We start from the raw sequence: 72089 nt of genomic DNA on the forward strand, positions 1-72089 counted from the left end.
GTGGCAAATGCTGGGCACTTCATTGGAGTTTTTTGGATGAATAAGTGAATAAACTGATATAACTTGAGTACTTACTACACAGTGGTATTTAAGTACCTAAAATGCTTGCTACTCATCATAGCAAATTTGGAAGGTAAATATTAAAGTATATTACAAAAGAAAAATAATCATAACTTAATTCCACTGTTCAGAAGAAACCATTTGTTACATAGTATGATGGCTCATTTCCTTCCAGTCATTTTTTTTCTAAGTATATGAAAAGTAATAATAATGATAAATGTGATTATGCTCATAGTACAATTTTGTATACTATTTATTCTAGTTAACTAGTTTTCAGTTGTTATCTCTGGATTGTAAGGACCAGAAATTAATTCAATTCACTTAAAGGAAACCAACCAATCAACAAAACAAGCAATGAAGAAGGCTGTACATTCTTGCCTGTGGCTCTGGCCTGGCCTTGAAACTGAGAGCTGATAGAGGTTGAGGCAGCCCTGGTCAGTTTTTCTGCCTCTTAACTTTGTTCTATGGTCTTTTTTCTTCTGTGAATCTTCTTCTCCCCTTCATCACCTGGCACATCCTTGCCATAGTTTCTATAAACAGCTTCAGAAGAAACCAGTCTGGTTGGCATAATTATTACCATTCCCCTTATTGAGCAAGAGAGAGAGACCACTCATGTGTCATCCCCTAGCTGGGTCATGGGCTATAACCTTACCTATGACCCTCCTCTGATTGTATCCTGTTTTCTGGCCATGGGATCCAACTTTTAAACTGTGGGATCCAACATTAAAGTCCAAGATCAAAATTCTTACCACTGTTGACATGAAAGTGAGCCATCTACAACCCTCAGGAGTTTAGAAGGAAACAATAAGACACTTCTACATTTGCATGTTGGATATAGATCTAAGGAGAGAGCAACTTCTCAGAGGCAATTTTCTGTGGAATATTAGCATTTATTCAATTCTGACCTTTGAGCTGTGGGCTGATGTTTCCAGGCATGAAGGTGCCAGCAGGGCTGCTAAATAACACAGCCAAACTCCCTCCCGTCCCTTTATGCCCCACACCTCGTGAAGCACGTTTCATCAATTCTTTCTCCCTAGGAAGAAGCCTCCAGAGCTTGCTTCAGCAAGACTTCCCGGAGGCTCCAAATGAATATCTAGTGGCTCCCTACAAACTCACTAGTCTGGAGAAATGTAACATGAGTCAAAAGTTTTGAGATGCGAGGGTGGGGTGGGGTGGGGGCAAGAGAAAGGGAAGAATCTTATCCAGAATTTGGGGCAGCTTTCCATTGGGCTCACATTTTTAAATTGCATTCTGGAGGGACATATTTACCAAACTTTCAGAACATGTCTCAGAAGGCATTATTTGCACTCATTCATTTGTTGTTTTTTAAAAATGAATTGACTCAGCTTTTGTTTTTAGGTTCTTCTCCATTCATTAAATATGTTTATTTTTTTAGCAACTATTGTGTACAGGAAACTGTGCCAGATACTTGGAGTATAAGTGTGAACAGGAAAATCATAGTTCCCTCTCTGATGAGATTTACATTACACGCACACAGGTGCACACACAGGCACTCACACTCAGAAAGAGCGAGAGAGGTTGACCGGGTGTCAGTTGCGCTTAGTACTTTGAAGGAAACACAAAGGTGCAGATATAAGACTATCGAGAGGGGCTTTAGATAGGATGGTCAGGGAATGCCACACTGAGGCTCAAGAGTACAGAGAAGGCACTTGACAAAGATCAGAATATTTGCTGACTGGGGCTGCTGTGACAAAGTACCACAAATTGGGTGGCTTAGATCAACAGACATTTATTGTCTCATAGTTCTGAAGGCCAGAAGTCTTAAATCAAAGTGAGGGCTGAGCCATACTCTCTCTGAAGGCACCAGGGAGGGATCTGTTCCAGGCTTCCCAGCTTCCGGTGGCCTTGGGCTTTCCTTGGCTTTCTTGTAGATGGCCACCCTCTCTGTCTCTCCACATTGCCTGCTCTCTGTGTGTCTGTCTCTGTGTCCAAATTTCCTTTTTTTAAAAAATTTAAATTTAATTAAAAATATCTTTACTTACTTTTCAGAGAGAGAGAGAGTAAGGGAGAGAGAGATAGAAACATTAATCAGCTGCCTCCTGCATGCCCCCCACTGGGGATTGAGCCTGAAACCCGGGCATGTGCCCTGACTGGGAATTGAACTGGGACCTCTCAGTCTGTGGGACGATGCTCAATCCACTGAGCCACACCCCCTGGGCTCTTTTTTTTTTGTTAAATAGAGATACAAGTCATATTGGATAAGTACTGGGGTTAGGACTTCAACATATCTTTTTTGGGAGATGGGGCACAATTCAACTCACAACAATTAGGATGGATAGCGTTCTAGGCAGAAGAAACACATGTTCAAATTGCTGAGCTAGAATGGAGCTATGGAGCGGGAGAAACAGAGGCTGGTGGTCTGAACTATGGTCAGGGGGGAAGAGGGCCAGGAGGAGACCAGGACCGGGAACTCTGGTGACTACAACATCATCAACATGGGCAATTCACCCATCTTTGCTGCTTACGTCCTGCTGCAGTAGCTTTTGGGGGAGATGCAGAGATTGTTAATTTTTGCATTTTCATTTCTGTCGTTCATGGAGTGCAGCTAGGGACAGGAGGTCCCCAACTGGTCATGGTAGTTGCCAACTTAGAATAATTATTTTTTTTAATACGCCAACTTGCCACTTTTGTGTCCCCTGGCTGGACCAGGGACCACAGGAGCCATCCTGTGAATCACCTCCAAGTAAAACTGAAAGACAGCAGGACATGGACTTTGCACCGTGTCAGAGTCAGATGTCACTTGGCTCCCTCCAGGGATCCCGCCGCTCTGACTGCACGGTTTGCGTCAGGAAGGTTGGGTATTCAGTGCAGTGGGAGAGGACACAGAAGAGGTGAAAATGAACGTTGTGGAATTACCATCTCACTTCAGGCACATTGTTTTGGGCTTAGTATGTTTAAGAAATTAGACTTCAGGTCATTTGTGCCTTCAGTTTGTCCACCCTCAGTCCCCAGGGCTTTTCATATGAAAAATGCATTTGCATGACTCTGTAGCTTCCTGATGATGTTATTCCTATTTCCTTTACCCTGTCTTAACCCAATCTCAAGTGGGAAGTTTATATTTCTTATTTTATTATACACACTTAAGCCCCTCTCCAGGTTCCTTCTCATTGTAGTGATTAAATGGAACTTATTTTTTATTTTTTTGAATTTCATGCATACATTGGCCGTTTAATCCTTAAACAACCTTGCAAGGCAGGCAGCTTGGCTCCCTGGTAGCAACAAGGAAGCCGAAGTGTCGGGAATGTAAGTGGCGTGGGACGGTGGCCGTGCCCTGGGAGTGCCTCCTTGCGTTTGGTTCCCAGGCAGCGTGCCCGTGAGCTAGTTATTACGCCTCTTGGAGTCTCAGTTTTCTTATCTCTAAAATGAGGGTGGTGACAATACTTACCTCACAGAGCTGATGCAAGCATTAAATGAGTAAATATGTGTCAAGGCTTTAGCCCAGCGAGTGACACATAATATGTACTACGTGCTAGTTGTCAAAAACTGGATATGAATCTCAGTTGCAGAACTTACCAGCTATGTGCACTTGGGCAAGTGTTTAAACTTTATTAAATCTTCCTCTTTATCGACCGCTTTACTGAAACGTCATTGTGATGAACACAGGAGACAATCTTTGTTGGGCAACAGCAGTCTGTTCGGCCTAATGAGTGTGGTGTGAGTTGAAGTCTGAAAGAGAAATGTTGAGCATGGTTTTGGAAAGCAGGGTACAGAGTTTGGATTTTATTTAAAATGTGCTAGGAAAGCATTGGAGGGTTTTACCTAGAGAAGTGATGTGACAGGTTGTACGTTTTCAAAAGATCACTTAGGCAGTGGTGGTTTAATGGAAAGGTTGGGATTAAGAAGTGAAGTGGAGCAGCCAGGGGCTATTTCAGACATCCAGTCAAAGGCTGGTGACCAGGACACTGGGGGAATGGAGGCTGAGCGAAGTGACCTGATTTAGGATCTATTTTCGAAGTCATAGTGGACACGTTTGCTGATGGGTTAGATGTGGGGAGTGAAGAAAGGGGAGGCGTTGTTGCTAAGCCTGGAGGATGATGGCCCCATTTATTGGAAAAGACAAAGAAGGAGGGGGTGGGAAGTGGGGGTGACATCATGAGTTCTATTGCATCATTTTAAGTTATGTTTAATAGGAGATGCTCTCGATTAATAGGTGAATAGTGTTTAATGTGCTCTGTGGGGTTTATTTATACCACAGTTCCACCCCACCCTACAAAAAGTTGAGGAGGCCTCTATTGATATTAACATGGACAATACATCTAATGAACTAGACATAAAAGATCAATGTCCATAAAAGAAGGAAGGACACTAAAAATAGAGATCAATAAAGTTGTGTTGGAACATGTGTTTTACATTTCAGCTACTCATAAAGAAATTTGTGACCATTCACAACATTTGAGCACCTAAAAGCCAGAAGCCTGATTTGCATCAGGAAGAATGTGATTTTTCCTCTTAAGAAATTGAAATGAGTGGCACCATTAGCAATGTCTGTACGAAGAACTGTAAAGCAAATCAGAAGCAAATGTTACATGGCTCTCAATTTTAACCGTCATCTTAAGTCAGGGATGGTAAATTAAAGCACAGCCTCTCCGTGAATGAGAGAGATCACAGTGGTGTCTCCCATCTTTGAGTCACTGGTCATTAGCACAACTTCTGGCAAAGAGTTTGTGTTTAAAAAGTTGGGTACAGAATGGAAGGGGGAGAGGGGAGAAGAAAGTAAGGGGCAGATGCTAAGCCATAAACAACACTCCTCTTCCCATGACACCGCCTTCAGGATACACTACAATCTAGCAAAATGCACCAAAAACTTGGCATTTCTGGAGTTCCCATGGGAACCTGAGAAAGGGATAAGTGTGATGTCCTGACTGATGCAAGGCCGAGTGTGACAGGAAGCCCAATCTTACTTAAAGTTAGGCAATGCCCTGTGTTATGGGTTAAATTGTGTCCCCTTACCCCCCAAACATGTTGAAATCTTGTAGCCTCTCATACTTCACAATGTGACCTCATTTAGAGATAGGGACTTTAAAGAGGTAATCAAGTAAAAATGAGGTCATTAGGGTGGGTGGGCCCTACTCCAATAAAACTGGTGTCCTTACAGAAAGGGGAAATATGAATAGTGCTTCACACAGAGGGAAGATGATTTGAAGAGACAAAGGGACAAGTCATGGAGAGGACTGAAACAGCCTTCTTTCACTGTCCTTAAAGGAGTCAACCCAGCTGGCACCTGGATCTTGGACTTCCAGCCTTCAGAACTGTGAGACAATGAATGTCTCTTGTTTAAGCCGCCCATCTGTGGTACTTTGTTATGGCAGCCCCAGCTCCAACATGTACACCCAGGCCATGGAATCGGGTTTCAGCATTATATTCAGACCTCAGGATTGAGATAGTCTCCCCATTGACATTTGAGCTATGTACAGTTCACCACAGTGCGTCTCAAATTTTATGTGAATCACCTGGGAAGCCTATTAAAACAGTCCTGTGCCCTGGGGATGGGGCCCACAAATTTGCAGCTCAAGCAGGTCTCAGGTGTGGTTGATACTGCCGGCCTGCAGACAACACGTTGAGGAGCACTGGTCTAGCACAATGCCTGGGACACGGGAAATCTTCAATAAAAATCAAATGAATTAACTTTAGGAATTCTGCTTTAGATTAAGAATCAAATAGACAAGTGGCCTTTCTTCTCATTCAGTGACTTTTAACTGGGGATATGCATGGGGTTTACATAATTCACATTTCTTGGGAGTGTGTTCAGAATATGTATATGTTGATATAGACTTTGTGTCAAAGAGAGCTGCTCCAGGCAAGGCACCATTTGAAGCTTTAACAAACTTAATCAGATGTTGTTGAGAAAGACAAGGGTTTGAAGGATAGAAGTAATTGCTGCAGCCAGACATGTACTGTTGCAAGTGATGGAAACTTGTGGCTGGGTCAAAGAATGCTAATCATCCATGAAGTGGGCTCACCATGACTCTGACACCGTGTCTCCTGGTGCACTCTGTGGTAGGTACATCTTTGCTGAATAAATACAAAGTGAACTTGACGGGAAAGGAGACCTCAGCAGTCCTACACAGGTAATTTTGCAAGCTGTCTGGCTGTGGAATTAGTAGAATGTTTGCTCGGGAAAAAACAGCTGACGTCAACTTTGCTCTCTTTGCTTCTCAAGGGCAGAGTTAGCCTCGCCTCTGGCCTGCACTGACACCCACAGAGGGAAGGATGGCTTCCAGGGGGACAGGTTAAAGAACAGGTCAGCTGGGCACTCACGCTCCCATGCCTCCCTCTCCGTTTGTCATCTTTCTGGCAAGGTGAATTCAATGCCCAGTAATTCCTTCTGACTTTCTAAGAGCTATGGGACACACATGTGTGAGAAAAGTCATCCCGACACTAACAGGATTAGCTCAGCTTCATAACCTAATCACTCTGACCAGAGAGAATAAAGAGGAAGGCCATAGGCAGGAGGAAAGAGACAGGAGGATAAATAAGAAGTTTTCTTTAAATACCGAGGAGAGAGAGAGAGAGAGAGAGAGAGAGAGAGAGAGAGAGAGAGAGAGAGAGAGAGAGAGACACACAGGTCTAACTCATAAAGGCTGACCCCTTTTCCATTTAAAGGGTTTATTAAATATGAAATGGGAACATGTCTTATCTTTCCCTCCCTGAGAAGCAATCCCAAGGACTGGCACAGAAGGTTCTAAAAAAGCTTTGCTGAAGTGTTATTGAGGCCATTCTGATATTAACTTAATAATAATAGAAGCTGCAATTAATTAAGAGAGGCAGAGCAGTGTGCAGAATGAGCACTAGGCTTGTGGACAGACCCTGGGTTCTACATTTTATTTATCCATCACTTGCTGAAGCGACTTGAAATAACTCCATCTCTCAGGAACCTGATTTCCATCTGAGTAAAACAAAGAGATTGGACTAATTTTTCTCTAGTGTTTTGTTGGATACCTACCAATGAGTAGGATGTAATGAGTTAACTTTTAACTGTATGTGTCTTATATATTGATCAATAAGGTGTGCTCCTAAGTCTAGGGACATCTGTATTTGGATATGCAATTCTAGGTGACATAAATGTCTTGCCTGAGTGATTCAGATAACAAACAGAAAAAATACATAATGGTTAGAGCATAGATTATGGATTTTAGATAGAACTGGTGTTTGAATCTCTTTTTTTTTTTTTCATTTACTAGCTGTGTGATACTAGGCAAGTTGCTAAAATTCTCTAGTCTTCAGCTTTCTTGTCTAAAAAAATTGGGAAATTGATAATATATGATTATAACTGTTTTTGGTAAAAATACGGTTTAAATTTTTTTAAATTAAATGTATTGAGGTGACAGTGGTTAATAAAATTGTATAGGTTTCAAGTGTACAGGTATATGACACATCATCTGTATATTGCATTGTATTTTTACCACTCAAGGTTAAATAAATCTCCTTTTGTCACCATATTTTTCTTGATGGAGATAATAGCTGGGACAGTTTAGGGATGTCCTATGCTAGGCACATTTTTCTCATTTATTAATGATCATGAATGGATTAATTGTTGTGATGTGATACAAAATGAGTAAGACATAGCCCCTGCGTTCAAGGAGCACATGGTCTGATAGAGGCAGATACATTTTCATACTTTTTTTTTCTATGAACTAAAAGACAGATCTTTGAGACTTTCATGTTTAGAAAAATTATCTGCTCTCTCCCTATTTTAATGCAAGGGTAGGGGTGATATCATTTACCTCATACACTGGACACACAGTGCCAGCCACAAGGAATTTCATACCACACATATGTTTTTCTTTTCTCTTTAGTGACTCCTTCTTCTAGTTCACAGACCTCGTCTCCTCATCTCAAGACAAGCTTGAGGAACAGTGTGAAGAAGCGCAGAGCTAACTGAGCAAAGTGAAGACAGGTGGACTTCATGTCTGGTAAGAAAATGACATCAAAAGCTGTTTTTGATCAGATAGCAAGCACAAGATGTGAGGAAATGGATGCTACCTAACTAAAACGAGTGGAGCCTAGCTTTTCTAGAGGAGTACATTGTACATATGTGTGTGTGTGACAAGGAGGTGTGGGAAATGCTGCTTATTAACATTACTGAATTTTCTAGGTCACACATTGTTAAAGAAATAAAGACAGAAAACACAGGTTGTAAGAATGAGGAGACATTGGGGTTTGTATATGAAATAAAAGAGATTGACCAGCAATTAATTGATAGAAATGACTCAAGTTTACTTCCAGACAATTTTCTGTTGGAGAAATCATGATAGCATTTATTCACTTTGTCATCAGAGTTTAATTTGGTGTTTTTCTGTGATAGGTAGTTTGGGTCATGAATAAGAAATAGAAAGAAATATGTCACAGTTTATTAAGGGGCACATGATAATAAGTTATGACAATAAGCAATATGGTTCAACATTAGTTACTATAATGGAGGCATAAATGGATTTTGTGGGATGTAATGGATGAATTAAAGTAGTAAGAGTAGATTTCTCAAATAAGAAATTTAAACATTTGGATGTAGACCTCTCTCTCTAAATGGATTATTAATTATTCTGATATCCTTATCATGAAAAGTAAGATAATTTTGGTGTGGTTTCCTCTAACCAAGCACAACTTTTTAAAGAGTCCACATGTTCAAAAACCTGAGTGTATAAAGGGGTTTATGGGTATAAAGTAAGAATCAAGCTTCGGCCATAGGAGTCTAGATTGTGAATGTGTGTGTGTCCCTCCCTCCCTCTCTTCCTCTCTTTCTGTCTGTGTCTCTTTATCTTAGATCTGAGAGTCTGATTCCAGGAATGTTTTTTGCAGAAGTCAGATCACATACATTTTATCAATAGTAACTTTAGGATAGTCTCCTCCAAAGCTATTTTTTGCAGGAGATGAGAGGAGGATAATGTGCAGCTTCTAGAACGACTATGGATGAATCATGAATTCTGACTTTTGCCTAGTTTGTTTTGTTATGAACATTTTGTGACTATTAAAAACAATAGCAATAAAAGAAACATTGTGCCATTGAAAGGCATAAAGGATGAATATGTAATTTAAGCAAAGCCCAAATTAAAACATTGCAGGCTTATTTCGAGTTTTTCATTACTAAGAAATATAAAGTATTTTAATTTTTCTTTCTAAATGGAAGATACCAGATGTTCATGTGTTGCTGTGAAAGTCTGTGTGAATTGGCAGTTGTGGTCTCAGAGTACTTTTAAATTGCTACCAGGCTGTCCCTTTTGCTTTTGCTGACTTGCATGGAGTTTACTGCCTCCTCCACTGGGCTAGACTTGATCTTTCCAGTTGGAACTGTTGCAGCATCTCAATTTGTGACAAATTTAGAAGAGATTTAAATAGTCCACAGAAATGCAATGAAATGCCTCAGAGAAGTGTGATGTTTTAAAGTGCTCTGAGAGATATACATGGGGAAAAAGGAAACAGATGGAGACATCAGAGTAAGGAATAATAAAGGCTTTTGGTCAGATTGGATTATTGTAACATACTCAACAAATGATCAATCACTTCCACATATAATCAATCGAATTTGATCATTAGTGTGGTGATAGAATTAGAACATTGCTTTCTGTCAGTCCTCTGGCTTTGTCCATCTCGAGGAATGCATGGAGAAACTTCTGTGACAAATTGATATGACTAGGCGTTCGATCAAGGCACAGATGTTGGAAGGGACTGGGACTGGAAGATTGTAAGGGCAAAAACAAACGTGCGGAGCTGGGAACAGGAAGATTTGGATTTTAACCTAGATCTTCTGCTGGTTGGCCATGTGATCGATGATTTGTTTGTTGAAGTGGGAGTATTAGGTAATATGATTCTAGAGGTTTTGTCCAGTAAAAATACTTTAGAATTTCTTTTTCTCACTTCATACTCTGAGCATTTTCCTGGCTTTACCTTTTTCTATTCTGGTGCTTTTTACTTTATCCAGATTTGTAGTTCCAAATGTCTTATGCCTGCTCTGAGAAATAATCTTGTACATAGAATAAGGATGTTACAGCAAGACAGACCTGGGCATGAATTCTAGATCTTGGGAAAACTGTTTACCATCTCCAAAAACCCTTTATCCTCACCTGTAAAATAGATACATGCCTCAGAGGGGTAGACTGAGAGTTGACAAGAAAAGTATTAGTAGAGTGTAATTGCTGAGTGATTGGTATATGCATGTATGTTTAGCATTAGTAAATAATGCCCAACAGTTTTCTGAAGTGGTTGTACTCATTTATACTCCCACCACCAGTATTTTATGAAGAGTTTCAGTTCCTCCACATGCTTGCCAACAAACACTCTGTATTGCCCATCATTTTTAAATTGTGCAATTTTGATATAGTACAGTCTTATCACATCTTTATTTTAATTTTTCTGGTGACAAACCAAGTTGAGCCTCTGTTCATATATTTACTGGCCACTTGTATACCCTGTTATGTGAATTTCTTGTTCAAGTATTTTGTCCGTTTTTGTATTGGTTGTCTCTTATTGATATAGCGAAAGAACATATATTTTGAACACAAGTCCTCTGCAAGTTGTCTGTTGTATTATTCTTCGACAGCTATGGTTACAAATTTCACAAAGCTTGTGGCTTTAAAACAGTACAAATTTATTCTCTCGTGGTTGACATCAGAGTGTCAGCAGGGCCATGTTCCCTCTGGAGGCTCTAGAAGGAGGTTCTTTTCCTGCCTCTTCCAGTTTTTGGTGGCTAGAGGCATTCTTTGGCTATGGGCTGCATCATGGCTCCCATCTCTGCCTCCATCCTCACATGGCCTTCTTCCCTGTGTCTCTTTGTCTTGAATCTCCCTCTCTTTTTTCTTTTATGGACATGGCTTACTGAATCCAACATGGGACATTGAATGTTTGACCCAGGATGATCTCATTTCAAAATCCTTAACTTAATTATATCTTCAAAGATTCTATTTGCAAATAAGATCATAGTCATAGGTACCATGGGTTAGGACTTCAATATATATTCTTTGTTAAACCTATTATGTATGTATTATAATTATTTTCTTCTGTCCATGGCTTGCCTTTACACATTCTATGGTGTATCTTTTGATGAACTGAACTTCTTAATTTTAATGGGGTACAATTTATCTTTTTTTCCTTTGTGGTTAGACATTTGTGGGTCTTGTTTAAGAAATATATGCATATTCCCAATATAAAAAAGTCTTCTTCAGTTTTTTACTAAAAGTTATTCATTTTTTTCTAGTATATTTAGGCCTACAATCTATTTGGAATCAACTTTTGTGAATGGTGTGAGGTAGGCAGTAATCTTAATTCCCCCCTTGTGGATATATGAGTGACCCAATACTAATTATTGAAAAGTCTATTCTATCCCCATTAAACCACTTAAATGTGTTCAGAAAAGAAATGACTATGTGTGGGATTTTTTTCTGATATCCTGTTCCATTGGTAAGTTTGTAAATTTTGCAAAAACCCTGTACTATACTAATTACTATATCACATTTTGATATTTGGAAATGCAAACCTTTCAGTTTTGTCTTTCTTTAAGATTGTCTTAAATATATTTGGTCTTTTCAAATTTGTATACAAATATTAATATTAGCTTGTCAATTTCTTTATTTTAAAATATATTTTTATTGATTTTTTAGAGAGAGAGGAAGGGAGAGAGAGATAGAACACCTGCATGCTCCCTACTGGGGATCGAGCCCACAAACCAGGCATGTGTGGAATCTAACCCAGACCTCTCAGTCCATGGGTTGATGCTCAATCCATTGAGCCACAATGGCTGGGTGGCTTGTCAATTTCTACATATGCACAAACTCTCTCTTTCAAACATACACACACACACACACACACACACACACATGCACCCCTGGAGAGATTTTGATTGAGGTTGGATTCAATTTATAGATTTATTTGGGGGGAATTAACATTTTAATAAATACTGAATTTGAATTTTTGAGTCCATGAACATTGCCCATCTTCAGTTTCTTTGTTTTCGTAATTTCTCTCAATAACGTTTATTATTTTCAAAGTAGCAGTCTTATACATCTTTTATTAAATTTATATTTAGGTATTTAATATTTTGAAGTAATGTGAATGACTTTATTATACAAATTCACTCTTCTCTTTTTGTTGTATAATTTTCTTATTAATTTATTTTTGTTACAGATTTTTCTCCTTTTTTTCTTATTGACAACCTCCTCCTGATACCACCATTGTTCCACAGCATTGTTTTCTGTGTCCACTGGTTACATATACATGAATATATGTTCTTTGGTTTAACTCTTCCCTCCCCCTTGTCCCCCTCTTCTGAGATTTGTCAATCTGTACCCTACTACTATGTCTCTGGGTCTATTTTGTTCATCAGCTTATTATGCTCATTATATTCCTCAAAAAAGTGAGATCATGTGATATTTGTCTTTCTCTGATTGGCTTATTTCACTTAGCATAATACTCTTCAGGTCCCTCCATTTCATCTCAAAGGATAAGAGATCTTTCTTTCTAACAGCTGCCTAGTGTCCAATTGTGTATATGTACCACAGCTTTTATATCCATTCATCTATTGATGGACACTTGGGCTGTTTCCAGATCTTAGCGATTGTAAGTAGTGCTGCTATGAACATAGGGGCACATATATTCTTTCTGATTGGTGTTTCAGGCTTCTTAGGATATATTTCTAGAAGTGTGATCACTAGGTCAAATGGCACTTCAATTTTTAATTTTTTGAGGAAACACCACATTGTTTTCTATAGTGGCTGCACCAGTCTGCATTTCCTTTTTTTTTTTTAATTTTATTTTTGTTACAGATGTTTCTCCTTTTTTATTCCATTGACACTCTCTACCCCATCCCCCTGCCCCATCCCAAGCTTTGTTGTCCATGTCCATTGGTCATGCATACATGCATATAAGTTCTGGGGTTTATCTCTTCCCTCCCCCCACCACCCCCTCTTCTGGGCATTGTCAATCTATACCCTACTTCCATGTTGCTGGGTCTACCCTATTCCTCACACTGTTATGTTCATTATATTCCACAAATAAGTGAGATCATGTGGTATTTGACTTTTTCTACTTGGCTTGTATATATATATTTGTGGTTTGTGCCTCTAGTGGGAACTGAGCATGGTACTCTCTGGTCCTCAGGCCAACGCTCAACTGCTGAGCATACTGCCCATGGTAGATCCTTTCAATATTATGTAGTGGAATTCTTTGTTTCTAGTTATGGCCTTAATTGTGAAATCTATTTAATCAGATGTCAAATTGCTACCCCAACTTTTTTATCCTGTTTGCTTGGAAAAATTTTTTCCATCCCTTCACTTTCAACCTATGTGAATCTTTTGCTGTGAAGTGGGTCCCTTGTAAACAACATATAGACGAGTCATGCTTTCTTATCCAATCAGCCACTCTCTGTCTTTCTATTGGAGCATTCGGTCCATTTACATTTAAGATGATTTTTGAGCCCTGGCCGGTTTGGCTCAGCGGTTAGAGTGTCGGCCTGCGGTCCTGAGAGACCCGGGTTCGGTTCCCGCTAAGGGCGCATCCCTCGGTTGCAGTTTGTCCCTGGCCCTGGTTGGTTGTGCGGGTGGCAGCCACTCGATGTGTTCCTTTTGCATCGATGTTTCTCTCTCTCTCTGTTCCTCTCTCTCCCTCCCACTCTACCTGAACAAAAAATGGAAAAATGTCCTCGGGTGAGGATAAAAAAATAAAAAAATAAGATGATTTTTGATATGCACTTATTTATTGCCATTTTTGTTTAGTTAGGTTATATTTTTCTTCCTATTTTTTCTACTATTTACAGCAGTCCTTTTAACATTTCTTGCAGTGCTGGTTTGGTGCTAATGTATTCCCTTAGCCTTTTTTTTTTTTTTTGTCTGGGAAGCTCTTCATTTGACCTTCTATTTTGAGTGACAGCCTTGCTGAATAGAGTTGTTTTAGATTCAGATCCTTGTTTTTCATGACCTTGATTACTTCATGCCATTCTCTTCTGGCCTTTAGTGTTTCTTTAGAGAAGTCAGCTGAGAGCCTAATGGCGTTTCCTTTGTAGGTAACCTGTTGCTTATCTCTTGCTGCCTTTAGGATTTCTCTTTGTCTTTAATTTTTGGCATTTTAATTACTACATATGTGTCTTGGTGTGGCCTGTTTGGGTTCTTACTTAGGGCTCTCTGTTCTACTTGAACTTGAATGCCATCTGCCATCACCAAATTAGGAAAGTTTTCTGTCACGATTTCTTCGAATATATTCTCTAACCCTTGCTCATTTTCTTCTTCTTCAGGGACTCCTATGATGCGAATTTTATTATGTTTCCACTTGTCCCACAGTTCTCTTAAGTTGTCTTCCTGTTTTTTAACTGTTTAGTTGTTTTTTCTTGTTGGTTTTCTGATTGGTTGATTTTTTTTTTTACCCTGTCTTCTAATTCACTGATCTGGTCCTCAGCTTCCTCTGTTCTTTTGTTTAGACCTCCCAATGTGTTCTTTATTTCTGATATGTCATTCTTGATTTCTTCTTGGTGGTTTTTAATTTTCAATTAGTTGATTTTTCACATCTCTATGTCCTTACTCATGCTGTTGAGCGTCCTCAAGATCATGGCTCTGAATTCTAGCTCTGTTAACTTACTTAACTACTCCACATTTATCTCTTCTTCAGTAGAGGTCTCTTGTTGTTTCATTTGGCTTTTGTTTCTATGTTTCACCATTTTGGGTATCACAGTGGGTTTTGGAGCCTGCCAAACTTTCTCCGTGGGTGTTGGTGTTCTGCTGTTTGTGGCTCCCTCCCTTGAGTTTGGGAAGACCCACATTAAACACCACTGTCAAGTCTTACTTTCCTTGTTAGAGTTGCTGGCTCAGGAATGGTACAGTTATCCTCTAGCTTTTTGCCTGTAGGATATCAGTAGCACTTACTTGATGAGCCTTGGGTTGTCATTTTAATGAAAAACTCCCTCAAGTGCTCAGAGTAAGGGGATTTCCTGAGGGTGGGGCACATGCTGGTTGTTAGTGAGTCTCAATTTGCATTTCAATGGCCCACCTGGGTGGGATTGAATCTCTGAGGGAGGGGCTGCCACCTCTCCCCAGAGTCCTGGGAAGGAGTAAGATGGCAACTGTCCTGCGTGGCTGCAACTCAGCCAAAGCTGTGAGCCTCCTCCAAGTCCCGAGAAATCCCACAGAGTTCCAGTCCAGTCCACCCTCCCTGTGCCAACGGCCAAGGTGAGTGGCTGTGACTATTTTCATGTCTGTCCTGGCTCTTTTCTGTGGAGCTGCTTGGGCATTTATCCTGAGGGCGCTGCTCACAGCTAGGGCCACTGCTGTCTGTGGGCTCCCAGCCCTCCTCTCGTGCCTCTGCAATCCTACCAAGATTGAATCAGTGTCCCTGGTTATATGATCCTCGCAAGCTGCTTTTCTCTTGCTTTTTCTTGTCGATTTGTCTTTATTTTCATTGTAATTCCAGTTTGGTCCTGGGAGATAGTCTGTGTACCTTCCATTTACTCTGCCTCCATTTTGGAATTCCTGATCATATAGTTTTTATCTTTTATTTTATTTATGTGGTGCATCACATTTATTGATTTGCGCATATTGTACCAGCCATACATTCCTGGGATGAATCCCAAATGGTCATGGTGAATAATTTTAAAAATATATTGCTGGGTCAAATTAGCTAATATTTTGTTAAGGATTTTGGCATCTATTTTCAACAGGATTATTGGCCTGTAGTTTATTTTCTTTGTAGTGTCTTTATCTTGTTTTGAAATTAGAATTATGCTGGCTTCATAAAAGGAGTTTGGTAGTTTTCTTTTTTGAAATTTTTTTGAGGAGAATGGGGGTTAGTTCTGCTTTGAATGTCCTGTAAAACCCCCCCATGAAACCATCTGGGCCTGTGGTTTTGTTTGCTGAAAGATTCTGCTTTTTAAAAAATAATTTTTATTAATTTATTTTAATTACAGATGTTTCTCCTTTTTTTCCCCATTGACACCCTCCTCCTCATCCCCCCCACCCTGTACTCGTCTTTGTCGTCCGTGTCCATCAGTTATGCATACATGCATATAAGTTCTGGGGTTTATCTCTTCCCTCCCCCCCACCCCCTCTTCTGAGGGTTGTCAATCTATACCCTACTTCCATGTCTCTGGGTCTACCCCATTCCTCAGACTGTTATGTTCATTATGTTCCACAAATAAGTGAGATCATGTGATATTTGTCCTTCCCTGCTTGGCTTGTTTCGCTTAAAATAATACTTTCCAGGTCCCTTCATGTCATCTCAAAAGATAAGAGATCTTTCTTACAGCTGCATAGTACTCCATTGTGTACATATACCACAGCTTTTTTATCCATTCATCTACTGATGGACATTTGGGCTGTTTCCAGACCTTAGCTATTGTAAATAGTGCTGCAACAAACATGGGGGTACATATATTCGTTCTGATTGGTGTTTCAGGCTTCTTAGGGTATATTCCTAAAAGTGGGATCACTGGGTCAAATGGAAGTCCAATTTTTAGTTTTTTGAGGTAACACCGTATTGTTTTCCATAGTGGCTGCACCAGTCTGCATTCCCACCAGCAGTGTACTAGAGTCCGCTTTTCTCCACACCCTCGCCAACACTTGTTGTTTGATGATTTGTTGATGGCAGCCGTTCTGACAGGTGTGAGGTGATACCTCATTGTTGTTTTAATTTGCATCTCTCTGATGATTAGTGATGTTGAGCATTTCTTCATATGTCTCTTGGCCATGTGTATGTCCTGTTTGGAGAGGTGTCTATTTAGGTTCTCTGCCCAGTTTTTAATTGGGTTCTTTGTCTTCCTTTTGTTGAGTTGTATGAGCACTCTCTATATATATTAGAAATTAACCCCTTATCTGATGTGTCATTGGCAATTATGCTCTTCCATACAGTGAGTTGCCATTCTATTTTGATGATTGTATTTTTGCTGTGTAGAAGTTTTTTAGTTTGATATAGTCCCATATGTTCATTTCCTCTTTGTTTCTGTTGCCTTAGGTGATGTATCAGTGAAAATTCTGCTGTGTATGATGTGTGAAATTTTGTTGCCTACATTTTTTGTAAGAGTTTTATGGATTCATGAGCCACATTTAAGTCTTTTTTTTTTTTTTTTTAGTTTATTTTTGTGTATGGTGTTAGTTGATGGTCTAGTTTTATTTACTTTTTGCATGTAGCTGTCCAATTTTCTGCTTGGAGATTCTTGATTACATCTTCAATTTCCTTTGTTGTTATTGGTCTGTTCAAGTTTTCTATCTCTTCCTGTTCAATTTTGGGAGACTATGTGTTTCTAGATATTTGTCCATTTTGCCTTGATTGGCCAATTTTTTGGTAAGTAATTGTTCAAGGTATTTGTTAGCGATCCTTTGTATTTCTGTGATGTTAGTTGATACTTATCCTCTTTTGTTTCTGATTTTGTTCATTTGAATCCTCTCTTTTTGTTTCTTTGTGAGTCTGCCTACGCATCCATCAATCTTGGTTATCTTTTCAAAAAACCAGCTCTTTGTTTCATTGATCTTTTGAGTTGTTTTATTTTTTTAAATTTCTGCTCTGACCTTTACTATTTCTTTTTTTTACTTGCTCTGGGTTTTTATTTTTGTTTACTTTTTAGTTTTTTAAGTGTTAGGTTTAGAAAGTCAATTAGACTCTTTTTTGTTTCTTGAGATAGGCCTGTAGTGCTATGAACTTCCCTCTCAAGATTGCTTTTGCTGCTTCCCACAGATTTTGTGTTATTGTATGTTCATTTTCATTGGTTTCCAGAAAGTTTTTAATTTCTTCGTTGATCTCCTCAGTAACCCATTAATTGTTTAATAACATCCTATTTAGCCTCCATGTGTTTGAATGTTTTTGCTGTAATTGATTTCTAGTTTCATGCCATTATGATCTGAGAAGATGCTTGATATGATTTCAATCTTCTTGAACTTGTGGAGACTTAGTTTGTGTTTTAACATGTAGTCTATCTTTGAGAATGTCATATGAATTTGAGAAGAATGTAAATTCTGCAGTTTTGGGGTGTAATTCTTTGTAGATACCTATTAAATCCATTTTATCTACTGCATCATTTAGAGTCTCTGTTTCCTTGTTAATATTTTTGTGTAGAGGATCCATCCAGTGATGTCAGTGTGATGTTCAAGTCCCCTGCTATGATTGTGTTCCTTGTTGATTTCTCCTTTGAAGTCCTCCAGAATTTTTTCAATGTATTTTGGTGCTCCTGTGTTGGATGCATATATGTTTATTAAGGTTATTTCCTCTTGTTGTATAGATCCTTTCAATATCATGTAGTGGCCTTCTTTGTCTCCAGTTATGGCCTTCATTTTGAAGTCTATTTTATCAGATATGAGTATTGCTACCTCACGTTTTATTTTCTTTTCATTTGCTTGGAAAAATTTTTTCATCCCTTCAATTTCAACCTATGTGAGTCTTTTGTCATGAGGTGGGTTATGTGAACAAAATGTATATTAGTCATGCTTTCTTTTATTTATTCCACTACTCTGTGTTTTTTGATCTGAGCATTCAATCTATTTACACTTAAGGTTGTTATTGTTATTTCCTTATTTATTATCATTTTTTCCATCATGGCTATGCTTATCTTTCTATTTCTTCTGCTTATTATAGCAGTTCTTTGAACATTTCTTGAAGTGCTGCTTTGTGCTAATATATTTCCTTAGCTTTTTTTTTTTTTGTCTGGCAAGTTTTTTATTTTACCTTCTATTCAGATTGATATAGCCTTGCTGGATAGAGTAGTTTTGGATTCAGATTCTTGTTTTCATTACCTTGATTAATTCATGCCATTCTCTTCTGGCCTGTAGTGTTTCTGTTGAGAGGTCTGCTGATAGCCTGTAGGTAATTTGTTGCTTATCTCTTGCTGCCTTTAGGATTCTCTCTTTGTCTTTAATTTCTGGTGTTTTATTTGTTATGTGTCTTGGTGTGTGCCTGTTTGTGTTCTTCTTCCTTGGGGTGCTTGTGCTTCTTGAACTTGTATGCCCTTTTTTTTTAACCAAGCTAGGGAAGTTTTCTGTCACCATTTCTTCAAATATATTCTCTAACCCTTAATCATTTTCTTCTTCTTCTGGAACTCTTATGATGTGAATGTTATTACGTTTGCAGTTGTCTCACAGTTCTCTTAACCTGTCATCCTATTTTTTAAATTGATTTTTCCTTTTGCTTTTCTGATTGGGAGATTTTCTCTAACCTGTCTTCTAATTCACTGATCCAATCCTCGGCTTCCTCTACTCTGCTGGTTATCCCTTGCAATGTGTTCTTTATTTCTCCTGGGTCATTCTTCATTTTCAGTTGGTTGGTTTTCAGTGCCTCCATATCTTTACTCATGCTGTTGAACTTTTTATTTTTATTTTTATATTTTGTTCAGATAGAGTGGGACGCAGAGAGAGAGAGAGAGAGAAACATTGACGTGAAAGGGACACATCGAGTGGCTGCCACCCACATGACCCAACCAGGACTGGGGACAAATTGCAACCAAGGTACATGCCCTTAGCGTGAACTGAACCTGGGTCTCTCCAGACCACAGGCCAACACTCCAACTGCTGAGCCAAACCAGCCAGGGCAAGCTTCTTAATGATTATTACTCTCAACTTTCCCTCTGATATCTTGTTTAATTCTATGTCTTTATTTTTCTCCTGCAGAATTATCTTGTTCTTTCATGTGGAATTTGTTTCTTTGTTTCACATTTTGGCTGTCTCAGTGGGTTTGGGAGTGTCCCAAATTTTCCCTGTGTGTGTTGGTGTTCTGTTGGTTGTGGTTTCCTCTACTGGGTTTGGATGAGTGTGAGTGGACCCACACTAAACACTCCCATCAAGTCTCACTTTCCTGGGTAGATCTGCAAGCCCTGGAAATGTTGAGTTATCCTCTCACTTTTTGCCTGGAGGCTATTAGTCTCAGTTACTTAATGAGCCTCAATTTGTAGCCCTCAGCGGAATGAAACATTTTTCAGGCATAAGTGCATTTCCAGCGGGTGGGGCACTTGCTTGCTATGATGTTAATGAGCTTCAATTTGCATTTCTGTGGCCTGGTCTGCTGGTGTTGAATTCCTGTGCGAGGGTCCATTGCTTCTCCCCAGAGTTCTGGGATAGGGCTCTTTGAGTAAATTTGCTACTGTCCTGTGAAGGAGTGATTCAGCATAAAACTCCCAGTGTCCTCCCGTCCAGCTCTCTCTCCACACAGTTCCAGTCCAGTCCACCTTTTCTCTGCTGGAGCCCAAGGTGAGTGGCTGTAGCTGATTTGGTGCTATTTATTTATTTATTTATTTATTTTTTTATCTTCACCAGAGGACATTTTTCCCTTTTTTGTTCAGGTAGAGTAGGAGGGAGAGAGAGGAACAGAGAGAGAGAGAGAGAAACATCGATGTGAAAGGAACACATCGAGTGGCTGCCACCCGCACAACCGACCAGGGCCAGGGACAAACTGCAACCGAGGTATGCGCCCTTAGCGGGAACCGAACCCAGGTCTCTCAGGACCGCAGGCCGACGCTCTAACCACTGAGCCAAACCGGCCAGGGCTGATTTGGTGCTTTTTAAAACCCCTGTTTTCTCAACAGGAAGCATACTCAGCTAATAGAGCTCCCTGCTGCTGTCTGTGGGCTCCTAGCCCATCCTCACGAGGTTCTGCAGTTCCTACCAGGCTTGATTTAGTGTCCTCTTTCTGCCCCAGGTTATATGGCTTCTTTCCAGTTGCTTTTCAGTTTTTTTCCAATGATTTGTCTTTATTTTAGTTGTAATTCTGGCTTGGTCCTGGGGGACGGTCTGTGTAGCTTCCATTCACTTCACTGCCATTTTTCACCTTTGAAAAAAAAATGTGTTGCTGTATAATTTCTATATATGAATCTTATAATCTAACTACTTTGCTGCATTCATTTATTTTTTTACATTCACTTATTCTCTGCCCCCGCCGCCTATTTTTTTTTTTTTTTACTCTGGTAAGAACAGATAAGATGAGAATGGTACAGTGTTGTTAATGATAAGCCTGATGTCTTAATAGCTGACCTCTGGAACTTACTCATTTTTATACCTATTGAACCGCAATTCCCCATACATTCACTTATGTTAATAGTTTGCCTATAAATTAGTCATGTCATCTGTGAAAAATGACACTTTTATTTTGTCATTTGCTATCCTTACAGTTTTTGCTCTTCTTGTCTTATTTTACAAGCCACAATCCTCAGTATATTGAACAGAAATGTTGTTATTCAAATAACTTTTTAAAGAAATCCTCACTGAAGATATGTTTTTACTGATTTTTTTTTAGAGAGAGAGAGAGGAAGAGAAATATGGATGTGATGGAGAAACATTGTTCGGTTGCCTCCAATATGTTCCCTGATCTAGTATTGAACCCACAACATAGGTATGTGCACTGACTGGGAATTGAACCCACACATTTTTTGGTGTCTGGGACGATGGTCAAATCAACTGAGCTGCCCAGACATGGCTTAAATCATTAAAAAGATTGGTAATTACTTTTTAATCAATATTTTCATTTCACGACATGATACCCATCTAGGACTTATGCCCAACTAAATTTATTCTCTTTAATCCTGTTTACTTCTCTGATTAATTTTTTGTGTGTTGGGGGAGAAGAGTCCACAATATTGCCCACTGTCCTTTGCTCCCTCTCAAAGCTTCAGAGATCTCTGAGATTCTTTTCTGTTTCTCACACCTCTGATCAGAGGTGCTGTTATGCTTCTCTCCTTCTTTCTGCTTCCATCTCATCACTGCCTGCAACCAGCACCTTCTCTTACCCTTAATAACCTCCTAAAAGATCCCGTTTTTTGTAATCTTTCTGTTCTTCAGTCCTTTTTTATTTGGCATATATTTTTCAATTCTTTAAAAAATATCCGAAAACATAAATAGATCTCATTGAAGAAAGAATGAAGTTGATATATATATTTTTTAATCCTCACCTGAGGACATTTTTTCATTTTTTTGTTCAGGTAGAATGGGAGGGAGAGAGAGGAACAGAGAGAGAGAGAGAAACATCGATGTGAAAGGACACATCAAGTGGCTGCCACCCGCACAACCCATCCAGGGCCGAGGACAAACTGAAACCGAGGTATGCGCCCCTAGCAGGAACCGAACCCAGGTCTCTCCAGACTGCAGGCCAATGCTCTAACCGCTGAGCTAAACCTGCCAGGGCAAAGTTAATAATTTTTAATTTGGCGTTCCTGGGCATCCAAGATCTGGAGAAGCAGTAGGGCCTAGTGACTTGGTTTCTGGAGATGTTGCCTTGGTTGCAATAGTGACTGCCTACTTACCAATTGGATAATCTTGGTTGTGCTATTTCACCTCTGCCTACCTTGGTTTCCTCATTTGACATAGTAATAGTATCTACCTTATAGGTTGTATATGGATTAGATAGGCTAATGTATATAAAGGACTTTGCATGGTCACTTAATAAATTTTATCAAACATTAAATTTGTTAAGAGTGTTGTCAAAGCTCTTCATTCCAATAATAATATTGACAAAAAATTACAATGAGCATTTACTAAGCACTTAGTATGAACCAAGAACATGAAGAGACACTTTATTTGCAATATCTAATTTAATCACCTGTTTTCCTGTGTTATAAAGCTCGTTATGCTCTAGGACTAAACCTTGGGGAGTGACATATTTTCTGACGCTTCCCAAACATGCGTTTGACTCTCCTGTATCCACAACTTTGCTCACCATTTCCCCATTCCTCTAAGGCCACTTTCTATATTTACACTGGAATAATCCTACCAATACTTTGCTGTTCTGTGCACACTTTATTTTTAATGTAGAATAAAATGGAATGGATGGAAAATTAGATTCAGTTACTGAGTACATTTATTATAAAATAAAACTGTTAATTCTTCTCCCTGCAAGATCAAAAGATAGCCCTATGCAAATGAGCTAGCCTTGCCTCGCCCCTGCATTAGCCAGGTTGACTCTTTACAAACCTACTACACTGACCCTCTGTCTCCTTCTGTAGTTTCTAGACAGCTTCAACTTGGTTCTTCCAGGTGGCTTATCAGATTGAGCTGAATTAGTGCAGAACTTCCAGCCAAGCAAGGCCTTTCAGCACGAGGTGTCAAACATAAGACAGCTAATGCTGGGAATCAGAGGAAGAAGATGCTTTTTGACCCTGCTCTGAGAATAGTGCATTCACAGAGAAGTGGCTGGCAGGCTAGGCTCCCTTTGATGCCGTGAACAATGAATGGCAGGAATTAGGTCTCACCATATCCACCTCATGCCTCTGTGTGTGTGTGCGCACACATATGTACATGTGTGTGTCCCATGCATGCACTCATCCTTAGCAAAAACAGTGTGAACACTCTGTGACCTATTATTTGAAAACAACCCACTGAGCATCACAACCAGCAGAGAGATCCCACAAGCTCGGCAATGGTAATGGTAACGTTAGGAATCCTTAGAGTGTGTTTCACATACGAGAAAATTGATGGCAAATGAAGGGTGATAAGTTTCCTGTGTGTTTGTGTGTGATCTGTTTTCTCATCTTCCCTCAATGTGGACATTTGGGCACAAAGTTCACAAACCATAGTTGCATTGAAAGTCTTCTTTGGGTTCTTCTTAAACGAAATGATAATGATACCTACTCAAATCTTAGTGGTCAATGTGGGCATAATCCTCCCCTTTATAGGTTCTATTAGAGTTTTTGTTGGATAGAGTTGCTCATTCTAGTGATTTCTGGGAGTCACATGTTTAGAGACAGACTTGTTTGTCAGCATGGTGTTTACGACGAAAAAAAAAGAATTTAAAGTTTAAAATTTAAAAAATAAATAAACAAATAAAGTTTAAAAATTTTAAAGTAGGGCATATACTCTTAGGTTGCCATAGATTAGCATTACTTATATTGTCTCAGATCATGTTAAACTTTATTTTTACAAGTTTATTGGTCACACTTGGCCCCTGAAGGAATATGAATTTGTGATAGCTGTTCCGAACACGTCTTACTACTTATATAGTAAATTAAATCTGACGAGGCCTTAGACTCTAAAACTTAGAGTCAAGTAGCTATCAAACTTGATTTTTAAAATTTGTTGGTAGAAATTAGAATATTTTCTCCAAAGATATTCTTGGGTAGAACTCCAGTGGTGGTGAGGGTGGATGAGACAGGGAAGACTCTGAGCAGGAAGTCACTGGTCTCCTTCTGAGCCCCTGAGGCATGTCTATAGAAAGTAGGGCTCTTAGGTGCTCGGTTTCAACACCACTGATAGAGTCTGCTTCTGTGTTTTACAGATCCGAAGATGGGGGCCTGGTGGTTGCTTGGACATAATTTCCAGGCAGTGTTCTCTTTCTCTTTCAGTGCATCTATAATCTTGCCCAGTCAAACCTTTAAAATTAGCTTTATAAACCCCTAAAGTCGTAAGTTTAATGATAAGAATCATTAAACAAATTATTTTATATTAGTAATTTATGCATGTACGATTTACTTACAGATGAAAACCAATCTATTATTAAATTTATTTTATGACTTATTTGTGTGTACATTTATTTTAATTTATTTTATGAATTTGCCTTGTAAAAATTTTTTGCATTTTTACTGTGGTATAGAATGCAATGATATTCACACTGGAGGCTCTAGACCTGTAGTGCCTGTATACATCTTTTTGGAGTTCTCAAGTTTGAATAAACTGTTAGAGTAGAAAAAGCATGAGGATTATAGGCCAGAAGACCAATTTGAAATCATACTATTGGTCTTCTATTCATGTGACCTTTGGAAAGCTGTTTGACCAGATCTCACTTATCTCTTTCTCAGCATAAGAATCTTAATGCCTACTTGATGGGGGTGTTTTGAATATTAAGTTATATAATATCAGGCATTCACTCTGTTTGGAATGTAGAAGGCAGGCAGTAAAAGTCATTTCCACTGTACATATAGCATCATAAGGAACCCCTTTGCGATGCATCTTTGCAGCCCCTACACACATGTTAGGCATTCAAGAAATGTTTCTGGTGATGAATCAATATTACTGAACATGAAGAGAGAGTCTTGTCTTCAGACTCAAGCAGTATGTATAGCTAACAATTTTCCTATGTTCAGAAAAAAGGGTGGTGGTGGGGAATGAACCTGTGAATTTCTGTCTGCCATACAATAGGCATATTACAGACCAAAGGAGGCTATCTCAGAGGAAGGAAACTTTCCTAAATAGAAAAAGAAAAAGGAAAAAAAAAGATGAAAGATCTTTCTTTTAACAAAGAACTGCTAGTACTTAACTTGTCAGGACAGGATTTTGAAAAACAGCGTTCCGAAGTATACCTTTGTCAAAAGCCTTGAAAAGAAGCAATGCGAACCTGATTCCCACTAGCCTTTTATTATTTCTCACTAAAAATGGCTTGCAAGAGCCTCATTTTAGAAAACTCAACACACTACTGTGAACATGAAAAGCAAACCTGCTTTTACAAAGCTGATGTTCCATTGGGTGAAGGCTCAGCAATAGCATGGCCAATTATAGATTCTCGCTGTGTTTGCACCATGCCCAAACAAGGGAAGAAAACGCAAAAAATTCACCCCAAACATTCCTTTTTCTTTTTTTTTACCAAAAAAAAAGGAATAAGCTGTGGCTTATATTGAACGCAATACAAAGCACACATAACTGCAATGCTTCTTCCAATATAAATGCCACTTTTATGAGAAAGAGAAACACTTGATCAGAATTCTATTCTTTGAATTGTGCCGTAATCACCAACATTCTCAGAGATGAACTGATAAGATTCTTAAGTATCTTGTACATCATCAAAAGATATTTACATAGTTCATCAAATACTCAGATGCCAGGCATTGCTCAATATGCTGGTAATATAGGAGTGAACAGAACAAAACCCCTCCTCTCATGAAACCTATGTTGCAGTATGAGAAATTGAAAAACCTCCCGCCCTGCGTCCAGCTTTGTTGTCCATGTCCATTGTTCATGCATACATGCATATAAGTTCTGTAGTTTATCTCCCCCTCCATCTTCTGGGGATTGTCAGTCTGTACCCTACCTCCACGTACCTGGGACTACCCCATTCCTCAGACTGTTATGTTCTTTTATTCCACAAATAAGTGAGATCATGTGATATTTGTCTTTCTCTGCCTGGCTTGTTTCGCTTAGGATAATACTCTCCAGGTCCCTCCATGTCGTCTCAAAGAATAAGAGATCTTTCTTTCTTACAGCTGCATAGTACTCCATTGTGTATATGTACCACTGCTTTTTTATCTATTTGTCTACTGATGGACATTTGGGCTGTTTCCAGATCTTAGCTATTGTAAATAGTGCTGCAACAAACATGGGGGTACATATATTCTTTCTGATTGGTGTTTCAGGCTTCTTAGGGTATATTGCTAGAAGTGGAATCACTGGGTCAAATGGCAGTTCAATTTTTAAGTTTTTGAGGTAACACCATAGTGTTTTCCATAGTGGCTGCACCAGTCTGCATTCCCACCAGCAGTGAACTAGAGTCCCCTTTTCTCCACACCATCGCCAACACTTGTTGTTTGATGATTTGTTGATGGCGGCCATTCTGACAGGTGTGAGGTGATACCTCATTGTTGTTTTAATTTGCATCTCTCTGATGATTAGTCATTTTGAGCATTTCTTCATATGTCTCTTAGCCATTTGTATGTCCTGTTTGGAGAAGTGTCTATTTAGTTCCTCTGCCCATTTTTTAATTGGATTTTTGTCTTCCTTTTGTTGAGCTATACGAGCACTCTCTATATATTGGAAATTAACCCCTTATCTGATATATCATTGGCAATTATGCTCTCCCATAGAATGGGTTGCCTTTCCATTTTCATGATTGTTTCTTTTGCTGTGCACAAGCTTTTAAGTTTGATGTAGTCCCATGTGTTCATTTTCTACTTTGTTAGGTGATGTATCAGTGAAAATTCTGCTGCGTATGACGTCTGAAATTTTTTTGCCTGCATTTTCTTCTAGAGTTTTTATGTACTCACGGGTCACATTTAACTCTTTTATCCATTTTGAGTTTGTTCTTGTGTATGGTGTAAGTTGATGGTCTAGTTTCATTTTTTTGCATGTAGGTGTCCAGTTTTCCCAACACCATTTATTAAAGAGGCTGTCTTTACTCCATTGTATGCTCTTTCCCCCTTAGTCAAATATTAATTGAGCATATGTCTTGGGTCCATTTCTGGGTTCTCTGTTCTGTTCCATTGTTCTATCTGCCTGTTCTTGTGCCAGTAACAGGCTGTTACTTTGTAGTATAACCTAAAATCTGGTAATGTGATCCGTCCAACTTTATTCTTCTTTTCAAGGTTGCTGTGGCTATTTGGGGTCTTTTCTGCTTTTATATGAACTTTTGAAGTATTTGTTCTAGTTCTGTGAAATATGTCATTGGTATTTTGATGGGGATTGCATTGAATCTATAGATTGCTTTGGGTAATATGGACATTTTAATGATGTTAATTCTTCCAGTCTGTGAACAAGTCATGTGCTTCCACTTTTTTATGTCTTCCTCTATTTCTGTTTTCAATGACCTGTAGTTTTCTGCCAATAGGTTCTTTATTTCTTTGGTTAAATTTATTCCTAGGTATCTTAATTTTTTTGCTGTGATGGTAAATGGGATTGTTTCTTTAGTTGTTCTTTCTGTGACTTCATTTTTGGTGTATAAGAATGCCGTCGATTTCTTGACGTTAATTTTGTATCCTGCTACTTTGCCAAATTCATTTATTAAGTCTAGTACATTTTTGATGGAATCTTTGGGGTTTTCTACATATTGTATCATGTCATCTGCAAATAATGACTGTTTCACTTCCTCCTTTCCAATTTGGATCCCTTTACTTTTTAATTCCTGTCTGATTTCTGTGGCTAAGAATTCCAGTACTGTGTCAGATAAGATGGTGAAAGTGGGCATCCCTGTCTTGTTCCTGTTCTTAAGGGAAATGCTTTTAGTTTTTGCCCATTGAGTAAGATGTTGACCGTAGGTTTTTCATAAATAGCCTTTATTATGCCTAGATATGATCTCTCTATTCCCACATTGCTGAGCATTTTTATCAGAAATGGGTGCTGGATTTTTTTGAATGCATTTTTAGCATCTATTGATATGATTATATGATTTTTTTTTTTCCATGCTGAACACCCTCCTTTTTATTTATTTATTTATTTTTTACAGATATTTTACCTTTTTACCCCATTGGCACCCCCCCCCCTCCACCCTGTCCCCGGCTTAGTTGTCCATGTCCATTGGTCATGCATACATGCATATAAGTTCTGTGGTTTATCTCTTCCCACCCCCCCACCCCCCATCCCCTCTTCTGAGGGATGTCAGTCTGTGCCCTACTTCCATGTGTCTCGGTCTACTGTATTCCTCAGACTGTTATGTTCATTATATTCCGTATATAAGTGAGATCATGTGGTATTTGTCTTTTTCTGCTTGGCTTCTTGCACTTGGGATAATACTTTCCAGGTCCCTCCATGTCGTCTCAAAGGATAAGAGATCTTTCTTTCTTACCGCTGCATAGTACTCCATTGTGTATATGTACCACAGCTTTTTGATCCATTCGTCTACTGGTGGACACTTGGGCTGTTTCCAGATCTTAGCGATTGTAAATAGTGCTGCTATGAACATGGGGGTACATATATTCTTCCTGATTGGTGTTTCAGGCTTCTTAGGCTATATTCCCAGCAGTCGGATCACTGGGTCAAATGGAAGTTCAATTTTTAATTTTTTGAGGTAGCACCATATTGTTTTCCATAGCGGCTGCACCAGTCTGCATTCCCACCAGCAGTGTATTAGAGTTCCCTTTTCTCCACACCATCGCCAACACTTGTTGTTTGATGATTTGTTGATGGCAGCCATTCTGACAGGTGTGAGGTGATACCTCATTGTTGTTTTAATTTGCATCTCTCTGATGATTAGTGATGTTGAGCATTTCTTCATATGTCTCTTGGCCATTTGTATGTCCTGTTTGGAGAGGTGTCTATTCAGCTCCTCTGCCCATTTTTTAATTGGGTTCTTTGTCTTCCTTTTGTGGAGTTGTATGAGCACTCTATATATATTGGAAATTAACCCCTTATCTGATACATCATTGGCAATGATGTTCTCCCATACAGTGGGTTGCCTTTCCATTTTGATGATTGTTTCTTTTGCTGTGCAGAAGCTTTTTAGTTTGATGTAGTCCCATGTGTTCATTTTCTCTTTATTTCTGTTGCCTTAGGTGATGTATCAGTGAAAATTCTGCTCCGTATGATGTCCGAAATTTTGTTGCCTACATTTTCTTCTAGAATTTTTATGGAGTCACGGGTCACATTTAAGTCTTTTATCCATTTTGAGTTTATTTTGGTGTATGGTGTAAGTTGATGGTCTAGTTTCATTTTTTTGCATGCAGCTGTCCAATTTTCCCAACACCATTTATTAAAGAGGCTGTCTTTACTCCACTGTATGCTCTTGCCACCTTTGTCAAATATTAATTGAGCGTATTGCCTTGGGTCCATTTCTGGGTTTTCAGTTCTGTTCCACTGGTCTATATGCCTGTTCTTATGCCAGTACCAGGCTGTTTTGATTACAGTCGCTTTGTAGTATGACCTGATATCTGGTATTGTGATCCCACCTACTTTGTTCTTCTTTTTCAAGATTGCTGTGGCTATTCGGGGTCTTTTTTGGTTCCATATGAACTTTTGAAGTATTTGTTCTAGTTCTATGAAATATGTCGTTGGTATTTTGATGGGGTTTGCATTGAATCTATAGATTGCTTTGGGTAGTATGGACATTTTAATGATGTTAATTCTTCCAATCCATGAACAGGGTATGTGCTTCCACTTTTTTATATCTTCCTCTATTTCTTTTTTCAATGACCTGTAGTTTTCTGCAAATAGGTCCTTTACTTCTTTGGTTAAGTTTATTCCTAGGTATCATAATTTTTTTGGAGTGATGGTAAATGGGATTGTTTTTTCAGTTTCTCTTTCTGTGAGATCATCATTGATGTACAAGAATGCCGTCGATTTCTTGATGTTAATTTTGTATCCTGCTACTTTGCCAAATTCATTTATTAAGTCTAATAGATTTTTGATGGAGTCTTTAGGGTTTTCTATGTACAATATTATGTCATCTGCAAATAATGACAGTTTCACTTCCTCCTTTCCAATTTGGATCCCTTTTATTTTTTCTTCATGTCTGATTGCTGTGGCTAAGACTTCCAGTACAATGTTAAATAAGAGTGGCAAAAGTGGATATCCCTGTCTTGTTCCTGTTCTTAAGGGAAATGTTTTTAGTTTCTGTCCATTGAGTATGATGTTGGCTGTAGGTCTTTCATATATGGCCTTTATTATGTCGAGATATGATCCCTCTATTCCTACATTGCTGAGCGTTTTTATCAGAAATGGATGCTGGATTTTGTCGAATGCTTTTTCAGCATCTATTGATATGATCATGTGGTTTTTATTCTTCATTTTGTTTATGTGGTGTATCACGTTTATTGATTTGCGAATATTGTACCAGCCTTGCATCCCTGGAATGAATCCCACTTGGTCATGGTGAATAATTTTTTTGATGTATTTCTGGATCTGATTTGCTAATATTTTGTTCAGGATTTTGGTGTCTATGTTCATCAGGGATATTGGCCTGTAGTTTTCTTTCTTGGTAGTGTCTTTTTCTGGTTTTGGAATTAGAATTATGCTGGCCTCATAGAACGTGTTTGGAAGTCTTCCTTCTTCTTGAATTTTTTGAAATAGTTTGAGGAGAATGGGTGTTAGTTCTTTTTTGAATGTTCGGTAAAACTGCCCCGTGAAACCATCTGGGCCTGGGCTTTTGTTTCCTGGGAGAGTCTTGATTACCTCTTCAGTTTCCTTAGTTGTTATTGGTCTGTTCAAGTTTTCTATCTCTTCCGGGAATAGTTTTGGGAGACTGTGTGTTTCTAGAAATTTGTCCATTTCGCTTAGATTGTCGAATTTGTTGCCATATAGTTGTTCATAGTAGTTGTTAATGATCTTTTGTATTTCCGTGGTGTTGGTTGTTACTTCTCCGCTTTCATTTCTGATTTTGTGTATTCGGGTTCTCTCTCCTTGTTTCTTGGTGAGTCTAGCTAAGGGTCCATCAATCTTGTTTATCTTTTTGAAAAACCAGCTCTTTATTTTATTGATCCTTTGAATTGTTTGTTTGTCTCTATGTCATTTATTTCTGCTCTGATCTTTATTATTTCCTTCCTTCTACTTGCTCTGGGGTTTTCTTTTTGTTTGCTTTCTAATTCTTTAAGTTGTGAGGTTAGACAGTCAATTAGAAATTTTTCTTGTTTTTTTTGAGGTAGGCCTGTAGTGCTATGAACTTCCCTCTCAGAACTGCTTTTGCTGCATCCCATAGATTTCGTGTTGTTGTGTGTTCATTTTCATTGGTTTCCGGGAAGTCTTTAATTTCTTCCTTGATCTCCTCGGTGACCCATTCATTGTTTAATAACATGCTATTTAGCCTCCATGTGTTGAAATGTCTTTGCATGTTCTTGTTGCAATTGATTTCTAGTATCATGCCATTGTGATCTGAGAAGATGCTTGATATGATTTCAATCTTCTTGAACTTGTAGAGATTTAGTTTGTGTCCTATCATGTGGTCTATCTTTGAGAATGTCCCATGTGCACTTGAGAAGAATGTGTATTCTGTAGTTTTTGGGTGTAATTCTCTGTAGATATCTACAGAGAAATCCATTTGGTCTAGTGCTTCATTTAGAGTCTCTGTTTCCTTGCTAATTTTTTGCCTAGAGGATCTATCCAGTGCTGTCAACGGGATGTTGAAGTCCCCTGCTATTGTATTGTTGTCGATTTCTCCTTGGAAGTCCTCCAGAAGATTTTTAATATATTTTGGTGCTCCTATATTGGGTGCATATATGTTTATCAAGGTTATATCTTCCTGTTGGATAGATGCTTTCAATATTATGTAGTGGCCGTCTTTGTCTCTAGTTATGATCTTCATTTTGAAATCTTTTTTATCAGATATGAGAATTGCTACCCCAGCTTTTTTTGCTTTCCATTTGCTTGGAAAATTTTTTTCCATCCCTTCACTTTCCACCTATGTGAGACTTTTGTTGAGAGGTGGATTTCTTGTAAACAACATATAGATGAGTCATGCTGTCTTATCCAATCAGCTACTCTGTGTCTCTTTATGGGAGCATTCAATCCATTTACGTTTAAGGTGATTATTGATATGTACTTATTTATTGCCATTTTTGTTTAGTGTGGTTCTATTTTTCTTCCCATTTCTACTGCTAATTACAGCAGTCCTTTTAACATTTCTTACAGTGCTGGTTTGGTGCTAATGTATTCCCTTAGCCTTTTTTTGTCTGGGAAGCTCTTTATTTGATCTTCTATTTTGAATGATAGCCTTGCTGGGTAGAGTAGTCTTGGATTCAGATTCTTGTTTTTCATGACTTTGATTACTTCATGCCATTCTCTTCTGGCCTGTAGTGTTTCTTGTGAGAACTCAGCTGAGAGCCTTATGGGGTTCCCTTTGTAGGTAACCTGTTGCTTATCTCTTGCTGCTTTTAGGATTCTCTCTTTGTCTTTAATTTGTGGCATTTTAATTACTATGTGTCTTGGTGTGGGCCTTTTTGGGTTCTTCTTACTTGGGACTCTCTGTGCTTCTTGAACTTGGATGCCTTCTTCCTTCACCAAATTAGGGAAGTTTTCTCTCACTATTTTTTTGAATATATTCTCTATCCCTTGCTCATTTTCTTCTTCTTCGGGGACTCCTATGATGCGAATATTATTACGTTTCCAGTTGTCCCATAGTTCTCTAAGCTGTCTTCCTGTTTTTTAATAGTTTTTTCCTTTTGTTTTTCTGATTGGTTGATTTTTTCTACCCTGTCTTCTAATTCACTGATTCGGTCCTCAGCTTCCCCTACTCTGCTTTTTAAACCTTCCAATGTGTTTTTCATTTCGGATATGTCATTTTTTATCTCTTCTTGTTGGTTTTTAATTTCCAATTGGCTTATTTTCAGTGTCTCTATGTCCTTACTCATGCTGTTCAGCTTCCTCAAGATCATGGCTCTGAATTCTAGCTCTGTTAACATGTCTTATTGCTCCACATTGATCTCATCTTCGGTGGAGGTGTCTTGCTCTTTCATTTGGCTTCTGTTTCTGTATTTCACCATTTTAGCTATCACTGTGGGCTTTGGAGCCTGTCAAGTTCTCCCTGTGGGTGTTGGTGTTCTGCTGTTTGTGGCTCCCTCTCCTGTGTTTAGATGAGTGAGGGAGGACCCACGTTGAACACCACTGTCAAGTCTTACATTCCTGGTTAAAGTTGCCAGCCCAGGAAACGTACTGTTATCCTCAAGCTTTTTGCCTGGAGGCTAGCAGTCTAGGTTACTTGATGAGTTTTGGGTTGTCAGTTGATTGAAAAACTCCCTCTGGTGCTCAGCCAAGGGGCTTTCACGAGGGTGGGGCAGATGCTGGTTGTTAGTGAGCCTCAATTAACACTTCAATGGCCCACAGGGTGGGGTTGGATCTCCGAGGGAGGGGCTGCTGCCTCTCTCAGAGCCCTGGGAAGGAGCAATATGGCCACCGTCCTGAGTGGCTGCACTCAGCCAAAGCTCTGAGTGCCCTCCAAACCCCGAGTGTCCCGACACAGCTCAAGTCCAGTCTGCCCTCCCTCTGCCGGAGCCCAAGGTGAGTGGCTGTGGCTGTTTCAGCCTCTGTCCCGGCTGCGCTGTGGGGCCGCCTGGGAGTGTAACCCGAGGGCGCTGCTCCCAGCTGAGGCCGCTGCCGAGCTGCCGACCGTGGGCTCCCAGCCCCGTCTCGCGCCTTCGCAAGCCTACCGGGATGGAGTCAGTGTCCCTCGTTGTATGGTCCTCGCAAGCTGCTTTTCTGTTGGTTTTTCCTGTCGATTTGTCTGTGTTATAGTTGTAATTCCAGTTTGGTTCTGTGAGACGGTCTGTGTAGCTCCGTTCACTCCGCTGCCATTTTTCGGTCCTTTCTCTGATTATATGATTTTTATCTTTCATTTTGTTTATGTGGTATATCGCTTTTATTGATTTGCAAATATTATACCAGCTTTGCATCCCTGGGATGAATCCCACTTGGTCATGGTGAATAATATTTTTGATGTATTGCTGGATCCGAGTTGCTAGTGTTTTGTTCAGGATTTTGGCGTCTATGTTCATTAGGGTATTGGCCTGTAGTTTTATTTCTTTGTAGTGTCTTGTTCTGGTTTTGGAATTAGAATTATGCTGGCCTCATAAAATGAGTTTGGAAGTCTTTCCTCTTTTTGAAGTTTTTGAAATAGTTTGAGGAGAATGGGTGTTAGTTCTTCTTTGAATGTTCGGTAAAATTCCCCCATGAAACCGTCCAGGCCTGGGCTTTTGTTTGCTGGGAGAGTCTTGATTACATCTTCAATTTTTTTTGTTGTTATTGGTCTTTCAAGTTTTCTATCTCTTCCCGGTTCAGTTTTGGGAGACTTGTGTTTCTAGAAATTGGTCCATTTTGCTTAGATTGTCGAATTCGTTGCCGTATAATTGTTCTTAGTGTTTGTTAAAAATGCTTTGTATTTCTGCAGTGTCAGTTATTATTTCTCCTCTTTCATTCCTGATTTTGTGTATTTGGGTTCTGTCTTTTTGTTTCTTGTTGAGTCTAGGTAAGGGTCCATCAATCTTCTTTATCATTTCAAAGATCCAGCTCTTTGTTTCATTGATCCTTTGAATTGTTTGTTTGTTTGTTTTTGTCTCCATGTCATTTAGTTCTGCTCTGATCTTAACTATTTCCTTCCTTCTACTTGCTCTGGGGTTTTCTTTTTGTTTTCTCTGTAGTTCTTTACGTTGTGAGGTTAGATAGTCTATTAGAGATTTTTTTGTTTCTTGAGGTAGGCCTGTAATGCTATGAACTTCCCTCTCAAAACTGCTTTTGCTGTATCCCATAGATTTTGTGTTGTGTGTTCATTTTCATTGATCTCCAGGAAGATTTTAATTTCTTCCTTGATCTCCATGGTAACCCATTTATTGTCCAATAACATGCTATTTAGTCTCCATGTGTTCAAATGTCATTGCATGTTCTTGTTGCAATTGATTCATGCCACTGTGATCCGAGAAGATGATTGATATGATTTCAATCTTCTTGATCTTGTAGAGACTTAGTTTTTGCCCTAACTTGTAATCTATCTTTGAGAATGTCTCATGTGTCTTGAGAAGAATGTGATTCTGCAGTTTTGGGGTGTAATTCTGTGTAGATATATATTACATCCATTTGATCTTGTGCTTCATTTAGTGTCTGTGTTTCCTTGTTAATTTTTTGTCTAGAGGATCTCTCCAGTGATGTCAGTAGGGTTTTGAAGTCCCGTGCTGTGATTGTATTGCTGTCGATTTCTCCTTTGAAGTCCTCCAGAAGATTTTTAATATATTTTGGTGCTCCTATATTGGGTGTATATATGTTTACCAAGGTTATCTCTTCCTGTTGCATAGATCCTTTCAATATTATGTAGTGACTTTTTTTGTCTCTAGTTGTGGTCTTCATTTGGAAATCTCCTTTATCAGATATGAGTATTGCTACCCAGGTGTTTTTTTGCTTTCTGTTTGCTTGAAAGATTTTTTTCCATCCTTTACTTTCAACCCTTGTGAGTCTTTTGCTGTGAGGTGGGTCTCTTGTAGAGAACAAGTATGTGAGTCATGTTTTCTAATGCAGTCAGCCACTCTATCTTTTTATTGGAGCATTCAAACCATTCACATTTAAGGTGATTATTGATATGTACTTAGTTATTGCCATTTTTGTTTAGTGTAGTTCTATTTTTCTTCCTATTTCTTCTAATCACAGCAGTCCTATTTGCATATTTTGCAGTGCTAGTTTGGTGTTAATATATTCCCTTAGCCTTTTTTCTTTGTCTGGGAACCTCTTTATTTGACCTTCTATTTTGATTGATAGCCTTGCTGGACAGAGTAGTCTTGGATTCAGATCCTTGTTTTTCATGACCTTGATTACTTCATGCCACTCCCTTCTGACCTGTAGTGTTTCTGTTGAGAAGTCAGCAGAGAGCTTTATGAGGTTTCCTTTGTAGGTAACCTGTTGCTTATCTCTTGCTGCCTTTAGGATTCTCTCTTTGTCTTTAATTTTTGGCATTTAAATTACTATGTGTCTTGGTGTTGGCCTGTTTGGGTTCTTCTTACTTGTGGCTCTCTGTGCTTCTTGAACTTGAATGCCTTCTTGGTTCAATAAGTTATGAAAGTTTTTCTCACTATTTCTTCAAATATATTCTCTAACCCTTGCCCATTTTCTTCCTCTTTGGGGACTCCTATGATGTGAATGTTAAATACGTTTCCATGTATTCCACAGTTCTCTTAAGCTGTCTTCCTGTTTTTTAATTGATTTTTCCTTTTGGTTTTCTGATTGGTTGATTTTTTTCTACCCTGTCTTCTAATTCTCTGATCCCGTCCTCAGCCTCCTCTACTCTGCTCATTAGTCCTTCCAATGTGTTCTTAATTTTTGCGAAGTCATTCATCATTTCCACTTGATTGGTTTTCATGTTTCAATATTTTTACTCATGGTGCTGATGTCCTTACTCATGCTGTTGAGCTTCCTCAAGTTCAGGGCATTGAACTCTACCTCTGATTATTTGCTTAGCTGCATTTCATTTATCTTATTTTTGATAGAGTTCTCTTATTCTTTCATTTGGGATTTGTTTCTTTGTTTCCCCTTTTTGGCTATCTCGGTGCGTTTTGGAGCTACCAAATTTTCTCTGTGGGTGTTAGTGTTCTGCTGGTTTTGGATGAGACTGGGTGGGCCCACGTTAAACACCACTATCAAGTCTTACTTTCCTGGGTAGATTTGCAAGCCCAGGAAAGGTTCAGTTATCCTCTAGCTTTTTCCAGGAGGCTAGTAGTTTCAGTTACTCAGTGCCTTGGAATGTCTCCCTGGTGTTCTGCATAGAGGATTTCCAGATGGTGGGATAGATACTGGTTGTTAATGAGCCTCAATTTGCATTTCTTTGCCTCACCTGGGAAAGGCTGAATCTCTGAGGAGGGGGGGGCCTGCTGATTTTTGCCACAGCTCTGGAAAGGAGCACACTGGCCACCGTCCTTTTCAACCGCAACTCAGCAAAAACACTGAGTGCCCTCCAAATCCTGGTTGTCCCCATAAAGTTCCAGCCCAGTCTGCCCTCCCTCTGCCTTAGCCCCCAGGTGCGTGGCTGTGGCTATTTTAGCACTCTGTCCTGGCTCTCTGCACTGTGGAGCGGGCTTGGCGTTTATTTCCCAAGAGCGCTGCTCACAGCTAAGACTGCTGCTGTCTGTGGGCTCCCAGCCCACCACCCTCTCACGCCTCCACAGATCCTACCAGTGTCCCTGGTTATACGGTCCTGTCCTTTTGCTTTTCTGTTGCTTCTTTCTGAGGATTTGTCTTTCTTTCTTTCTTTATTTTTTTTATCCTCACCCGAGGACGTTTTTCCATTTTTTGTACAGATAGAGTGGGAGGGAGAGAGAGGAAGAGAGAGAGGGGGGGAAACATCAATGTGAAAGGGACACATTGAGTGGCTGCCAGCCGCACAACCAACCAGGGGCGGGGACAAACTGCAACCAAGGTACATGCCCCTAGCGGGAACCGAACCCGGGTCTCTCCAGACCACAGGCGGACGCTCTAACCGCTGAACCAAACCGACCAGGGCGGATTTGTCTTTATTTTAGTTGTAATTCCCGTTTGGTCCTGGGAGATTGTCTGTGTAGCTTCCATTCACTCTACCTCCAATTTTACATCCTCTATGCCTATCTTGTGTGCAGCTGGGTCGCATAGGCCTCTCTGTACCATGCAGGTCCTGTGGGTAACTGGATCACACAGTCCCTTTGGGGACCTTGCTCTATGCCTATGTTATGGGCTGCTGGGTTGCACAGGCCTCTCTGGTGCTTCAGCACACCGCAGGTACAGTGGGTAACTAGATATCACAGTCCCTGCTGGCTCACACAGGCCTCTATGGTGCTTCAGCACCCCGCGGTTTCTGCAGGTAACTGGATGGCACAGTCCATGCTGGGTTGTACAGGCCTCTCTCGTGCTTCAGCACCCCACAGTTCACATGGATAACTAGATTACACAGTCCCTGCTGGGTCGCACAGGCCTCTCTGGGGCCTCAGCACCCAGCAGGTCTCACGGGTAACTGGATGGCACCGTCCCTGCTGGGTTGCAGAGGCCTCTCTTGTTGCCCCCACACCCTGCAGTTCCCCCGGGCAGGCAGCTGGATGGCACCAGTCCCTGTAGGACTCTGTCTTCCCACTGCTCTTGTGAGCTGCTAGACCGCACTGGCCTCTGTGGAGCCCAGCTTCCACAGCTGGTGGCTGGGGAGTGCTGCTGTTCCATGGGGCTCAACTCCTGCTCAGCTTTTGCTGTAGTTTTTGGGATGGGTCTCAGCTGCTGGTCTGTCCTGTTGCCTGGGGATGGATGTCTGCTCCCCAGCCTCTGTTGCTGGGGGTATATCTCAACTCTCTTCTGGCTGCTGCTATGGGGGATGGTGCTGGGCTCTGGGCTGTCTGCGCTTCCCCAACCGGCACCTTGGGAGCTCCACTACTGTGCACTGGTCTGTGTTGACACAGAGTGTCCACTGGTCCAACAGTGCCAGGTGCACTGGTGGGCTCAGGTTGCTGGACCCTAGCTGCTCCCACTGCCTCCTCCCAGGGAAGCCCCAGGATCTTCCAAAATGGTGGGACCTCCCTGCGATACAGGGAGAAGTGCCCTGAGAGCTACTTACTGCGGTAGCCGGTGGCTTCCATCCACAGCACAGGAACCTTCTGCTCCGTTGCTCTGCACTGCTCGGGTTTGGTCATCCACCTTCATGTCCACTCTCACTCTCTCACACACTAGCTCACTCTCTCACATTCACCCTCCTTCTGGTCCTGCCAGCTGCCATCTTTGCTTTTTTTTCTGGAAAAGTTTATTTTGAAGTCAGAGTTTTCTTTCCAACTTAATAATTTGAATATTTAGATGGGTTGCTTATTTTCTTTGAACATCAGCTTTTTCTATTGTCAAGTGTATAGTAATGCTAGTGCCTCTTAAGGTTTGTTTTATTAATTCAATGGGATAAGAGACGGTGCTTCATCATCGGCCTGGATGTTAGAACCTTTCCTTTTCCATTGATATTTTCATCAAAAGGCCTACAATAACTTAAAGTGAGCGTTGATTCAATTACTTTCATAGATTTTTCTTTGCAGATAATCAAAATCAGATTTGTTGTATATCTTTAACAAACTTTCTACCACTTGAGTGCCATGAATAGTTACCCTATTTTATCTCATTTGAAGTTCATTGATTATAAGATGCAGGTTGTCATAATGGAAACCTCATATGGCTATTGGTCAGGAGCTGAAGCACTGGTATAATCCTAGGAGATCCGGGCTACCAGACATAGTGAGATAACAGAAGAAAGTTATTTTTTCTCTGATAATTTAGCATTTTTCGTTCTTACAAAAATCACTCATAATTCCATGATATGGCTGATAATGTATGAGAAGGCAAGGTTAGTTGTCATTTGCAAATGTTCTCCCATTTATTTTTGAAAAAAAGTAAATTTGCAAAGTCTTTTATATATACAAGTTTCACCGCACCATTTCTGACATGTCATCACCATCTATCTGTAAGAAAATTGAAAGTATTTTTAGCTAATTTGTCCCAGTTTATATTTCATATGATATATTAGAATGTGAAAATATAACTAATGGGTCATTGTATTTTGAGTAACAGTAATTTTTAGAATTTCTTATAACTGCCATGCTAGCCCACAAACACCACTATGTGGAGAACATTAAGATAAAGGCCTAATTGGGCTATTTTAATTTGCTTCTACTTTATAATATAATATAATATAATATAATATAATATAAATATAATATAATATAATATAATATAAGCAGATGTCTTTCCAGCATTAATTTTTATCTATGTGGCAGAATTTCATAAGTACAGCCAGCCCATTTTAATTAAGTGCTCTCACTTTGGTTGTGCCCTGTCTGTGCTTTTGGCCCATCAGAACAAACACTTGGTCAATGAACTATTTTATTAACCAATCAATTTTTACCTTCTTTCACCAGTTAGAAATGATCATGAAAGGTAAATAAATTGGTTCTTTTCATCTCTAAAAAGCAATGATAAATAATGAAACATGTAAACAAGGTTTCTGTAGGAGACCTAAACACAAATTTTTAAAAAAGTGGCTGCCATTTTGTTCTGGAAAGTAAAAACCGACCGCTTGCAGTATCATCGTATTTGAATAAATCTTATTGTCACACTGACTTTTATTGATGTACTCTTTCCCACCTTGGAGCATCAATCCTACTTCTTAAAAATCTTTTGTTGTACAAGACCTGCAGATCTTTTAGGTAACAAAATAATGATTTGCTATCTGTGGACTAAGTAAATCAATAATTTAACAAGATTCTCAGTAGTTTTCTCCCAACCCTTCACTTTACTCTCCTGCCTATGTTTGCGATTTCAGTTTTATGCAATTTACTGATATCATTAAAGACCAAATAAATGTTATTTAACTGAAGGGAAATACAATGTATGGCAGTTGATTTCTCAGGACTGCATATTTCTAGGGCCTACTATGTGGTTTAATAAGGCACTGCACTCTGTGGCTAGCAAGGAGTGTAATTAGATACATATACTTTTTATTCTAGACAAATAAAATTTCTGCTAGATGAATCACAGGGCTTACACTTAATGGACACCCACCCCGCCATTTCTTCTTATGTCAGAATGGTTTAAATGGATATAGAAAACTTATTTTTCGCCCTGGCCAGTTTGGCTCAGCGGTTAGAGTGTCGACCTGCGGTCCGGAGAGACCCGGGTTCGGTTCCCACTAAGGGCACGTACTTCGGTTGCAGTTTGTCCCCGGCCCTGGTTGGTCGTGCGGGTGGCAGCCACTCGATGTGTCCCTTCACGTCGATGTTTCTCACTCTCTCTCCCTTCCTTTCTCTCCCTCCCACTCTATCTGTACAAAAAATGGAAAAATATCCTCGGGTGAGGACAAAAAAAAAAAAGAAAACTTATTTTTCTAAGGTCATTGTTGGAATAAATTATGTGCTAATTCATGAAAATTAGACTGTTTTGGAATATGTAGTATGCTTGTTTATCCTAATTACATACAAAATATATATTTTAAAAATGAAAGGTTGATGAAAGGACTTCTATATCCTCATTCCTCTTATAACAACTGTCCTTATTGCCAGTGTTCTCCCAATGGAAAGGGCATTTAAGATATTGGTTTTTGGAGGACTCAGGACTAGGACATGAAAGTCCTATATTGGGATTCTGATACTTTTTATTAACAAGCTGTATTATCTTAGGCAAGTAGTTATCCTAATGAAACACATTTCCTTATATTTACTTTTGAATATTTTATTTTATTTATTATTATTAAATTTATTGGGGTAACACTGGTTAATAACATTATATAAATTTCACGTGTACAACTTTATAATACAACATCTGTATACTGTAATATATGGTCACAGTCAGAAGTTTGGTATTTTTTCATCACCTTGTATTTGACCCCTTTTTCCCCATCCACCATGTCTAACTTTAGAGTTAACTTTGAGGGTCTGACAATACTAGTAATAATAATGGTCATTCTTTATTGAGCACCTAAAATGATGCAGGTACTTTATGGACATTATAACCATCACAACAAACCTTTAAAATCAGTGTCTTCCTCATCCTCATTTTCTAGCCAAGAAGCCATAGGGTCATTTTGCAGTTTCTTGGAGTTACCTAGGCTTACATAGCAGAAATGGAATTGAAGTCAAAGCCTGCCACGCCCCGTCTGGTGCTCCTTCCGCTCGGCCACAGTGCTTCTCCATGATGCAATGTCTGCGGAAGTGCAGCATAAAAGCCAAAGCACCAGACAGATGCACTGTGGTAGTACAGCCATTAGAGTGATTACTAGTCATCATGAAATGTAGGACCTGACACCCAGAGGTGATGTTGCCCTTTCTTTGAATGGGAGTTACACTATGCCATTAGACAGATAATTACAGTGAGATTTTTCAAAGGCAAATTTTGCCATTGTCTTTATGCCTGGCCTTGCTAGCTCTCCAGGAGAAGCAAAAAGTAACAACACTGATTGATTTCCCTTTGCCACTTGCTTCAAATGGTTCTCTTTTTAATGCCCTTCCCAATTGTGACTTCATTGTCATTCGAAGCTGCTGATATTTCAGCATTCACAGACTAAACAGTTGGGCTCCTCAGCAAGCTCAGATGCCTGCACAGCAGGGGAATAACATACCATCTTTTCTAAAAGCTGTTTCCGTGGTCTGCTAGAAGAAATAGCTCTTCCTCCTTCATACTCCAGTTGGCAGTAACCTGCCCATTCCCTCCACACACGCACCCCTACTCTCCCCCTAAAGAAAGAAAGACTTAATTGATGGAGACTTTCAGAGCTTTCTATGACCAAACCCAAATGTCACTATAACACTGAATCTAGCTGACTTGAATCATTGTATGTTCATTATTATAATCTAGTCATGAATTCCAAATCCTACATTAAAAAAAAAAAATCCATCTTGTAAAATGCACACATCTATTCCATGACAGAATAGAGTGTTTCTGAGAAGCTCCACAAAATGCCTTGTGAAGTATACTATTACCTAAGGCTGGGGAATTACCCAATCCTGGCTTGTATGCCCCATATTTCCTGTGTAATTTTAATAAATGCAGTGTGAAAACCTAAGGAAGGTGGGAATATTTGTTTCTCTAACAAGTGGGTTGCGTATTCTGAAGATCCTTAAGTTGATTGTGGATACTTTGGTCATTTTCATTTTCTACTACTTCTTCCTCCAGTGAGGTCAATAAAGGACCCTGAAGATAAAAAGTTCACCAAGTTGAGTGTGAATGTGAGCAGCTTTCTCTTTGTAGCCACATTATTTACCATGTGATATAATGGATTAATATTTATTAAACTGAGTTGGTAGGCTGCTTCCCACTACCCAGGTCCAAAGAAGAGCCAATTACTACACAGAACTAAAAGGTGCATTGAGATTAAAACAAGAAACCTGCCTGTTTGGCAATGCGGACAGGAGGGTTGTGTAGTTCCCCTCTGTCCTCCTCTAACAAGTAAATAGAGGCAGTGCAACTTATAAATGGACTGGATTTTAAAAACTGTCCATGTAATAGGAAGAACAAAGATTTCACACTTTATTCACTACTTGTAAATAAAGCAAAAAGGCAATATAAAAAGTTCAAGTGGAGAAGGAGGAAAAAAATAGGTGCTCTGTTTTGTTCTAGATAAAATCTGTAATATATTGTAATAGATGAAGATTAACTTGTCTGTCAGAGCTTTCAAAGTTTAGTCCCCTTGTTCTATTTCTTGTGATTTTCTATGCCTAAGCTCAGATATATGGGTTCATTATTGACTGTTGAACCATCACTAAAATATTCCACTGTCCCCTAACTAAACTTTGAAGTGCTCAGTGGCACCAAATAATTATTTCCTAACCCTACTTGAATTTCTTATTCTATCACTGTAGCAGACATCAGTTAATATTTAACAGAGAGCTTTTTATTAAATTAATTCACACCAGCATATAAATTATTAATATTCCCTTAATGTTCCAGGAATAGTTAAGTTTTAAGATGAATGTCCATTATCACAGAGGATTTGCCATAGATGTCCAATTAATGAGACCTGAGATAAAAACTGCAGAAGGAATTATATATAAGAGGACAATATCAATTGAGGTCATTGCAACCTGGGAAGCTGATCAAAACAGTTTTCAATAACTCATTTTATTTATTCAACCAGAATTTGCTATTCATGAGATAGTGAGTTAGAAACAAAGTATACAAAATAAATGTCACCTATTTGTAACTGAAAAAATTCACCTCCAAGAAGAGGAAATAGATCATTAAAATAATGAGCAATAAGGGCAATTACACAGATATCAGACGACATTTGGCAGATATTTCAAAGATTTTTTTTTTCCTTCCAGATAACCTTTCTGGTTTCTCAAGTTTAGTTGAGTCTCAAAGGATGAACAGGACCTAGCGTAGAAAGAGAGTGGGGAATTGGGAGGTGGGAAACATGTTTTAGTCAAAGGCACTCTATAGGTCAGGGTCCCAGCAGGTAGCTCATTCAACAGAGGCCATCAAAGAGATTTTAATGAAGGGAACATTTGTGAACCTAAATATGGGGTTAAAAAAAGTCAACAAGGATTGATGAAATATCCTCAGGCTGAGTAAAGCTGGAAGCTCTTACCATCTTTAGGTTTGAAGTGACTAGAGGAAGGAACACTTGCCTCCAAAAAGGAATATGATCTTCAGTATACAAACACAGCCATTGCCAAACAGTGGCCTGTTGGGGAAGAAGCCAGGGAATTAAATACCGGGCCTCTCTGTCCTCCAGTTTTCTGGTGATCTAACGTTTTCAATAGGAAAAAGGCCAACACAAAGCCAAAGGGTATAGGAACCTGTCTTTCTGAAGCAAGAGCAGGGTGAAGAGTGAAATTGGCAGGGCAAAAATAGAATAACCAGCATAGACATAAAAATGAAAAACATCACTGTGACATTTTCTGTTGCTGAGAAGTGAGAAGAGCAAAGTGGTGAGAATAAAAGACAAGTGTGATCATTTGACTCATTGATTGAAAAATTTTCCTTATATTGCATCACCTTCTAAAGAAAGCGTCTAACATGTCATGGAAAACCAGGACTTTCCAGCCTCCTCTCCTCTTCTCTAGACGTACACATGATTCCAGAAGCCCTGACGAGGAGGAAGAGGAGCTTGCCTGGGGGCGAACAGAACAATTTGTGGTCTAGGAGAAAAAAATGATGACTACTTGAACTAAGGCAATGGAAATTAAGATGTTAAGGGAGATTAAGCTTTGAGAAATATGATGGGAATAAAATCATTAAGAATTACTGTTTGAAGTGTGGGAAACTAATAGCCAGGCCATAGTGGGGACAACTGGATTTCTGGGTTTACTCATTAGAGGGATAGAGCTGACAAAAATTAAATGAAAGCATAGAATAAAAGCGGAAGTTTTGCAAATGTCCACTGCATATGTGCAGCAAATAACTGCTCCTCAAGCAGAGTCAGCTGACATGCTGGCAGAGATCTGAGCTGGGATATACATTCCAGAGGCTGGGGGCAACGTGCACACTCCTACAACTTCCAGTCGTTTGGAGCTGGTGGAGGAGAAGAGGCCATGAGCAAGAGATAAAAACAACATAGTCTACCAATACAAGCCAGATGAGGAGAGCGAGAATGGTGAAACCTCAACTGGGTATATCAGTTAGAAAGCCATCGGTGACCTTTGGAAAAAGTGACTTGATTGGCATAATGAAATATATGACCATGGAGGTTTGAGGAATGAAAGTGGGCTGAGGACATGGAGAGAATGAGCGTAGACAATCCTTCTGGGAAGTTTGGACAGTGGGAGAGGAAAGGAACAATGTGGGGTGGTAAAGAAAGTCAGGTAGAATCAAGGAAGAGGTTGACAGCTGAGAGAATGAGACCTGCTAATCACTGATGAGAAGGAAAAACAATGGAAAGCACATTTGAAGTTACAGGGAAGAGTGTGCTGAGTGGATGAAGAAGTAAGTTGAGTTGATTCATCAAAGTTCCATGTAATTTAAAATTGCAATGGAAGTTGAGATTTCTGTTAGGTATATGTTTGTCTTTTAATAAATTAAATTTTGGGATTGTAATATAAATCACTCCTGAATGATGAAACTTTTTCCATAGTATTCTGTCTCTAGGAGTGTAAATCCCAAACCACATGGAAAGCAATTAGAAGTATATTTATAGAACAAGTAATTTATTATTATTATTATTATTATTATTATTATTATTACTGGTAGACAACCAGAGTATAGTAGTGTCTTGTCCAAGATACTACAGAAAATCAGTGGCAGGCGAGGTCTAGAGCTGACAACAGCCAGTCCTAAATGTGCTTCCCAGAATTCTCATCTATCCTTAACCTTTATTTCAAAATCACCGTCGGTTTCCCTGATCAAATCTACTTTCTCCCTCCTTCTGGTATTAGTATGTATTTACTTTTCTTGTAGATAGACTTCTAAAATTTCTTTTAACAAATTTGCTTATTAGAAACATGAAGCCATTCTACCCTACTCTGTTGTAGCCACTAAATTTATGAATAATGTCAAATTGCTTATTATTGGGATTAGGTTATGGTTAAGAGACAGGCTCTAAAGTTATGCTACATGGGTTTAAATACTATCTCAAACAATGGAATTAACTTCGGGCAGCAGTTAACTACTCTATGCTTCGATTTCATCATCTGAATGGTAGGGTAAGCATATTAAATCATCATAACCATGGGAGGATTAAAGAGTAAATGTTTGTAATGAACATGGTACAGTGCTCCTGACCAAAGGGAGAAAAAAATCAATTGATGTCCGTTACTACTTTCCATAGTAGTAACATAGATAGTGTACCAGTGGTAATGTTATTACTGACTCAAGTAATAATTCAAGTAATACTTTACTGAAGCAAGTGATCCACTCTCATTAAATAAATAGCCCCTTCCCCATGTGTTGATATAAGAAATGTCTAAACCTGTAGAGAGAGTTTTATGAGTCTCTTTGAGACAAAATTGACAATTGCTAGGAAACAATATCTCAAATGCTCTGGAAAAGAACAGTTTCACAGTTTCTTTTCATATTTAAAATTAAGGAGGGAATGATTAGGAAGACTGCATGAAGGTGGGAGAAAGTAAGGCAGTGACTGGATAAGAGAATAGTTAATACAATTATGTGCTTTCTTGAGGGCAGGTACCCTATTTCAAAGGTGTGTTCATCTAGTCTCTCTCTCCCCCCCCCCCCAACCAAAACAATGGACAAGGCTTGCTTAAGGTAAAGATAAACCTCTTATTGAAAAGGTCATATTCCTGAGGCTTGACTACCCACCATGACCTGCCCCATTAGGAATTTACAATTAGATCACCCTGTGAGGTCACTTTCCATAGAATCTTTTTTTCTATCTACACATACCACATAGTTCATATTTCTTTTTTTTTTTTTATCCTCACCCGAGGACATTTTCCCATTTTTTGTTCAGACAGAGTGGGAGGGAGGGAGAGAGAGAGAGAAACATCGATAATAAAGGGACACATCGAGTGGCTGCCACCCACACGACCCAACCAGAACCGGGGACAAACTACAACCGAGGTACATGCCCTTAGCGGGAACCGAACCTGGGTCTCTCTGGACCGCAGGCTGACGCTTTAACTGCTGAGCCACACTGGCCAGGGCCATAGTTCATATTTCAAAAAGGCACCCCCTCCAAACTGGGTGACCAGCCATATTGTAAGATGCAATAGCACAGACATAGTTCTAAACACACAATACTGAGTTTCTTTCATTATCATCTGAGAAGAGATTTCCTCTGGAATTCAGTAGTAATATTTATCGCCTTCTGTATCCCCCCTCAACCAGGGAGGAGGAATTCATGTGCCCAGATGAGTGCCTCAGAGCTCCCCAGAGTACAGACCTCTCTCAACACGAAGCTCTTATTCATGTGGCGAATACACACTGCTTGGGCAGCTGAAATGTGGTTGTCCTCTTAGCACCCTTTTAAAACACAAATGTCTGTGCTGAGGTATAAATTCTATGTTCACGACTTCATAAGCCCTTATCACTCATATCAGATTGTAAGTGGAGGCAATGGGCATTAAACGGTTTGAATTTATTTTAAAAAATAACCTCCATATCTTTCACTTGGCAATATGTATTTGATAGCTTGTCTGCTCTGACTGAAGATCCGTTTGGACTGACACTGTATCTCCCTACGTCTGGTGGGTAAGTGGGGCTGGGATTCTGCTGGAGAAACTGTCAAGGAAAACCAGGGAGGATGACAGTCAGCTTTCCTGCTTGGTACAGGAGTTTGAAACATTATGTACCCTGTTTGTCTGAAAAGGATAAACTATGCTTTCTATCTGATTTTTTAAAAGGTTCCACAGATTAGAGTTAGGACAGAAGTGATTTATGTTCTATTATTTAAAATACTTGATAAAACAGAGTAAGTGCAGAAAATGACCATAGAAATAGCTGAAAAGATTAGTGACAAAAAGCTCTGGAGGATTTCATTCAGAACAAAACATAAACTTCTTTAGAAGAGAAAATACAACACAAACTTTCCCAGAATGCATTCTTTGAAGCACCAATTCCTTCAGAGTATGGGCAAGGGGATTGCATGGTCACATAATTTGGGGGGACACAGTACAGTATATACTATGGGACACAAAAAGATGAGCTATGCTCACTATTGTTGATTTCAACCATTACCCCCAAAACACTTACATTCTTAGTTTTTAGGAAACACTGAGTGATATCCCATGGATCAGTCTAGAGTTGTGTTGAACACATTTTGTCAATTGCTTAGACTGAGAAAGTCTTTAGTTTGTGGGAAAATGAAGGTAGGAAGCGCCTACCTTAGATGTTCAAAACCTCCTTCTACAGTGCTCCAGGAAATCTTCCAACGATCAAGTTCCTTCATGAATCTCCATTTGGTTTAATACTAAAGGCGAGTCCTTCATCAGCAAGAACTTTGGGAAAGAAGATTAAGGCGAGCATACACCCTCTCTGAAATGAGGGGATTTAAATTTAGCTCAGGATTAATTTATTTTATATACTTGAAACATGTTATTGTAGTCATAGTTATTTGCTCTAACATTTTAAGTATGAAATATCCTGACTAAGTGAGGAAGGTGAAGAATTATAGCACAATTTACTGGTGATTATGGGAAAATCCTTTGCCAAGTGTATCTTGGCAGCAATAAAGGATTTAGAACCACTGAGATAATGAATGGGTAGCTCCCCTGAGGAGGTAGACAAACCTTCATGTAGTAGCTAGGACCACCCTGAGCAGAGGGCTGAGAGTCCGACTGAGCCGTCTCTGCTGGTTTTGCGTGGGAAGCCCATAGGCGTATTACTGCATTGCTCTGAGTACTGTATCAACTTCTTCTCTAAAGCAGGGCTATTGCTGCTTACCTTAGAATGTTGTTGGAAAGAGAAAATGTAGGTAAAGTGCTGGGCACATGCAGGGCTCCTCAGACCCTCAAACATTGGTTCCTTTGTTGTTGTTATTATTATTTTTCTACAGCAGTGATTTCTCAACTGGGAGCAATTTTGCTCCATTGGAGGATACTTAGTAACATCTGGAGACATTTTTGGTTGTTACAACTGGGGGAAGTGCTGTTGTTCTTTGGTGAGGAGCGCCTAAGGGTACTGCTAAGCACCCTACATACACAGGACAGTCTCCACAACAAATAATTGTCCAGTTTAAAATGTCGGCAGGGCTGAGACTGAGAAACCCTGCCTGCGGCATCACAATGAGGTGCTGTTTTCGTTTCAGCACCAGATCGAGCAGGGAGAAGCAAGCCTTAAGGAGAGGGAAATAACAGCTTAGAGCTAAAGCATTCAAAACCAGGCAAGTTTAAATTGCGAAAAATGTGTTCATTGAAATCATATAAAGTTAGCAGTAATGAATATGTGGTGTTTACTTACAAGACAAAGTTGGTGACAAAAACAAAAATAAAAACAAAAACCAACAACCCAAGAAAAGAAAAAAGACACTAGGAAATGTTCTGGCATGTCCAGAGGGGTAAAAATGTTGAACCACCTTTTTTTTTTTTGATCATTAGCTAGGTCTATTTCACTGTGGAATTGGGGGATTCAGAAGTTGGTTTCAAGTAAAAGATGTACAATATTCTATATCTAAGATATGCATTTTCCTGTAAGAAAATCAGGTGCTATAATTCATATTGTGGAGGTTCAGGGATGTTTTAGTATCCAACACAGATATGTTCACGGCACTAGACACCCTGAGATGCCATGATCCCTACCACAAAACAATAGTGTGTGTGCGTGTGTGTGTGTGTGTGAGTTCCCTTGTGTGCACACACAGGTCTTTGCCTGGAGATGGTGTATATAATATTCAAGTGGGTTGAAGTTTATGTCAGCAATAATTGGGAAACACTGGAAGAAGAAAAGAGTTTTTAAAAATATGGTCAGTGACAAGCGAAAGGAGAGAGGTTCCCCGGAAGCCCAGTTCGATTTACCTGTGCTGCAGCGCCTTGGAGGCTGCAAAGGGAGCGCGGTTTCCTTTCCGAGTCTGGAACTTCATACAGAGTTGGACAGAAATGAAAGAAAAAATCAAGGTGAGAGAAGAAAGAATATGTTTGTAATAGGTAAGCGTTACTTCCGAGGAAGTGTTTCTTTGAAAATGGATGGATACATAGAGAAGCCCTGAGGTACTCAGAGATGAAATAAAAAAAACAGGTGTTTTCAAGGAGACTAAGATTTAGCAAGTACAAATACAAGACACTCAGTCAAACTTGAATTTCAGAAAAACAACAAATACGTTTTTTAGTATAAGTTAGTCCTATATAATATTTGCGACACGCTATAAAATTATTTATTGTATCCCCACCCTGAGCATTCAAAAAGGGAAATAATAAATATTGTATCTAGAAAGAATGCAAAGATGCTTCAACACATTGAGCCAAACTTGTGTTCATTCTGGACACATCTGCTCTGTGGAAGTTTTCCTACTCAGGGCTCAGCGCGCAGAGCCTCGCAGCAGCGTGCAGTCCAGGGGCACGCAAGAGAGTGAGCGGCCATTGTGTAGGGTGTGGCCAGGGTTTGCGTGGCTCTGTCCCTGTTTGCCTCAGATCCATGCCCTGATCAAGGGTGCAGGGTGGTTTCTCAAGTCTGGGGTCAACGGGCTCCTGGCTGGCCTCATTCAGGGAGGGCACTGGTCAGAGATTGGGCTATGGGAAGAAGGGTGAAGCCAGGGCCATGCTCCCTGTCCCCCACTTCTTGGGGCTACATCTTCTCTGTGCAGCTCCTTATATAGGTTTATTCTGCTCCATTGTCTATAGGCCCTTACCTGTGGGGCAGGTGTCCTTCCAGCCCAGGGGTGGATCAGTGACCCCTTCTTGTATCACCTTGTCCTGGTTGGTTCCTCAGCTCTCCCAACCCCAGTGGAGGTCTCTGTATTAAATTCCCTCTGCTTTAAACAGTCAGCTTTCTGTTATTTCGGTAGGCTCTGAACATTAGAGCACTATGTGGACAGGGAAACTTGGGTGATAGTTTCTTCAACCAGGAGGGAACAGAGTAAGTCTTCCCAGAAGGCATGACACCTGAGTTCAAGATCCTAACAGTCGTTTTTATTTGTTGGTGTTAGGATAGTCCAGGTACTATGCAAAGTGTTTGTGATAGTTTTATGTGTCAACTTGACTGGGCCACAGGATGACCAGACATTTGGTCAAATATTGTTCTGGGTGTGTCTGTGAGGGATAAGGTTAACATTTGAATAGATAGACTAAGCAAAGTAGTTGCTGTCCCTACAGTTGGTGGGCCCTATCCAGTCAGTTGTAGATCTGAATAGAGCAGTAAGACAGAACTTCTCCTGACTAACTTCAAGCTAAGACATCACTTTTTTTTTTTCCTACCTTCAGACTTGAACTTTACTATTAGCTCTCCTGAGTCCCCAGTTTGCTGACTACAGATCTTGGGGCTTGTCCACTTCCATAATCACATGTCACATGAGCCTATCCCTTATAACCAATATCTTTCCCCCATGTCTCTCCCAAATTACTGATAAGAAAAATGAAGTTCACAAAAGATAAGACACCTTTTTTTTTTTTTTTTAAGGAGGGAAGGGGAGGAGAGAGGGAGGGGAAGAAAGAGAGAGGGAGGGGGAGAAAGAGAGAGAGACTTTGATGTGAGAGAGGAACATCGACTGGTTGCCTCCTGAAGGACCCTGGGGCCAGGATCAAACCTGCAACCCAGGCACATGGCCTTGACCGGAATCGAACCTATGACCCTTCTGTCTGAGGACCGACACTCTAACCATGAGCCAAACTGGCCAGGACAGATAAGACACTTTTAAAGGTCAGGTTGTAACAGTATGAACACATATTACTGGTTCCAAACAATATGTTCTTAACCGGTTACATAGAATGAACCATGTTTGCTGGGAAAGACGCAGCAGAATGTGCTCTCACATCTGTGAACGTCCTCTCTCCTGCCCTCCCTCTCTGCCATGGCTGGTTTAGGGTGTGGCTGAGGTTCTTACAGCAGAAGAGGATGCCTAGGAGAGCAAAGCATGGTCCCCCAGGATGTCTACAGTTCATTTTACTGTAATTTTTCTACACTTGGAAATACAAGCATGACTAGAGCTTCCCAGAGACACGGAAGTCCCCCAAACTTCTGTGTTGGGGAAAGAGAATAAATCTAGTTTCCAAAGATGTCTCTTAAGGGGACTCAGAATTGAAACTTCTGTTTTTTAACCATTAGTACTCACTTTCTGACACCTAATTTGAAGTGGCCTTTAGAAGCAAGATTTTTATATTCTTTTATGAGACTAGTTATATATTTAACTTATTTCACAAACACTTATTGAACACATACTATTTTTAAAGCAATATATGCATTGCATTTATTCCATTGAGTGAGGAAGTTGAGACACAAGGATTTTGTAATCCAGAGCACACTATGGTACATTCAAACTCATGGCTTTGACGTTCCTCCCAATTCTCTTTGGCCACCCAATTAAGTAGGTCAGCTACTAAAGTTTGATTAGACATTAAAAGATTCTGTTCCTTTTCAAGGCCTTATCAAAGATTTAATATGTCTTTCTAAATGAACTAGGGAGCCATCCTTTGAAGTATCTGCTTGGAGACAGAGTGTCACCTGCCGGGCAGTGGAAGAAAGTGGTAATGCAGAGATTTAAAAAAATGTAGGGTCCAAGGGGGAAAAAATCATAGTGAGAGAAGAGAGACTTTGGATGGTTAAATTCGTACAATATAGATAGATTTATCCTATAAAATAAAAATAAGAACAATGAGTACAACACAGTAATTATTATGTGTTTAGCACTGTGCTGTTTTATTCTGTAACTGTGTTATTTATATCTGCTTACTTTTTCTTGTACATCTAAATAAAATGATCTTTCCAGTTTTTCTTTATAGTAGTTTGTGGAGAAGAAAAAAGATTATATTATCTGTATGTTCCATTCTCTTCTTTTTGTAAGAGTACATTTTATAAACTACATGAGTTTAATATTTATTTCATTTGCTCAGTTAAAAAAAACAACAACAACATTTACAGAGTCCTTATTATGAGCTAGAGAAAAAAGATATAGAAAGACATTGACATCCAACCAGCTGGTTAGAAATGCATAATCTTAGGTCCCATTCCAGGCTTCCTGAATCAGAATCTGCGCTGTAACAGTCCTTCGGTGAATCATGTGCATGCTAAAGTCTGAGGAACACGGAAACAAACGACTCCAGTCAACTCAGGTGTTTTAAAGTATTACTGTTTGCAGCTTGTTGGCAATCAAAAACAAATTAAAAAAAACTCATCTCAGAAATATATGTCTCCTTAGAATCAGATCAATTGAAAAATAGTTAAAAATGCTAAAAGCCCTAAAAATGTTGACTATGAAATGTGGATCATGCAGGTAGCAGAACATATTGTGTGGTTCTGTAATTATTGGCCCCATTGAGAATCCAGCAGCTGTTTATTTGTTTTCTTTTTAATTTTCCTTTACAAGTTGGTGAGCCTTATTTATTTTCTGATGTACACACCATCAGCAATCATTTGCAAGAACAGAAAGATTATTTTTCTCGTTCAGAGTGCTTTCTTTCACCCCCATGATGCCTTAAGAGCCAAATTAGCATGGTAACTTGAGAGCCTGGTGATCTCATGTTATGACTGCTAAATAGAGAGCTATTTATTTTATTGTGACAGATACAATCCCTGCCCTCCTAAAATCTTTACTGGGAGACATATATGTATGTCTTGTTTGGCAATACATGGATGGTGTGGCCTGTTGCTGTTTAGTTCTTTAATCATGAGCAACTTCCCATTGTGGGAATAATTATTTGGATCAATGCTGAAATTAATCTGAGGGTTTTATTTCTGATCAATTTTTTTAGCGATAATAAACATGAGAGTACATAAGTAAAAATATAAAAATATAGAGTCTATAAATAGACATTGATACATGGTTAACTGATTTTCAAATATGGTTCTGTTGCAAGCAACACGTTAGATACAGAGATTTATTAGACCAATTAGGTCCTGGGTACCGATCAACCAGGTCAACTCATTAGAGATCAAGTGCATAGAATGAGGAGAAGAGTAGTCCCTGGATCCAAGGGAGAAGTTTTAGAGAACCTGGAAGAAAAAGTGCCTTTTGTAATGTTTTGTGTAGCTTAAAGAAATGCTAAAGTTGGGCCAAAAAACTTAAAAGCATATTGAAAGTTTAATCCTGAACTTGCCCTTCTTCCTGTTTTCACCTTACATTTTTCATTTATTGTTTCTTTATTGCTGAATCAAGCCATACAGGTCTTCTTCTCTGCCCTGTCTCAGACCAGCTTTTAAGTTTTGCTATTTATCCACGCTGAGTCTTCCCCATTTTTCTTAGAAAGAACTCCAAAAGCACATCTTTCCCCCTTGTGTTTTATTGCTGCTTACACATCACCCTATTTACTCTGGAAGGCATGCCCAGTACTCTGACCAATCTTTCACAAAAATGACCTTAATGTCCGATCTCTTGGAATAAAGAGAATTCAGGCAGAGCTTGAAAGTATGAGAATAGACCATGGTAGTGGAATCTGTTATATCCCATGGGAAACCTCCTTGGTCAGTGAACTGTATGTATGTGGTAGACTGTGTTGTAGTCTCTCTCTATGGGAGAAGTGTCCTTCCCTGCTCCATTCTCATACTTTGTTATGTGACATGTTTTGGCCAATAAAAAATGAGCAGAGGTAACGTATACCAGTGCCAAGCAAAAACTTAAAGAATCATTCATAAGAAAGAAATGTCTTTCTATTTATCTTCTACCTTGGGGATGGCATATCCTAAATAGTAGCTGTTCCTTTAGCCTACATCCTGGAATGGAGAAGACACATGTGTGGAAATAGCCACAATCTACCCATAGCTGGTTCCAAAATGAACGAGAAATACATCTTTGTTTTTAGAAGCCATGGTCTTAGAGTCTTTGTTCTGCAGGATAATCAAGCAAAATTTGACTAACTAGCAAGTTTGGAGCGAGGCTTATTGTAATGCCAGGCGTGGGAGTTAACACATAACCCACTCTAAGTCAGAGAAGTATTACGTCTTTCTGGACACAAGCGATAGTTTGGGGAATGGAGACTGGCACCTAAATCAGATCTGTGGGATTTAATATTGGAACTGTTGGTACTACTTAAAATAGGCACTTGTTTTCACTCAGGGGTTTCAGAAATGACATTTTAAAAACCTAGTGATTCCTAAAGCTGCCACAAGGGCAGCCAAGTGTGAAGCGAACACTGGAATGAAGGGTTAGGAGCTGTTAAGTGAGAAAGACAACTTCCTGATGAGACTACGACTTAAAGTCTGGCCTGAAATATATCCCAGATATTTTCCCAACAATTAAAAATACTTGCCCTGGCCAGTTTGGCTCAGCGGTTAGAGCGTTGGTCCACGGACCAGAGAGTCCCGGGTTTGGTTCCTGCTGAAAGCACGTACCTCGGTTACACTTCGTACCTGGCCCCAGTTGGGGTTGTGTGGGTGGCAACCACTTGATGTGTCTCTCTCACATGGATGTGTCTCTCTTTCTCTCTTCCTCCCTCTCTCCCTCCCGCTCTATCTGAAGATAAATGCAAAAATGTCCTCAGGTGAGCATTAAATAAAAATACTGACCAATAGTATAAGTGTGTGTATTTGTAATAAAATTTGATTACACAAAGTACAACTGGCTCCCCCAAACTACCAAATATGTGGATAATAGATCTTTTTTTCTTTATCTAAGTTCAGGTTTAACTAATTCATAATTTGGCAGGCTACAAAAGAAACTAAACAGGATAAAAAGTTTGTGTAGACAATATAAAATTCTGATGATCATAATCAATCTGATTTTTCAAGTTTTTTTTCCTGTGATATTTAAAAAATAGTGCAATAGAAGATATACAATTAAAGGACAGGAAAATAAAGTACATTCATTTTATTCACTGGATTAGATTTATGTTTAAGCTTTTTCAGTTACAAGAAGGTAAATAATTTAGAGATGGGATATGGCATAGAAACATTTTGCAGCAAAAGTTGACCTACCACAACCAATTCAGCCTACATTTACACCAAGACACTGGAAATGAGGTATGATCAATATTGAGGATTTGGTGTTAACTAGTATGTATTTGGCCCTCGTAGTCATAATAAATATGTAGTAAACTTAAAATTGTTCAAAACCTCTTTTTTAACATTTCAAAATAAATACTAAATAGCAAAAACCCTATTGGTAAGCTAATTCTCTCTATATATTTTAGTTAAAGTATACTACATGAGGAAGGATGAGAAAATATTAAAAATGTAAGCGACTTTCAAACTTGTGTCTAAATTAAGTTGCATTAATTTTCTCTTCTGATTCAATTAATTTGGCCTTAATAATACTTCAGTTTTATTCTCCAAGCATGCACATTCCTACAACTACAAACAGTTTGGTCTCAATTAATGTAACAGTTACAACCCACTGTGACTGGGATATCATGATATTGGGGGGAAAGGTTTCTAAACTTTAATAATCTAGGTAATTGCTTCAACTCTCCACTTTGCTGGTAAATCTAGTCATAATTAACCAATTAAATCACATCAGCAGTTCACTTTTTTCTTAAGCATAGCATTTAGAAGGATAAAAGAGAAAGAGAGAGAGAGAGACTAGGAAATCTATCTAAACATAAATGTCATTCCATTATAGAATTTTATTAAATACATTTAAGTGTTTTAATTTCTAGCACTCTGTTGTTCATAATGAATTCTACAGGGATTGAAAATGAATTTTTTATTCTGAGATTTTTGTCTCTTTTGAATTGCAAAGAGTATTCCTCTTGAATTTCCACTAGATATAATGAAACATATTTTAATATAGCATCAAGCTAGACCCCTGGGGAGACAACTGTCAAAAATCCATGGTATCTTTAAATCACTTTAATTACATTTTGCTCAATACAAAGTAATATGTAAGAAACTATTTGTTTAACTTTATTGATGCCACAGTATTTTCCATACAGTTATGTTATACATCCTATCCAAGTAAGATTGAGTAGTTTAATTAGGCTGGTATCAGGGTGCATGTAGATTTATAGTAGAAGATGGATTTGAAAACAAAGGTTCAGACCAGAATATAATGATTCTTGAAGGCCATGTATAAAGTTTTAACATTCAGAAATTAATATGGAACCTAATAACAACTAAAATTAATTTGACTCTTACTAGTAACACATAACATATAAGAACTATATCAATATAGTTCTTATATGTTATGTATTTATGTAAATGATTCCAATTAATCTTCCCAATAGATGTTTCAGGCAGGTACTGTTATTATAATTTTCATCTCATAGATATGGAGGCTGAGGCTTAGTGGGTTTAAGATCATACAAGTGATAAATCAAATGCATAAAGTCAGATATCCATCCTTTAGATACTTTGTAAATGATAAAACTTAAATTTGTACTAAGACATTCTGCAGTCCGTGCTTACTGGAGAAATGGAGTCAGAAGAGCCTGTTTGCTGTCTAATATTAGTGGTGGCAGGTACTAAAAATAAAGGTAAAAATGTGAGCTGATGGATGTGTTAATTAGCTTGATTTTGGTGATCATTTCACAGTGTATATAGTATATCATCATTTTGCATAGCCTAAATATGCACAATTTTTGTCAATTATACCTCAAGAAAGCTGGAAACATCTAAAAACTGGAATAAAATCAGGATGGCAGTTGCAGAGGTGGGTATGGAAAAGCAAGGATAATTACTTAGTAGCTAGGATTCTGAAGGACTCGATGGGTTACCCTCACCTGAGCTCAGTCGGGGATGGTTTTGTGTCTAGTGAAGTATGAATGCTTGTGAAATAAGGACTCGGTGACCAGGCTTAACAGACCCTCACCGCCATCACTGCATCATCCAGAAACAGGAGCAACTTAACTGTGGTCTTTCATTCTGAGGTAGACCTTACCCCTTTGCCTTTCTTTCTTTCTTTTTTTTAAAAAATTTTATTTCTGTTACAGATGTTTCTCCTTCTTTATCCCATTGACACCCTCCTCCTCATCCCCCTCGCCCTGTCCCCAGCTTTGTTGACTATGTCTATTGGTTATGGGTACATGCCTATAAGTTCTGGGGTTTATCTCTTCCTTCCCCCTCCATACCCTCTTCTGAGGGTTGTCAGTTTGTACCCTACTTCCACGTCTCTGGGTCTACCCTATTCCTCTGACTGTTATGTTCATTATATTCCACAAATGAGTGAGATAGTGTGGTATTTGTCTTTTTCTGCTTGGCTTGTTTCACTTAGGATAATACTTTCCAGGTCCCTCCATGTTGTCTCAAAGGAAAGAGATCTTTCTTTCTTACTTTTTTAAAAATGAATGAATTTATTTATTTTTGTTACAGATGTTCCTCCTGTTTCCCCCACTGATTCACCTCTCCCCTTCCCTCCCGCCGTCCCCAGCTTTGTTGTCCATGTCCATTGTTCATGCACACATGCATATAAGTTCTGTGGTTTATCTCTCCCCCACCACCCACTATTGTGGGGATTGTCAGTATGTACCCCACTTCCCCGTCTCTGGGACTACCCCATTCCTCAGACTGTTATGTTCATTATATTGCACAAATAAGTGAGATCATATGATACTTGTCTTTCTCTGTTTGGCTTGTTTTGCTTAGGATGATACTTTCCAGGTCCCTCCATGTCATCTCAAAGAATAAGAGATGTTTCTTTCTTACAGCTGCATAGTACTCCATTGTGTATATGTACCACTGCTTTTTTATCCATTTGTCTACTGATGGACATTTGGGCTGTTTCCAGATCCTAGCTATTATAAATAGTGTTGCAACAAACATGGGGGTACATATATTCTGTCTGATTGGTGTTTTAGGCTTCTTATAGTATATTTCTAGAAGTGGGATCACTGGGTCAAATGTCAGTTCAAATTTTAATTTTTTGAGGTAACACCATATTGTTTTCCATGGTGGCTGCACCAGTCTGCATTCCCTCCAGCAGTGTACTAGAGTTCCCTTTTCTCCATACCCTCACCAACACTTGTTGTTTGATGATTTGTTAATGGCGGCCATGCTGACAGGTGTGAGGTGATATCTCATTATTGTTTTAATTTGCATCTCTCTGATGAGTAGTGATGTTGAGCATTTCTTCATATGTCTCTTAGCCATTTGTATGTCCTGTTTGGAGAAGTGTCTATTCAGCTCCTCTGCCCATTTTTTAATTGGGTTGTTTTTCTTTTGTTGAGTTGTATGAGCACTTTATATATTTTGGAAATTAACCCCTTATCTGATGTATCATTGGCAATGATGTTCTACCATACAGAGTGGGTTGCCTTTCCATTTTGATGGTTGTATTTTTGCTGTGCAGAAGCTTTTGAGTTTGATGTAGTCCCTTGTGTTCATATTTTCCTTTGTTTCTCTTGCCATAGGTGTATCAGTGAAAATTCTGCTGCATATGATGTCCAAGATTTTGTTGCCTACAATTTCTTCTAGGATTTTTATGGATTCATGGGTCACATTTAAGTCTTTTATCCATTCTGAGTTTATTTTTGTGTATGGTGTAAGTTTATGGTCAGGTTATATTTTTTTGAATGTAGCTGTCCAATTTTCCCAACACCATTTATTGAAGAGGCTGTCTTTACTCCATTGTATGCTCTTGCCTCCTTTGTCAAATATTAATTGAGCACAGTGTCTTGGGTCCATTTCTAGGTTTTCTATGCTGTTCCACTGGTGCATATGCCTGTTCTTGTGCCAGTAACAGGCTGTTTTGATTATAGTAGCTTTGTAGTATAACCTGAAATCTGGTAATGTGATTCCTCCAACTTTGTTTTTTCATTTTCAAGATTGCTGTGGCTATTTGGGGTCTTTTTTGGTTCCATATGAACTTTTGAAGTATTTGTTCTAGTTCTGTGAAATATGTCGTTAGCATTTTGATGGGGATTGCATTGAATGTATAGATTGCTTTGGGTAGTATGCACATTTTAATTATGTTAATTCTTCTGATTCATGAACCAGGTATCTGCTTCAATGTTTTTATATCTTCCTCCATTTCCTTTTTCAATGTCCTGTAGCTTTCTGCAAATTTGTTCCTTTATTTCTTTGGTTAAGTTTATTCCTAGGTATCTTAATTTTTTTGCCACAATGGTAAATAGGATTGTTTTCTCAGTTTCTCTTTCTGTGAGTTCATCATTGGTGTATAAGAATGCCATTGATTTCTTGATGTTAATTTTGTATCCTGCTACTTTGCCAAATTCATATATTAAGTCTCGTAGATTTTTGATGGAGTCTTTAGGGTTTTCTATGTATAATATGATGTCATCTGCAAATAATGACAGTTTTACTTCCTCCTTTCCAATTTGGATCCCTTTTATTTTTTCTTTCTGTCTGATTGCTGTAGCTAAAACTTCCAGTACTATGTTAAATAAAAGTGGCAAAAGTGGGCATCCCTGTTTTGTTTCTGTTCTTAAGGAAAATCCTTTTATTTTCTGCCCATTGAGTATGATGTTGGCTGTAGGTCTTTCATATATGGCCTTTATTATGTCAAGATATGATCCCTCTATTCCCACATTGCTGAGTGTTTTTATCAGAAGTAGATGCTGGATATTGTTGAATGCTTTTTCAGCATCTACTGATACGATCATGTGGTTTTTATTCTTCATTTTTTTTATGTGGTGTATCACATTTATTGATTTGTGAATATTGTACCAGCCTTGCATCCCTGGGATGAATCCCACTTGGTCATGGTAAATAACTTTTTGATGTATTGCTGGATCTGATTTGCTAATATTTTGTAGTTTTCTTTCTTTGTAGTGTCTTTTTCTGGTTTTGGAATTAGAATTATGCTGGCTTCATAAAATGAGTTTGAAAGTCTTTCCTCTTCCTGAATTTTTTGAAATAGTTTGAGGAGAATTGTGTTAGTTCTTTTTTGAATGTTTGGTAAAACTCCCTCGTGAAGCCATCTGGGCCTGGGCTTTTGTTTACTGAGAGAGTCTTGATTACCTCTTCGATTTCCTTATTTGTTATTGGTCTGTTCAAGTTTTCTATTTCTTCCCGGTCCAGTTTTGGGAGACTGTTGTTTCTAGAAATTTGTCCATTTCTCTTAGATTGTTGAATTTTTTGCCATATAATTAATTGTTCATAGTAGTTGTTAACAATCTTTTGTATTTCTGTGGTGTCAGTTGTTACTTCTCTTTCATTTCTGATTTTCTGTATTTGGGTTCTCTCTCTCTGTATCTTGTTGACTCTAGCTAAGGGTCCATCAATGTTGTTTATCTTTTCAAAAAACCAGCTCTTTGTTTCATTGATCCTTTGAATTGTATTTTTGGTCTCTAAGTCATTTATTTCTGCTCTGATCTTTACTATTTCCTTCCTTCTACTTGCTCTGGGGTTTTTTGCTTGTTTGTTTGTTTGCTTTCTAATTCTTTAAGTTGTGAGGTTAGACAGTCAATTAGAAATTTTTCTTGTTTCTTGAGGTAGGCCTGTAGTGCTATGAACTTCCCTCTCAGAACTGCTTTCGCTGCATCCCATAGATTTTGTGTTGTTGTGCCTTTATTTTCATTGGTTTCCAGGAAGTTTTTTATTTCTTTCTTGATCTCCTTGGTAATCCATTCATTGTTTAGTAACATGCTATTTAGCCTCCATGTGTTCAAATGTCTTTGCATATTCTTGTTGCAATTGATTTCTAGTTGCATGCCATTGTGATCTGAGAAGATGCTTGATATGATTTCAATCTTCTTGAACTTGTAGAGATTTAGTTTGTGTCCTATCATGTGGTCTATCTTTGAGAATGTCCCATGTATACTTGAGAAGAATGTGAATGCTGTAGTTTTGGGGTGTAATTCTCTGTAGATATCTATTAAATCTATTTGGTCTAGTGCTTCATTTAGAGTCTGTGTTTCCTTGCTAATTTTTTGTCTAGAGAATCTATCCAGTGGTGTCATCAGGGTGTTGAAGTCCCCTTCTATGATTTTATTGCGTCAGTTTCTTCTTTGACGTCCCCCAGAATATTTTTAATATATTTTGGTGCTCCTATATTGGGAGCATATATGTTTATCAAGGTTATATCTTTCTGTTAAACAGATATTTTCAATATTATGTAGTGGCCCTCTTTGTCTCTAATTATGGCCTTCATTTTGAAATCTATTTGATCAGATATGAATATGGCTACCCCAGCTTTTTTTTCCTTTTGATTTGCTTGGAAGTTTTTTTCCATCCCTTCACTTTCAACCTATGTGAGTCTTTTGTTGTGAGGTGGGTCTCTTGTAAACAACATATAGATGAGTCATGCTTTCTTATCCAAGCAGCTACTCTGTGTCTTTTTATTGGAACATTCAGTCCATTTACAGCCATTTACAGTTATGGTGATTATTGATATGTATTTATTTATTGCTATTTTTGTTTAGTTTGGTTATTTATTTTTTTCTATTTCTTCTGCCAATTCCAGCAGTCCTTTTAACATTTTTTGCAGTGCTGGTTTGTTGCTAATGTATTCCCTTAGCCTTTTTTTTTGGTCTGGGAAGCTTTTTATTTGAATTATTTTGAATGACAGCCTTGCTTCCCGCATGACCCGAACCAGGGCCGGGGATGAACCTGCAACCTGCATTTGTGCTTTCTAGTCCCAGGACTGATGTTCTAACTGCTGAGCCAAGCCGGCCAGAGCTTCGTGGGAAGATTTTAAATGACTAATTCCATTTATTTACATGTTATTGTTTTATTCAAGTTGCCTATTTCTTCTTGAGATAGTTTTGGTAAATCGAGCCTTTCTAAGAATTTGTTAATTTCATCTGAGTTGTCTAAGTTGTTGACATTAAGTTGTTCACAATAGTCCCTTATAACCTTTTAATTTTGTAGAATCACTATAATGTTCCTTCATTCATTTATAACTTAGTAATTTGGATCTTCTTCCTTGTTTTCTTGGTCAGTTTGGGGAAATTATGCCAATTGATTTATTTATATTTATATTTTTATTTTATTTTATTTTATTTTATTTTATTTTATTTTATTTTATTTTATTTTCTCATATATTGACTTTAGTAATAATCTCCCTGAGGCCAGAACTCTGCCTTGGTTCACTTGTTTTTCTTAAAAAATTTTTTGTTGATTTTAGAGAGAGAGGAAGGGAGAGGGAGAGAGAGATAGAAAAGTCGATGAGAGAGAACATCAACTAGCCACCTCCTGCATGCATCCTGCTGGGGACTGGGCCCACAACCTGGGCATGTGCCCTGACCATTAGTCAAACTGGCAATCTCTTGGTGCATGGGTCGACGTTCAACCAATGAGCCACATTGGCCGGGCTTCTTTTCTTGTTGAAAGCATTATAGTGGTCCTCCTTTTTTCTCCTCCCTGCTCCCACACCCTCCTGTTCTCAAGCCAATATCTGAGTCCATTGGTTCCAGTTGATTTTTTTTTTTTTTTAAGATAGTGTTTGGTTTCATTTATTTTCTCTTTTTTTTTTTGTATTTTTAATAATAGATTTACACTATTATCTTTATTATTATTTTCTTTCCACTCTCTTTGGGTTTACTTTACTTAGGTTTTTCTAGCTTTTTTTTAAAAAGGGATTTTATTTCTTTCTTCCTTCCTTCCTTCCTTCCTTCCTTCCTTCCTTCCTTCCTTCCTTCTTTCTTTCTTTCTTTCTTTCTTTCTTTCTTTCTTCTTTTTATATAAATATTTAAAGCTATAAATATTGCTCTGTGATGAGTCATTTTCTTTTGATGCTTTCAAGATTTTCTCTGTTGATTATGATTTATTCAGGTATAGATTAAAAATATTATCCTACTTGGGCCTCACTGAACTTCTTGGATTTGTATATTAATGTTACTGAGTTTTTATTTTAAAAATGATTTTAACTCTTTATTGAGATTCTTTTCTCACTCAATTATTGTCATTATATTTTCCTTTAATTAGTTAACATAGTTTCATATAGTTTGAACATATTTAATAGTTTTTTAAAAGTCTTTTGCTAAATCCAACATTTGAGAACTCTTAGAGATAATTTCTACTGACTTTAATTTTTTCTAAATATGGGTCACGCTTTCTTGTTTCTTTGCATATCTTATAATCTTTTTCCGAATACTGAATATTTTAGGCAATAGATTGTGAGAACTCTGGCTTTTCCCCCCCACTTTGAGAATTGTTGCTTTTTGTTTAATAGCTTGCCTGAAATACATCTGTGAAGTCTGTCTTTCCTGGGGCATGTTTGAGTTTGTAGGGGTTGCCCCTATGTCTGTATAGCTTAGTGATGAGTCAAAGACTGGCCAGAGGTTGTGTTGTTCAGATACTGAGAACCAGTAAAACTTTCACTCTCTGATAATGGATTTATGGGTGGGTTTAGGAGTATATTCAAGCATCAGGCCATATGTAAGTCTGTTCTGACATTTACTTTCCATTGGGCATTATTGCATATTCTTTTTGTGTACAACCAGGTTCCATTAACCGGGATGTATGTGTAAGAGGGACCCTCTCCTATCTCTGTTGTACATGAACACACAAACCTGGGATGTGTAATGAGCTTCTCAAGCCCTTATCACTGCCTCACCTTTAAATTCCCTGGCTAGATCCTGAATTATCCCAAATGGAACAACAACCCTGGCTAGTGAGAACACTTGTCCTCACTGTTTGCTTGCCACCAACATGGTCCTTTTAAGTGACAATGCTCTAAATCAAGTGAACCCCCTCTAAGCAGAAAAGGCAAAGCTAAGGTCTTCATGGCCTGCCTTGCCTGGTTTAATAGTGCTTTGGCAGATAGGGAAATATGTATGTGAGTGGTGGGTGGGGCTGATGCAAACAGTCCAGGAAATAAATGACACATTCTGAGCTTATTTGCCTTTGATCAAATTCTAGAATGCTGAAATGATTATATTTGACTGTTCTGTCCAGATTCATAGTTGCTTTATGGGAAGAAAATTCTGTCACCCTCCCTACTCTGTCATGCTGCAACCACAAAGCTATCTCACCTTGAGGATACTATTGGTATTCCTGTATCAGTCATTACTTATGCACCAGCCCAGGAAGAAGGGTGTGGCCTCTGTGACATTTTCACACATGATGACACTCAGCAGCAGAAGGCATTTCCCAGAAGAGTGTGATTTTGAGTTGGTAGTATCCAGTGCTCACAACAGCTTAGGTATATGTACAACACTTAGAAAAAAGAATTTGAGTGGGTGGGCATCAATGATGTCTACATCAGTGATGTGGGAACTTGAATATTATTTCTTTGCCCCATTTTTCTCAATTGAAAAATGGATAAAATATCATCTTAGTTTTCTCCTAAACATATCGAGAGTAAGTATCGGCTATCCTGAATCATTCAGATAAAAAGAATAATTGTTAATCTGTTTGTTGTTATCATTATGTTTATTTTAGATATTTCAGGGGGAAAAGGTAAGAACAATGAGTGGGCACGTCTGTCCTTGTGTCAGCAGGTGGTACCAGAATTGTTGCAGAAAAGCAGCTCGTGCAGCATGGACGTGTAGTATAGGATGGTGTTTCTCTCTCTCTCTTTTCCTTTTGTCTCTTCCCCCCTCTCTCCCTCTCTCCTTCCCTCTCTGCCCCTTCCTTATTTCTCTTTTCCTTCTTCTTCCCTCCTTTTTTTCTTTCCTTTTATAAAATTAAGCCTCCAAATCAAGATCCTTTTCTCTCTTAAGATAATGTTGAATAAGCATTTGCTAATTTTATAAGTGAATATTCTGTGAAGAGCACCTGGCTTCAGTGGACAAGAGCAGAGTGTAGTCTTGTTTGGATCACTTGTTTGTTATGTGACCCTGGCTAAACTACCTAACATTTGAGGAAATGTGAGTAAATTATATTGTGAGAAAAAGAAAAATTGAAAATAAAGGTGAGCATGAATGCCATATCTATATATCTATATACAGTATTTATATCTCTCTATCTCTATCTTCATCTCCATCTCTCTATAGCTACACACACACACACACACACACACACACACACACACACAGGCATGCATGCACGCACTGTTTCCTGTTTATTATCAGGCCCATGTTAGAGCCTGAACTTGAACTCTGGTCTTTCATACCAGTCCAGTTATCCTTTCATTGTATTCATCTTCATTATAGATGTGGACCAGTAAATTTCTCATGGCTGTTATAATTTAGGCAGTTTATGTATGCCTGATGGTTGCACAACTTCCCTCAGGGAGGAATGAGGAGGCAAAGTATTGGGTCATTGTTCTCTTTACTTGATCATCAACTAGATCTATGTCTTCACTTTATATGTTCTATGCATTTTTTTTTTTTTATCCTCACCCGAGGACATTTTTCGATATTTTGTTCAGATAGAGTGGGAGGGAGAGAGAGAGAAACATCAATGTGAAAGCGACACATCGAGTGGTTGCCACCCACATGACCCAACCAGGGCCGGGGACAAACTGCAACCAAGGTACGTGCCCTTAGCGGGAACCGAACCTGGGTCTCTCCGGACCGCAGGCCGACGCTCTAACCGCTGAGCCAAACCGGCCAGGGCTGTTCTATGCATTTAATTTACATTTAGAATCAAGTTGAATCAAACAGTGGCACAACTAATACATGTGGACACTGTTGTCTTAGTTCAAAGATGGCTTTGAAAGACCTCTAAGAGCCCTGGGACACTATAGGTACCTTGGAGAGAATGAGAGCCAGCTGCTTCTTGTCCATAACTGACATAGAGCATTATATGACTAAAATTTCCTAGCTAGGGAATAGTAGGCACATTGTTTCCAAGGGACACCTAATTCACTAACCTGGTGCCACTTTCCTCATTGGCCTTAACTTCTGTTCAATGTTGCCAGACAATCTCAAGTGACTGATATTCCAGTATTAGCAAACCCTGCACAGGGAGCCTAAATGGTACCCAGGTACAAGTACGTACCATGATCATTCCCCACAACATTGGGCATTTCTACCTTTCAGTGCTGTCTGGCACATGTCATTTTATTGTATCTTTACAATACCCTTTATTGCACTACCTTTGGTTTGAAAACAGGTCTGCCTATTCAAAGGGGGGAAAGCTATTCTTCTTTGTGAGTCATTCAAAAACCATTATTGCTCCATTAGCTGAATACTTACACACTGGGGAAGAGAAATCAGAACACACTGGAAGTACTGTTGTTATGTAGGCTGTATTCATGGATGCTTAAGCACTGTAGACCTAGCTGCAGGCTATCCTCTAGCATGTGTTTATTTTTCATATACTGTTTAAATTTTATATCTTTTCTGTCTGTTTCTTGTTTGTTCCAGGCAAGGAGGATAGTAATACATTTATCCAACCCATGTCAGTTCAAATAAAAAATTCAGAGTCACCTGGGAAATGTACATACACTGGTAATTTACTTGAAAGCTCTTACTCTCCACCCACTAAAGTGTCTTTCCCAAATATCCATTCAATTTATTCTTCAATTTCCATAGATCTCTCTCCTGTTTGACACTAAGGCCACTGAATGAATACTAAAATCAAGCAAATAACAGCACCTACCTTTTTCTCCATCACTTAGCTAGTTAAATGACTATGTATTTCCATCTCTTACATCTTAGAATGTAATTAAACATACATATTACACTGGCAGTTTTAAATTTTATAGGACAAAAGCGTAAAACAATTTCAGCTTTGTAGAGAAAAAAATAAAATACACAAGAATAATGTTTACAAAGTTCTGAAACAAGGCTTGTCAGCAGGATGTAGTTGCTAATATGAGCCATTTTGGATTGAATGGTTGATATCTGTTTATAATAACTTGGATTTGTCTTCTGTTAAAATGTCACATGGATAAAGGCATAAATTCTAACAGCTGTGACAGGATGATCATTGCTAAGAAACTTTGACATGGCAGATTCATATGTCAGAGACATCTACTTCACTGTCTTTTATCCGGAATAATTCAAATATTCTCCTCCACACTCAGAAAGAGTAACATTGAGATGCAGATAAAAGCCGATGATTCTGACATTTTATCCCCTAAGTTTGTTGTTTAATGAGACAGTTGGCACCAAGAATCTCTACTGTTTCTCTGAGGAAGTTATTGGAGAGACTCAAGATGAGACCACTGTTCTTTCCTTACTGCAGTTATTCCACAAGTTGGGTGGAATTAGTGACAAACTTTAGCAGGAATACACCGACAGTCTTGATATTGTATAATGTAATATAAAAAAATAGAAAAATGGGAGTCAATAAAAATCAGCATGTGGGGAACAAATGAGAAAAATGACCCAAGGCTTTCTAAGAAATTACTGAGATGACCTCTACCTGGGAACCTATTTATTCAGATAAATGTCATAGGAAATAGTATCCACCTGAGCTTTCTAACTTCATTCATTTATTCCTTTACCCATTCATTTGTTCATTTAATAAATATATGCTAGGTACTGGAATTAACACTGGCAATAAAAAGATAAATAAGCCACAGGCTCTACATTCAAGCAGATCATGCTTTAGTGTGCAATATATGCAACTAGCATCACATGGGAAGTGTCATAGTGGAAATGGTTTAAGAAGAAGCCATAGTCAAAAAAGGAAGAAATGGCCCTGGACAGTTTGGCTCAGCAGTTAAGGGCATTGGCTTGTGGACCAATGAGTTGTGGGTTTGATTCCAATCAAGGGCATGTATCTCGGTTGCTATTCATCCCTGGCCCTGGTTGGGGTCATGCGGGAGGCAGTCACTTGATGTGTTCCTTTCACATCGACGTTTCACACTCTGTCTCTTCCTCTCTCTCCTTCCCACTCTATCTGAACAAAAATGGAAAAAAAATGTTCTCGGGTGAGGACCAAAAAAAAAACACAAAAAAACTGCGAGAGATGAAAGTGTGTGGGGAGTCTAAGAATAAATCACAGGGAGAAATTTGAGCCACATTTGAAAAATGAGCAGGAATATACTGGATGGGTAAAGCAGGGGTGGTCTTCCATGTGGATGAAATAGCCTGAACAAAGGCTTGGAGGCTTCAGAATTCCACAGCCATCCCAAGGAAGAACTCTCATTGGTCCAGCTCCATTCTTGGGACCTTCCCTGGGCCAATCATAGTCTCTGCTTTTGAAAGTTTTTTTTCTGATTAGACTAGCTAATAACATGGAAAGTAAAATTACAGTGATGGCCACTACATTTCTTCACAAAGATGCAGCTGTGAAGAGGAAATGAGCTAGTGTATGGAAAGCAACTGGTACAGGGTCTGGCAAACAGGATGTACTACAAACAAGTTTGTTGTTATTGTTATGATTATCTTAATGCTATTATTAATATTTCAATTGGAAAGCAAGACATGTAGCAGCAATACAGACCCTCCCGGGGGAGGGTCCTGAGTTTCTCCCCGGGGACTTAACAGGAACCCAGAAGAAGGAAAGCCACACTTGTGTACTGGACAGCACATCCTTCAGAAAGTCTTTCCAGGGCTTTCTTCCTGCAGTCTGGATTGGGTTGGCTCCTTTGTACTCTGTCCAGAGCTCCATTTGATCCTATCACATAGTAATGAAAAAAGCTGTCCCGAGGAAGAAGTGTATCTTATCATTCTATCTCAAACACTTGGAAAATTGTAGGTAGTGAATATGTCTGTTCAAATATCATGAATAGGCAAATTAGAGAACACTTCCTGGTGGAGACTATATCTGAAGTGGGCCCTGAAGGATGGGGAGAATATTTGAAATAAAGAAACAGGAAAAATGGCATTGAGGAGAAGGAAATGCTCAAAATAAGCTTGGAGATTGAGAAGTGTCCACCATGCTTGACTATGTCAGTTAATTAGATGCAACTGAAGTGAACATTGAGTGAAAAGTGGGATGAGAAGGTAGACTTTAGGGTAGATTGCAGAGGACCTCAAATGCTGTGGTAATGAGATTAGATTTTGTAATCTGTAAAATATAGACTGAAAGATTTTCCTCTGGGGATTGATATGACCAGGATTTTACACACACACACACACACACACACACACACACACACACACACACACACACCTCAAAGACTTTACTTCGGTTATATAGGTTAGCACAGGACAAAGAATCTTTCCTTGTTGAAACAGGAGCTTTAAAATCATCACTAGGTTTGAGAAACAGAAAGAGACAAATTGTCCTGATGAGAATGTACTAATTATGATAAAAAAGATGCGCTTCTGACTTCCAAAATTCAAAGGATTTTGAGTCCTTGTTTCTTGTCCTTCTCAACACAATTCTACTCTTACCTCTGCATTTTGGTTATATGAACAAGTGAATATTCCTTTTGCATAGTAAGCAAATTTGAGCTAATTATTCTGTCACTAGCAAATCAGAAATTATTTAAATTATCATTTTAAAGATGTAAAAATTGAGGCTCTTAGAGATTAAGGAACTTGCCCAAAGTCATATAGCTAGTAAAAAATTGGACCTAGATTGAAACTGAGATCCATGTAAGCTTTTATCTGGTGTGCAAATGCACTCTCAGTATTTCCATTATAAAGGGCAATCATTAAAGGAATGACTATGCCTTAATCATGCTTTTATCTTCCACAACTACTTCTATATCACATAATAGGTACTTGTTTAATGCATGCAAAATTTTTGAATGAAGGCTAACTCTTTAAAAATTCCAGATGTGCTCTTTTTGTTGCTAAGAAATAATAAGTGAAGATACTTTCGTCACTCATGTAAATATTTCTTTGTACTTATTCTTAAACAAGAATGTGTGTATCTAGATGTATACTACCATTGGTTGGTACAGATAAAAGCATTTTATTGTCAGTTCTTACTGTAGTTTTCTGCTTTTTTGTTCCCCTACCATTTTCCTTTTATCAGCAAAATCTCTACAGTGGAGGAAACAAGGAGCATTTTGTAACCCTGCCCAGGGCTGTAAAATATACACATACTGTGATCGTGACAGAGGTATCTTTGGACCATCCTCCAGAGTGAAATCTCCTTCACAAATGTGCATTTAACACAGAAATATAATATTGTTGAAGAATACAGAATTATAAATTCATGGACATTTGGGTACTGGGGATACTTTATAATCCACACATTCATACTTCTAACTGTAATTTTTATGGCTATATAGTTTAAATTGCCCAAGATGGATAAAACCAGCACGTTCATTATTAACTGCATTTGAGGGGTTTGTAACAACTGCTTCATGAAAGTTCTTTATAACTGGAAACACACACAGGAAGTTGCAGGCCAGATAATGAGGTTTCTGCTTTAGGGTATGAATTTGTCACCTCCTGATGTAAATCTCCCATATTTGATTGGTCTTAGAAGTATTCATTTTGTACAACATTCAAAAAATCTCCTGCTTTAAAAATGAAAAATTGCAAGTGATTACTTTACAGCCCATTTAATTGCATTTGGAGATTTTCTGCCCCTTAAAGTCTCCTGGATAACTATGTTAATGCTCTCCCCAAACACACTTTTAAACCGAGTTCTATTATGAATAGCATCTGACCTTTCAGCGTAATTGCATGTGGTCCAAATTAATTGTTCTGTTCTATTGTGCATTGAATAATAGGAATTCTAAAAATGAGACTAATTATGCAGATACCTGATAGAAAGGAGAATCTTAAAGTGAGATCTTTTGGGTGCCTGAATTTTAGAATATAAGGTATAAAATGACAATTTATAAACCAATGGACAAGACTGACTCAACAGGAGATTTCTAGTCAACACAATTCACAAAATTGGGAGACAATTCCTTTTTTGGAATATGTTCATGGCTGTCAATGTGGTATTTTATAGCAAGCACCAAAGTGTATTTTTAAACCTACATTTAATGTCAATTTGTTGTGTGATCAACTGATTTAAGGACCCCAGTTACTGTAAATTGAGCTCATCAGATTGTTTATTTTCTCATCTGAAATGACATGTTAAACTTCTCTCTACTTATTTGGTGAAAGTAGTTGTTATGGAAACAAGAGTAGAAATGATGGCATATAGCATGTAGTGCCATGAACGTGCGGGAGGTTGAAGAGGGCGGAGCGGCGGCCCATCACCATCCCACCTTCACTGCTGTTCTGACCAAGACGCCCTGAAAGGCCCCTCGGTTTGACCCCATTTGAGACAGGCTTCTTCCTAACTCTAAGCCCTGTCCTCACTTTTCTTTGAGCGTTTACTTTAGAAAATTTGTAATTCTAAATTCTTTCTCTGCTCTTGAGATATATATAACAAATTTTTTAAAATAGCCTCTTGACAGTGTTACAACCAGAAATATCTTTCTCA

This window comes from Molossus molossus, unplaced genomic scaffold (assembly GCF_014108415.1).
Source record: "Molossus molossus isolate mMolMol1 unplaced genomic scaffold, mMolMol1.p scaffold_m16_p_25, whole genome shotgun sequence".
Taxonomy (NCBI): Eukaryota; Metazoa; Chordata; class Mammalia; order Chiroptera; family Molossidae; genus Molossus; species Molossus molossus.